General features: G+C 32.5%; 2 long non-coding RNA genes across 3 annotated transcripts; both read right to left on the reverse strand.

Moving 5' to 3' along the window:
• Window positions 1-12,266: 12,266 nt before the first annotated feature.
• LOC143056780 (uncharacterized) lies at window positions 12,267-19,006 on the reverse strand. The gene is made up of 4 exons (XR_012972507.1): window positions 18,769-19,006; window positions 18,280-18,370; window positions 17,607-17,630; window positions 12,267-12,545 (listed from the first exon to the last, which is right to left on the reverse strand). It is a non-coding gene; the product is annotated as an uncharacterized LOC143056780 (long non-coding RNA).
• Window positions 19,007-54,261: 35,255 nt separating this feature from the next.
• LOC143056845 (uncharacterized) lies at window positions 54,262-67,684 on the reverse strand. 2 transcript variants are annotated; one of them, XR_012972538.1, is made up of 5 exons: window positions 67,613-67,684; window positions 66,296-66,991; window positions 65,708-65,798; window positions 64,393-64,416; window positions 54,262-57,957 (listed from the first exon to the last, which is right to left on the reverse strand). It is a non-coding gene; the product is annotated as an uncharacterized LOC143056845 (long non-coding RNA). The 2 variants fall into 2 exon arrangements; XR_012972537.1 differs by having other exon boundaries at window positions 54,262-58,669.
• Window positions 67,685-72,089: the final 4,405 nt, after the last annotated feature.

Below are 72,089 nucleotides of genomic sequence, written 5' to 3' on the forward strand. Positions count from 1 at the left end.
ATAAAACATGGAAAAATACACTTGGAAGGGGTATATGAAAAAAAGTAACACACTGTCCACACTAGGGACTACATTCGTGGACAACGAAAATCAAGGGACGACAATTGTGGTATCGGACCATATAGGAATAGATTAAACTGTTGTTTTTAATCTCTGTTTATGCATTTGATAGAAATCTTTCATTCTGGATTTACTACCTTCGCGGTCTTTTCACTCTTTGAACATCTATTTGAGAACCACTTCAAAGAATTAATATATTAATCTGTTATTTTTCTCCCTTATTGAGGCATATGATAAAAGATCACAGCATGTCATTTTTCATAACGCATGCATTATCAGCCCTCAGTCAATATCAGCCCTCAACCCATCCGGCTGCTCTTTGGCTGATATTGAACAAAAGGCTGATAATACATGCGATATGAAAAATGCCATGTAATAATCTGATAGTATCTGCACCTCTCACTTGCTCTATATTATATCACTGGTGTATATGTTTCTTTAAACCAAGAAGTTATCACACCTGCTTAAACATATCCAAAAACAAATATTCTTAGCTGTACCAAAGGAACATATATTGTTATTCTGTGTGACTTGATGCATTGGACGATATGCAGAACCATCATTTCCCTCTTAAATCAACAATTGTTTCTGCTGTTTGCCTTTGTGTTTATTTAAAAAGTGTACCTACCACGGCACAGGGAATATGAATCACATTTGACATTAAATCGCTTGATCTACGTCTTGGTGCTTGTGATGTTTACCGTGCTGAATTGTGTAATGTGTGATGCTGTTCCGTGGAAACTATAAAACCTGACACATAATGCACTTAACAAAAGAAAAACACCGTTTAGACTATTTGTTCTTTTTAAATGACACAGTTGACGTAATTAAAAAGATTATTTCATAGGAATATAATACACGTTTTTTTCTCAGAGCTGACTTTATAGTATCAATTTCTTTAGTAAAAAAAAAATTAAAGGCAATTAAAAACTCCATATAATTTCAGTAATCTTGCATATATCATACAAACATAAAATGAAACTGTAGAAATGTTCAACCAATGACTTAAAGTTTTAAATGCTATTTGTACTAGCAGAAATAAAATTGAGAACAGAAATTGGGATTATGTTAAGAAGACAACAAACCGACCAAAGAGCAAACACAAACATTTAATTTGTATCAATAGATATATCCATTCTCAATTTTATATACTTTATAGGACGTTGCTTTATAAATATACAAATTTAACAAGTTGATTTTCATTTCAAACTTGTAGTATGAGGCAGATCTTACATTATCTACGATATGTAATACACGCTTATTTCGATAAATGCGATCAATATAGTTGTTCAAATTCGGATAAAATAACCCAAAGCTTAAACCATTTTATGAAATTCAAACCCTAATTTAAACTAAGAAGCGGATAAAAACCCCAAAAAGATCAAACAGATGAGCAAGACAATCAAAACTGTGCATGATTGAATCCCAAGTCAGGAGCCTTTGGCCTTTGTTTGTCTTGTGTGACTTTAACTTTAGTGTCTTTGTCTCTCTGACACATTCCTCATTTCCATTCTTAATTTTATTCTATAATCTAAATACATGAAAACAATAGTTGCAACAGCTAATTTCAATGAACCATTGCAATTAGGAGTTTAGAGTTAAAGCGTAACCCATGCTACTAGATCTTCTTATTCATAATGTTTTGCGTAACCAAAATACTACAATTTGCAACCAAATCTTATAAAGAAACCGAAAATTTTGTTTAAAGCTGTGAATAAAACTCTCAATCTTTTAACTTTATATTTATAATTGCATATCTTGAAAGTAACATCCACTTCTTTTGAATTTTGAAGGATAGTTGTCTCATTGGCAATCATATCACATCTCTTTATTTTTTATATGGAAATAAGATGTCATATTATGAATTAAATAAAATTGCATTAAACATGTTTTTCTCTGCTGTTTTTCATTGTGTCGTATGTTTATACATGTTCTAGTTACTAGGCATGCAGATGCATTTTTGAATATAAATATATTCCACCAATGTTTTAAATATAGTGCTTGTCGACAGGTCTAATACTGATGGTTGAATGAAAGTAAGGCAATTTTCCCTTTTTCTCAAGTTTCTACGTTCAACTTTATCAAACAGATGCAAGCTTTTCATTTTATGCAACATATAAACGAAGTTCCACTAATTATACTTGCAATTATCAATTGCAATCCGCACGCTGTAAATTACTAATTTCTGAAAAATGATTTCTCACATCTTTTGTGACAAATTGTTGATGAATGTTATCATATTTTAAAGATTTATTAATTCATAACTTATTTTAAAAGTTATAAAACGTGACGATGTGTTAATGTTGAAATCGAAATTGTGCTAAAATATTTTTCACGTGTAAAATGTGAATACAAACACCTTAAGTTTATGATATGAAAGTATCTTCGATAATATAACATTTATTTTATTTATCTCTGAGTTTTATAAATTATTTATTAACATTTTCTTCGCTTATTTGATTATATCTGTATCCATCTCATGAGTTAGGCCTTTTCATACGAATTTTCATAGTTTCTTCTTATGATGTCCTATTGCACCTATGTCAAATACATGTGTCCTTTCGGAGCGTTTTATAGCTGACTATTCGGTATGGGCTGCTCATTGTTGTAGGCGGTACAGTTTCATATTGTTGTTAATTTCAGTATTAGTATTATTTGTTCTCTTGAGGAGAACTGTCTAATTGGCAATTATACCACATCTTTTTTTATTTGAATAAAAAGAAGAAAAGAATTTGCTTTGCTAAACATCCAGTAAAACTTATACATGAAAATCCAAGACAGGAAACTTTTCAAAATGTATTGAATTTGTAGCAAAGTTGCTTAGTTGGACAGTAGGGACGAAGGACGATACATTAAATCTCTGTAAGTAAACACATCAAGACCGTTCAAAAGTTATTGCACCGGTTCAACTTTAATTTGTGCATCTAACTCTCTATAAACAAAGCATATGAATGTACAGCCTTATTCGCACTAGATCACACATCCAAACGCCCTATTGAAACAAGGAAATGTGTGCAACAAAGGTTACCTATTTGTCTATCCCAGTCACCGTGGTACGACGTTAAGTTAATGCGGTCTCTTCGCATAACTTTGCTTTTGTGATATATTTATTGCTCTATGCCCAGAATGATATATCCTCGGTGAGATATAGGCAAAAATAGTTCAATGCATATTACGTCTTGGAAAACGTATTTCTACTAAAGCTGAAAGCCATTTTATATGAAAAAGTTGGATTTGTTATAGCATTACTTGAAATATAGGAATAGAAACACCTACTATAAGAAATATTTGCAGTTTTTTTTTTATGGTAGCAGGCGTTCGTTAGACGGATATTGTCTACGTTTTTCGACGATTTGCAGGCAATAATTGATTTTGGGGATTTGGTTCACAATATTGTTCATTTTTTCTGAATCCTGGATTATTGCATAGGAAGTATATGTGGTTTCTTAAATGTATGACTTGTATTATATTCTATAAATTAGTAAAACAGGATTTTGAATATTGAAAAAAGGCACGAATCTTAACAATATGATTGCAGTTAATCTAAATATCAAAAGACAAATGTTAAGAAAATATTCGAAAAGTCTATCCCGCATCCGAATAGGTGTTTTAAAGAAGGAAAGACAAAAGCACAAGGTATATTTTTTAAAAGTAACCTCGCTTCTTCTAATAATACGTGTATATGCAGTCTTGTAGGTATCGTAATACCCTAATCAGTAAACGATCGCCAAAATAAATCATGAACGTTTGGTAGTTAACGAAAGTTTCTACAAATGCACATTGTAAGAACTTCTATCAGATTTCTATTTTACGAATTGAGTGATAAGAATTTGTTTTAATATATATCACCACGGTTTTAAATTTTTTTCGTATTTAGATTATTAGATTTAAAAACTCGTAGTTCTCAAATAACATAACAAAGTCCTAAAAAAGTGTAATTGATTAAGTATGCACTTATACTGGGGTTTCATAACAAAACACCAAACAGCTTCTTGTACTGCTACGAAATAATAAATGGCAAAGGAAGGTCAATTTAATTATCATTGATGTACTTTTTTTCAGACATATCCATCATCGCGGCATTCATCACCATCGACAGTTAAAATTGGCCAATTCAACTAAACGTGTTATTATCCCGAGGTCAGACTGATTAATACAAGGCTAAGTTAATTTATTGTAATCAGTTATTCAGTCAACGAAGTAAATAATGATCAATAAAATTGAGAATGGAAATGAGAAATGTGCCAAAAAGACAACAACCCGACCATAGAAAAAAACAACAGCAGAAGGTCGCCAACAGGTCTTCAATATAGCGAGAAATTCCCGCACCCTAAACAAATATATTCTAGTTCAGTGATAATGAACGCCATACTAATTTTCAAATTGTACACAAGAAACTAAAATTAAAATAATACAAGACTAACAAAGGCCAGAGGCTCCTGACTTGGGACAGGCACAAAAATGCGGCGGGGTTAAACATGTTTGTGAGATCTCAACCCTCCCCCTATACCTCTAGCCAATGTAGAAAAGTAAACGCAAAACAATACGCACATTAAAATTCAGTTCAAGAGAAGTCCGAGTCTGATGTCAGAAGTAAACAATATTTCTTTGGTCGATTTTTTCTTCTTCTCAGTTAAAGAGTCCGGTAGGTAAATAGGCAGATGATAGTTAATTGAAGATAAGACTTTTCGATAAGATTTTTTTTTCTTCAAAACATTTGCATATTCAAAAGGTACCAATAATGAACAATAACATTTCCTTTAACATTTTTAAACACTAATTGTTAGTAGTTGTGTCTTACGAATAGTCCTGAAATGTAACCTACCCGATATCATTAATTCAATGCAAAACACGTCTTAAGATAACAAAAGAAAATGAACTTTACAATAAAAAAACTTATTGCAGCAAGCTATATCTCATCAATTAAAATACTTGAAACATTTTCCTAATACGTAAAGTAGATATCCCTCGTCAGAACTTTAACGATAACCAAACTGAATTAATGGACCCAGTATGAAAACATATGTGTCTCAAAGGTAAATTCCATATTCCGTAGTTACAACTCCAATCAATAATGACATCTTACTTAATGCGACGACCTGTACTGAAGAGGAACTGCCTACTTTTTCGGAGTTATATAAAAAAAAGTAAAAACACAAAAATACTGAACTCCGAGGAAAATTCAAAAAGGAAAATCAAAAATCAAAAGGCAAAATCAAAAGTCCAAGCACATCAAACGAATGGATAACAACTGTCATATTCCTGACTTGGTACAGGCATTTTCTAATGTAGAAAATGGTGGATTGAACCTGGTTTTATAGCTAGCTAAACCTCTCACTTGTATGACAGTCGCATCAAATTCCATTACATTGTCAACGATGCATGAACAAAACAAACATACTCAAAGAGTAAAAATGTCAAAAATAGGGGTACAACAGTCAATATTGTGTTATCATCTTAATATCACTACATAAACAACAAATGTAACAAAGTAGCACAAAAAGGCATACATCAAATTCAACATTCTCATTTTGCTTTTCCTATACGGCTGAATTTATCTATGTAAAGTCTACCCATAAATGAAAGAAGGTTTTCATTACTGGTGTAAAATTGCGCGTTTGAAATTCGCACAGGTAGACATAAAAATAATTTTGTCGTATGACGGCATACATAAATGCAGACTCACGTAAAGTAGATATAACAAAAAAACAGACTTACAGTAAAAATAATAAATAATTTTATAATGGTGTGGTTCAAAGTATGACGGGATACATAAGTACAGTTTCACGTCAAATACGGCTGAATTTATCTATGTAAAGTCTACCCATAAATGATAGAAGGTTTTCATTACTGGTGTAAAATTGCGCGTTTGAAATTCGCACAGGTAGACATAAAAATAATTTTGTCGTATGACGGCATACATAAATGCAGACTCACGTAAAGTAGATATAACAAAACCCAGATTTAACAGTAAAAGTAATAATAATAAATAAAACAATGGTGTGGTTCAAAGTATGACGGGATACATAAGTACAGTTTCACGTCAAATGTATATCATTAAAAACAGACTAAACAGAAAAAGTAGTCCTATTGAATAAAATAGTTTTGTCATTCATAGTATGTCAAGATCCTTAAGTAAAAGTAATATCAATAAATGAAATAATTTTGCCGTTCAAAGTATGTGGTTTTACATAACCACAGAGTCACTTCAAATGAATAATTAAAAAGACATATAAAAGAATACTATAATACGTAATTAAGATGATAACAAACGTCAGTACGCAAAATCTATACTTCAAGACCATCTTGTATTATTTGTGAAGTTGATACGGAATATTTATCAACAAGTTCTGGGTATCTTCCGATGAACTTTTTTAGAAAAAGGACGAGACGTTCTTTGACATATCCCTGGTTCATCAATTTTCTGCTCAGACACTGGTGACGTTTTACAAAGTCTGAATAGGAGCTGCAAGCTCTTGAATACCTAATAAGTTGGGAAATGTATATTCCATATGCAGGTGAAGTTGGTATATTACTACTAAGGTGGGGGAAATTGATAATTTCAAAATTAAAATCGTCTCGTTTGTCATAGATTCTGGTATATATAGGGCCTTAGTAGCTGCGTGGACTAATAAGTCCAATAACTGTACCCTTGGTAAGTCAACACTTAGGGTGTGAGTTCGAATCCCAAATATGGAAAGGGGCACAACTTATTGACTAAAATTTTCAGTTTTCTTACTGACTTTGGGTAGTTGGTTGGGCATTTTATGGTAAACAAAAAACTGACCATCAAAATAGCCAATAGTGCTAAAACTGACAGTAAACACAAATCAATCAATTCATTACAGATTAACAAAGTTTGTGTTGCTTAATCTTTTTAAACCTTTACAATATTATATTTTTAACCGTTTGTTTGGGCTGTAAAGGTTACAGTTTCTTAAGCATGCTGTCTGTTCTTCGTTGTGGGATTTATAATTGCCCTCCATTTATTATCTTGCCTATTGCTTTGCATAAGTTTCAAATATATTTCCGATAAAATGAATGTCTACCAATAGTCGTAAAAAGGTCAAATATATTTGTACACATACGATTCGAAAGATAACGTGCAATTGTATTTCTTTTTTAATGTACTTTTTATGTAAATTTAAACTTTCTCGTCTATTTTAACTATGATTGATAACTCTGAACAGATACAAAATAAGATTCATTTACTCTCTGGACAAGGCTTTAAATTATCTATTTTTTTGTTACATATTCCAAACTTTAAAATTAATTAATTTCGATTTGCAACCCAAGAAAATTATCCTTGGTCAAAGGAATAAGGGTTAACTGCCTCTCTCCTCTCAGATGATGAAGGCAATTGAAAAGGCATATTGCTTTAAGTTATAATAGCAAATCCTATTTTAAATAATGCGTTCTAAAAAATATCTCTAATTTTATCATACATTTATTAGACGGACTGTAAGAGAGATAACCGTCCGCAAAAAAAAAGATAAATTAGCGCTGTAAAATAATAACATTAACGGTACCAATTTTCCTGCACCAGATGCACATTTCGACAATACATGTCTCTTCAGTGATGCTCGTGGCCAAAATGTTTGAAATCCAAAGCTTATATAACAAATGAAGAGCAATAATCAAAAAGGTCCAAAAAGTATAGCCAAATCCGTGGTAAAAGATACATTCATGGCATCTGTATATTTGTTTTCATTTAATCAAGGGATTGACATTTACAATCGATCATTTTACCTTGACCGTCATCACAAAAACATGTGATATTTTTTAACGTCAATTCATCTCCTTAATTCAAGCAATTGTCAACAAATTAATTCTGACTTTTTGTCCTATAACACTTTGTCGATGTACCGTATATATATTTTCATATATAAAAGTTCCTAATATATATTAGTTGGTGAAATTCAATTGATGGATCCAAAACAGGTCTAGGTTGGTTAAGAATTGGTCGAGTATGGATCAGACTAGGTCGAGTATGGTATAGACTAGTTAAGTATAGGACAGACTTCTGTCAAGTTATACTAAATAAATTTCAGATTAATTGACAATTGTCAAGTACAAATGCATATAGTACATGTACAGATATAGGCCATTTTACTGGTTTGAAGTGCTATGTCCCCAGATACCTATACGTCAACTCACCTTATATATACAAATGATTACGTGTGTAATTGGTCGCCCTCTATTCGTAAGTCTTATATACAGATGGGAAATAGTAAAACTAGTACTGCAACAGTACTTACGATTCCAAAAGTTTGATGCATACGGCACGAAAAAAGTTTTGGCGGTTTATCTGGATGGGGTTTAATGGTACCATATAACATTTTGGCATTTAAATGTATAAGTATCGAAGGTGCTCGCAGTTGTGTCGATTCAAAGTTAGTCACATTAGTAGATAAGCAGTTGCTATTACTTTATTACATGTATGTTTATATTGTTTGCATAAAAAAGTAAAATAAAATATTGTATCGCAAAAGGAAATAATATGTTACTGCGAAAAACTAATCATATTTCCGTGTTTGTCTTTTTTATACAATCAATTAAATTTAGAATAGAAATACCTTAAATTCGGACGAGCAAAGGAGGTCTTCCCGGCATTTTCGATTAATTTTCGTTTATTTCTTCTTATTAACTGTAAAGTGATATTTTAAATCCACTGTATAAATCGAAAATGAAAGTGTTCAGAAAAATTATTAAACCGTATTGATATTTTTGCCTAGCAAAACTGTCGGCTAAATTGTACAGTCATTCAAAGATTACCAGGTAAATCATTGTCATTTAATCGGCCCTCAATAGTATTCTTTAATATTTTAAGAATATAAAAGCGTTGTGAAAATGTGCACTTTGGTTTTCCATAGTTTGATATTTTGTTTAGCATGTTGAACTAATAATCGTGTTTTCATCTATAGATTTTTAGGGTTGGTCATATAAATAAAACATTTTTTGGAATAAATTTTATCACTAAATTATTAAAGAGAGTTGAAAGAAACCAAATGGATATTCAAACTAATAACCTACAACATGTCGTTAAACGAAAATTGCAAATAGGCAAACACCAGTGTACATAACACAACGTAGAAACTGAGCAATTCGAACATCATAAAAAACCTTGGGAGTGATATCAAGTTATCCTGCTCCACATTTAGCACCGTCAGGTTTAAAAGTACAAACCCAAAGATAAATTATAAGGTCATATTGGAGGGGGAGAGGGATGGACTGTGGTTAGGACGATTGGAACATATCTGTCGTCATCGTTGAAACAGATATTCCATACCGATCAACCAACTGGTTATTATGTCCGTAAAATGATCGAAGGGATACAAATATATTTGCGTTTTCTGTATTTGAAACCGGCTTCTTTCGGCCTGTTGGATATTGCATATCAAATAACGAATAACAAATCGACCGTTAACCACACATACATAAGCAAAGACACATATCTATAGTTTGCAGTTTTGTAAATATAGATAAACACTGCAATTTCTCATAGGAATTCCTGCTACAACTAAATCTGTACCATGAAGTTTTGTAAAAAAATATTTTCTAAAATGAAATTTTATATACATTACTTTTTTGTTTCAAAGGTCACACTATCGGGCTGTGCGTCATGTTTTCAACATGAATATGTCCCGCACACTTAAAAGTTAAAGCTTATACTAAAATTATGTACTACCCCTCCCTCCAGTTTTGGTCAACAACAGATTTTAATTTGACCTCGATTCCTGGGTATCTTTCCCGTAATATTTACATGTTTTACTTCCACACTATATATATAAGACAATTAAAACTTACTTTTGAGCAATCAAATATAATAAGAATTTAGTTTATAACTGAGTGACTCATATACAGAGTTTATTCACTTGAATCACTCGAATACGATTCATCGGAATCAAATATTCTACGTTCATCTACACGACGTGCGATATTTAACAGATTCTTGAATTTATATTTTAGAATTATCATGCTTTTATATTTATAATCTTCATCACCATGAAGGATCCAATATACATTTAACTTCCATAAAAACTCCAACAGGCGAGGATAAGTTGGACCGCAAAATATACGAAAGTCATGGTATGCCCGTCTAACATAGACTTTCTTAATCTTCTGATAAACAACACAACCGTTTTCATCTACTCCTAGTTCTTCATCTGGGTAATCATCTAAAACTATTTTTGTAGCAATAGATCCATCTTCGTCAATCTCGACTTCATATTGTTCATCATACAAACTATTTTCTATGTCCAACATTCTAAGTGCAATAATATCTTCTATTCTCGCCGTGTCTGTTACTAACGTATCGAACATTGTTCTTACAAATTTGTCATTGTTTACTTTAACACCGTGTTCTGCGATAAACTTTGTAATGTCATTAATATTCTTCATTACTAAGTAATTGTAATCCCAGTGGACAAAATATGCCCCATTTCCTCGGATTTCAGTTTTTTCCATATATGACTCCTCTTCAAATGACGATTCAAGGTAGGCTGAAAGTTTGCCGGTGAGTAAGATATCATCAACTTGTATTATATTTGGATTTGATATATTGCCAGTTAACGGTCTGCACAACTGCAAAATTATTGAAATACTGCCGTATTTAAATAACACTGCTTCAAAAAATTCTTTGAATTGTGATACAACACTTGAACGGTTTCCTTCATCTAAAAGTCCATCTAAAAATTCTTTTATATGAATTGGACTGATGTCTTGTTCTTTTTGTTTTATATTTGTAAACAATGTTTCTGCAATATCAAGAAAATCTTTCGCGATGAGATTTTCAAACACGTAATTTCCAATTGCAAATTGATAATTCACCATTTTCGCAGGAAAGGGACGACATTGTCTTTCGTTATAATCGGATTTTGAGTCATTTTCATTGAATCTGTTTAATGCCATCATAAACATAAGTTTTTCAATCAATACATCAGTCTCTATTTCAAAGAAAGTTGTATCTGCCCATCCTGTTGGTCTGCTGGAGGCTAAAAAAACTACCCATCCACCATTGTTTATTAGGCTCTTGCATAGTTGTGGGTGAAACTTAACTAACTCTTCGTTTTTTCCAATACAGGTTAAACCATTCAAAAGACATACGAATTGTTCGGGTTTAAAATCTTCTACAAGATCAAAGAAACACTGAATGATTTCGTCGTGCCTTTGCATCAAAGCAACCGTATTTAGATAAACTCCTACGGATATACATGTATATTCACCTGTTGAAAGGAGGCTTATAAGTTTTTTTGCGATTAATTTAGAATCAGTGAAAAGGTATACCATATTGTCACTTGGTGACAATTCATAGTCCTTTGGTCGAATGTATTTAAACAAAAACTTAGAATCACAAAGTGACAAAACATCAGCGTCTTCTCCATATGATAACAATATAGCCTCCTGAATGGTGTTATGTTGAAGAACATAAATATCAGAAACTTTCTGACGCTTGGCATTATGGCAAGCTGATTCTGAAGACGTTTTGTTGATGTATGTTCCTTTTAATTTACGAATAGCTTCTTTAAGGAGCGATATTCTGATTGTTTTACTTTCAAAGTATGATAATATATTTTGGAAACAATTTTCATCAATATCGTCTACAATAATTGAACCTTTTATTGCTGTATATACTAAAGTGCAGTATTGATATTGCATCTGCCTATCACCAAATCCTTTTGTTTTAAACTTTACTATTTCGTCTACTAAGGATTGAGATGCATGTGTGAAATATTCTATTCCCTGTTTTGTGAAATTGATGTTGCTACAAAATAAATGACAAGCTTGTGGAAAACCTATGTGCATTGCATATTGTCCAGAACATATCTTATTAAATGTTGAAACACAAATCTGCAATGAACCAGTGTTAGTTTTAACAACATCTGACTGGCATTGTTGCTTCATATCGATATCGGAAAATAATGAACGGAAATTTGTCAAGTGCTTATTTGCACACAACGTTATTCCATGTTTATTCATATGTTTCGTAAAAATTAACTCATTACTATAAACACTCCGGTTTTCGTCCAAATTGATCAAAAAATCTTTTTCAAAAATTCTGTGCCATTCATTTAATTTCAGATTCATTTCTGCGTTACCTCGTATTGTAAATATCAGTTTTGATTTACAAGATTCGCTTTTGAGAGAAGAGTGAAGAACATCAAGTATACCCCTGTGTAGATCTTCGTTGAATTCGATGTTCGATCTACCAAATAAATCTTCTACAATTATAATATTATTTTCATTGAAGTTAATCAGGTCTCGTTTTCTCACTACTTCATCGTTGACAAATAACATTGGTTTGCACATTTTTTCTAGATACATCGTAGCTATCTGTAGACTTGTTGTTGTCTTTCCACCTCCTGCCTTGGCGATGATGACCAATGTCTTATATTTGTCGAGGATATCACAACACAATTCAACATCCTCTGTTATAACATAAGTGTCATCTTTGGAGTGTTCCAATAAGCGAGCCTCAGTTTGTGCTGAAAGTACAAAATGAAATGATAAATAAAACATGTGAAAAGTTAGCACTTACACATGTTGTTCTAGGTGCTCGACATTTATTGAACGAAAATATTTGTATGTCAAGGGTTAAAAATACTAGTATTCTAAGAGGAACAAGTAAAACATGTATTTATTGCTTTTCCACCTGCATTAATATATTACAACTTAAGTTGTACCCTCGATGTATCCATTAAACAATATGACGGAGCAAGTACTGTAATCACGAGAGAGTAAATTAAATTTCCAACAAGACTAGATTAAATGTCCTATTTAAATATATCTGATTTTTTTGTAATATTATTTTGTTTTATTGTCCGACTTAACTGCGTAAAAAACGGAGAAGAATTTTAAATGCATTTAAAACAAAAGTCGTAATTATCCTTTACTTGATTTTGATATTTTCACTGTCACATTAAAAACAAAAACAAAATCAAAAGTGACGACAATCTCTGTTCCAATTGTAAGTTTAATGGTCTTAACATTAGTTTTATTTTAACAAATTTAGATATAGGTGAATAATACTCAACCCGTCTGAACCATTATAGACCAAATAACCTCTCCCTGTTACTTACAATTGTTAAATTATATTTCTTTTTAACTGAAACGACAATAACCATTATTGAATAAAGGGGGTCTCTTTGACAAATTCTTGATTTCCATTCTCAATTTTATTATTAAAGGGTTTTCCCTTTAACACTATAGCGAGCTCGTTGAATATTGAATTTAGTTATGATAAATTTTTTTTAATGAATTTAAACATTAGCACAGAGGATGATACGGCAATTTGTTAAAGATTTTTCGCTTGGTTATAAACTGCTCTATTAACCAATCAGCTATGTGTAATTCAATTTGTTATACTGAATGTTTTGTTATTTGTCTATCAAATTGCGAATTCAAAGTAATAAACTATGACTAGGGCTATGGGCTTTTTTCTCTTCTTTGTTCGGATTGATATATCTTTCCCCTTTCTAGTCTCAATTGTATGACGTCTTGTAAATTAAACATCATAAGTATATTTCAAAGCGCCAAATTAGCAAGCGTCTCTGTGAAGGTTAAAAAAGTAAAGTTTAATTCTCGTATTAGTTTAAAAAAAATTGGCTTTGTGACATGAAGTATAATCAAACTTTAAAATATCATTGCTTTGCGCTTATGAACACTTATAATAAACTATCCGGGTGAAAAAATGTGCTTAATGTGGCGTTCACAAAGTTATGCTTCTAGTGACGTCTTTACGGGACTTAAATTTGTTGAATTTTTAGTAAGGGCAGCCATGTTATATTTATTTGTTGCAATGATTTGCCATTTTTCTGCAATCATTTTTTTTACTATTACGCTTAAAAGGCACGTAACGGCTAGCATATCAGGGGAACAATAAAAAATTGATATGCATCTATTATTATCATAACGACATTGATAATAATAATGATAACGATAACTTTAAAAAAAAAATTAACAATAACAATAATAATAATAATACAAAAAATAATTATAATAATAATAATAATAAAATTTAATAATAATAATAATAATAATAATAATAATAATAATAATAATAATAATAATAATATAATAATAATAATAATAATAATAATAATAATAATAATAATAATAATAATAATAATAATAATAATTAAAAACCAATTGTTCAGAGAACCATTGATGGTCTTTCCACCAGTTAAGACCTTTTTTTATATAAAAATATTAAAATTTGGTTTTAAATGTCAATTTTAGCGCCAAATGACAGCTTATTCAACGCTTATTACAAAAATATATGGTTTCTATAGAAAAATATATAGAAAAGGGAGATAATCTTTTACTTCCGGTTTAAAAAGTTTACTTCCGGTATTGTTTGATAGTTTACTTGACACTGATTCCAAAAATATATGGTTCTATATACTTTTACATTGATTTAGTACAAAAAAATAGTTACTTCCGGTTTACAAAAGGTCACTTCCGGTTGTGTTTTTTAAGTCACATTGCTAACAACTTAATGCAAAAAGTTCCATGGCTTTATCATGTGTACATATGAGGTAAAAGCAAAGGTCAAAATCTAGAACGTTTGATTAGCATATGACCTTGAGCTCAATTTCAAGGTTATAAACCAAGGACCTCAAATCAAAAGACTCTAGTCCTCTACTTTATATTGTTAATGAGTTATATTACCATACGTATGATATTAGATATAAAAATGGGGAAAACTCGAGTCAAATGTCTACGTACCCTTTCGACTAAAATTTATGTGTTACAACATGTCGTAACTTACAATTGTGTGAAAATATTTTGTCGATATCTTGTATGATTACTGAAAATAAGAGATAACAAGCCAAAATCAAAATTTTAATCATGACCTTAACCTTTGACCTTGACCTCATTTTAATTTTTTTGGACCAAGTACCTCAAATCAAAAGACCCTAGGCCTCTACCACTTATGGTTTTCCAGTTAAAAATGCTTATCACTTATATCAAATATAAAAGGGGAAATAACTCTCATATGGAGTCTCCAGATAGCTTCGGTCAAAATGAATCAAGTCATCCTGAGGATATAACGAGCAATTTGGTAAAATAAATTTGTCGGTTTCTTATACGGTTGCGAAGATTAAGCGATAACAAGAAAAACAGTGTTCGGGGAGATAACTCTTACATGGATAAGATTTTGGTTACGAGCTGTCAGTTTCAAAATCGTATTGATTGTTTGATATCATATACCATATATCTAAGCGACATCTTGCGAAACAAAAAAACTGCGAAGGAAAGAAAATTAGGCGGAAGAAAAAAAAATAATAATCAGAAGAAAACCAATAGGTCTTTCCACGGAAAAGTGGAAAGACCTAATAATCAGAACAAACCCTATAGGTTTTTCACCTGAAAGGTTGAAAGACCTAATAATAATAATCAGAACAAAAACAATAGGTCTTTCACCTGAAAGGTTGAAAGACCTAATAATCAGAAGAAAACCAATAGGTCTTTCCACGGAAAAGTGGAAAGACCTAATAATAATACAAATCATAATAATGATATTAGTAAGGCTAATGATGATGAAACATATGAAAAAAAAAATATTATTTTTCTCGTAATTGTTATTTCTTATTGTATACGTACAAAGAATGACGTACAAGTAATTTGTTACGAATAATTCGTATTTAAGTCAACCAAATTATGTATTTATTAATATCTAAGAAAACAGAATTAATCTGTGCTTGTTTTTAGAATATTTTAGATATACTAAAACATCATAAAGGGAAATATTGGGTTTACGCTAATGAGGTAGCAACACAAAATTCCTGAGCCCCTACTGATCAGCAAAATAACTATGATGTCTTACAATGAAAATCCAGACAACAGCAAATATTTACTGAACATGAATTTATACACGATTACAAATTAATGTTTATCAGACAAAAAAAAAATCAAGAAAACTGAAAAATGTATTTAAACGTAGATATATCAATACAGATATGTGAGATAATGAAGAAAAAAAACATAACTATTACTAAAAACATGGTACATTAAATAAATACGATGGCTATATATTATGGTTGGAATGCCAGGCATTGAAGTATGTGTATGTTAATCTTTTTAAGCAGTACAATCAAATAATAAGGAATAAATATATAAGGTGTAACACCACTAATTCGGGCCCGGCCAGAAAGCACATACCAGATAGAAGTACATATCTCACACAAAATAGTTCCTACGCATGAGTGTAACTTTCAAAATATGTAGGATACTTAGGTATATTTGGCATCAAATGAAAGTTGAAGGACTGGTGATCATTGCAGAACACTTTTGGACTTTTAATTTTAAATATTAAAAAAACACTGCACTAAATTTTTAAAAGAGGGTACATTTTGTCTGTTTGTCAGATCTGAAGTACCTGATTTGGTACCTCCGAAGTTCCGAGACATACAATGATTGCCTCTTTATTTGATTTTAAAATGAAAGAGGTGTTCCTGTTTGAAATGGAGGAATTTAACATAGAAAGCAATGGGACCATGAATTAGTTGTGTACTTCCTATTACAGAGAATCATCAGTTTAGCAAGTTATCTAGCTGAGGGATATATAAATTACTCTTAATAATCCATGTTTTACCACAGAAGTATGGTTTAATAAAAAAAAAGACCTTTTTCCAATTTGAAGAAAAAGGGGGGACAGTATTCTCAATTATGTCTTAAGTTTGGACTAATAAATTTTTATTTAATGAAGAACCTCTGATAAAAGTATGAGTATTGGTAAGCACATAGCTTTCCTGAAAGATTATTGATAAATAAAACAATAATATTGAGAATAAAAAAGTATATTGGCAGAAATATAATATCCATATGCAGTTTTCTTCGAATAACCAATATATTACTACCAGTCCAATTTGAGCTTAAAATGAGTAAAATAGTATTTGGACTAAAGCTTTATATGTTTTCTATTGCTTGAAATAGGTCATAGAATGAAATAAAGTAATGCTCAAGTCAATATAGCAAGTTTGGTTCTGTTATAGGTGTAAAACCATTAATTCGGGCCCGGCCAGAAAGCACATACCAGAAAGTAGTACATATTTCACACAAAATAGTTCCTACGCATGAGTGTAACTTCCAAAATGTGAAGGATACTTAGGTATTTTTGTCATCAAATGAAAGCTGAAGGACTGGTGATCGTTGTAGAACACTTTTGGACTTTTAATTTTAAATATTAAAAAAAATGCACTAAATTTTAAAAAGAGGGTGCATTTTGTCTGTTTGTCAGATCTGAAGTACCTTTTTTGGTACCTCCGAAGTTCCGAGAACCAGTTCGTTCTTATATGCCATTAAAGGTATGTTGATTTTTTTCAGTACAAGACACCATAAAGTGTTGCTTTGACATGCAATGATTGCCACTTTATTAGAACTTAAAATGAAAGAGGTGTTCCTGTTTGAAATGGAGGACTTTAAACATAGAAAGCAATGGGACCATGAATTAGTGGTGTACTTCCATAAGGTAAAAAAATCGTGAAGTTATAAATGCATCTTTTTAATTCCTGCCTTTGTCTTTATCTATATTTTAAACTTACCAATGATGTTTTGTCTTCGGTTGGCTGTAAAAATGAAATGATATAAAATAGCATACATAACAAAAAGGAATTAAAGAGATATGGTAAGATTGTCAATGAGAGAACTATCGACAAAAGTTCTAAAGATGTAAAAGTAAGCATTATTGACAACCGTACAGCGTTCAACACTGTAAAAACCTATATATTCGTATAGTTGACAATTAAAGGGCCCAACATAATCAATGTAATACAATTCAATTAACCAAACTACATAATGTGATGAGGTTAAACTAGTTTTTCGGCCCCAACCTCCCCCTTTTTATATTGGACTGTGATATAACAGTGCAATATAAGAACACACTGTAAAAACAGTCTGTTAATGATTAATGGGTTTTAAAAAAACGATAATGATTATTCCATATGTAAATAATCCGATACTATTGTACAGTTGTCTTTTATGACAACATTTAAAGTGATTACTCTATGTATATTTATCAACATAGCAACAACATGGAACTTTATAAATTTTTGAAGATTATTTAAAATCTAAAAGCTTCAACATAATACTTTCTCAGTTTTCAGCTTAAATTGCAAAATTCAAGAATGCATGAAAAAATCTGAGTAACATATTAATGATTAACACCTCCCTATCACTTAAGATTAGACTTAATTAAATGGTTTCTGTTGTACTTACCAAATTCGTTGAATTTGTCGTCTATCATTCTCATACAACAGTCCAGTCTTTCATCTTGGGCAGTAAGATGTTGTTGCAATTCATTTACTCTCTAAAATATACATTTGTTTTATTTCACCTGAATTTTGTCAAATATATTTATATACAAACAAAATATTGAGAAAAAAAATGCAGTTTATTATTTTTAAAGAAGACATATAAAAATTATTTTCTGACATGTATACGATGGTATTTTCATACCGATGTCAGTTTGCAGTTATAATGTGTTTCATCTGTGAAAAGGTTAAAAACAGAAAAAAGTAATGCCGTTTTATGCCAAAAATTATATTACTGTTCTATGTCTAAATACATTGAAGTTTCTTTTACTACTTGATTCAATGTTATTAATTTATTTTCAAATTTAAATTAACTCTTTAAATGAGTTCAGCTACAACTTTATCATAATTTGTGATATAAATAAAATGTGAAAAATGACTTTTAAAATGCTACCTCATCAATGTTCTTTTCAAAAAGGCTTTGCTGAAGTAGTGATATCTGGTACTGCTTAAGGATAGTTTCATCAAGTGGTCTCGTAGAAGCATCAATCAGTTTTTGCCTCATCTCATTCTCAATATTACAGAATCGGGCAATGCGGAGAATGATACCTTCTACATCAGTTTTGTATTTTGTATAGTCAGAATTGGTAAGTTTTGCTTCTTTTGCATGGCCATACAGTGTGTTTCTACATTTAACTAAATCTTCTATATCTTGCCTAAGGGTAGAATTTGCTCGGCAGTTTATGGCAAAGTTCATTAGTAAGCATCGTAGTAAGGTGATATCTAGATTTGAAGTTGACAAAGATTTTTTTGCAGGACGACAACAATGTTTCGACGTCTTAGATGTATTTGGATTGTGTCCAGTCAGAGTCGACCCGCTTGTGTCCACCAATATCTGTAATTGGTCTGGATGCAGAATCCTACTTTGGCTTAATGAAACAAATCGTCCACCCGTACACTGACAACAGGGGATTTTATTGTAACAAAGGTGATAGATATCATGTCGATGCTTGTTGATAAAATCTTCAAATGTCAAATTTGTGTTTGATAGATCATTGTCTAGAACTGCTGACAGTGATTCCGTTCCATAATCGACTATTACAGTTGAATTTCTGTAGAAGTTTTCTCGTTCTTTTTTAGCCATAGTTAAGTCTGAAACTAGTACAAAAAGTATATGTAACGACTAGTTATCTTGATACATAAAATACTACTGACAAACGTTCAGCCCCAAAATATAAAAGTTAGTGTACTCGTGTAATTACTTCGCATGAAAAAACAATGTACAGAAAAATCAGACTGGTGTAAGCTGAACGGGCGGAAACCAAGTTTAAATTTTACAAAAGAAATAGAGCCCTCTGTTAGAATAGGTCAAAAGGCACAATTGATACATTTGAATTGTTTACATTTGTTTCTATGGTTTTTAAAAAAGTTAATAAAGGTTCATGATTAAGCATTTTATGCATTTAAATACATGTACGTGTTTTTACTTTAATTATATTATGGAGTTTCGAAATATTTGTAAACATTTGAATTATGAACAAAATTTAAAAAAAACCAAATCTAAAATGTGGGCAATAATTGCATCAAAAGATAGATTCGAGTGAACATTTTTATGTTCGGGCGTGTTTGAGTTCGTTATTCTGTCTTGAAAACGTATAAAGCAAATATATTTGATACAAAATCACGCTTCAAATTCTATTATCTTTATATATTTAGGCTACATGTTGATTTAATAACATCAAACATTCAAATTATTAAAGAACAAAATATATAGATAAAGTGGAATACCTTTTTAATGAGTCATAACAGCAGAGTAGGTGTATTCGGATTCTACATTTTTACTAAAAGTGTATGACGAAAGACTTTAGAACTGGATCTCAAATATACATAACTACAAACAAATTTTTTGTGTATGTTATCTAGGTTAGTAATTAAGTCTTCATTCTGTGATCATTTCCAGTTTGCAATTTCACGAAATATTTAATTAGAAAAATTCTAACGTCCAAGTACCTCAATATAGATATTCAAAGTCAACGTCAATGACTTATGTTTAAGACGTCATCCAAATTATTTTTTTTTTCTTTTTCTAACAGTTTTCGGTATATCGTTTTTTAAAAGAAACTCTATTGAATATTTCAACTTAGCCAATTAATCAACTTAACAAAAGTGAAAATAAGCAACCGAAAAACCAACAAAAATATGCAAAAAGGACCAAAAATGTTGTTGACTTTTGATTTCAGTTGATACAATAATTTATCAACCCTATAGTTTAGAAATTGACTCTCGACTGTTGGCCGAGTGACTATAAAAAAAAAACAATGTATCAACCCCATCAACATTTAATAATTGTATTTTATCATAGAAAATAATTGTGAACTAATTAAGGAATGACTGTAATATTTTTTCTGTCTATGAAAAAATAACATAAAAAATTTGGTGCACATTGAATAACGCGCGTAGCGGTTTATTTAACAGTGTGCACCACATTTTGTATGTTATTTCGAATAGACAGAAAAAATATTACAGTAATTTCTTATAATTTAATTCTAAAATCCATTTTCAACCGTAGAAAACCATGACAAAACGTTTATGACGTCACGGTCACATGACTAAATTATGTCTATTGGCTGATAACAAAATGATGTCAGCCAATCAGAAGACGCGTTACATCCAAAATTAAATTATTCATTGATAGTAATTGTAAATTAATCTTAGATAATAAATGTAATTTTATAGAGGATGGTCATATGACATAAGTCAGGTAAAACGTAAAGCTTACTGGAGCCTGACTTGCTACATAACATGTAAAGACTTTTAATTTCGTTTTTAACTCGATCTTGAAAGAATGGTTTTTCAATTTTTAATTTTTAATTCAATTGAGGTCGACTGAATCATTCTAAAACATATTGTTTACTGTTGATGTATGACAAATACTTCCTTAATCACTTATAATAAAATATTTATCGTAAATAGCCTCCTTCCTTTTTTATTTTCTATTGATAATTTAAAAATGCATACAGATCTTTATTCTTATATCGTTTCAAGTATGTTGTACAAATATTTCGGATCGGAAAGTTCTGATCTAACTGTTATTCTTTAATGAAATAATCCCACAGATACATTTATAGAGTTTTTAACAGTATAGCCTTATATATTACCTTTTTAACTGTTTTCCATGTTGTGTAATCCATATTAATATGGCTGCTTTCAATACACAATGACACCACATTATATATCAATGACGTAGTTTCATAGTTGGCTGCATATTTACAAGACTGTTTTGTGTGTAAAGAAATTCGACCTGATTTTAAAATATAAATGATTATTTTATGGATATTTTTTAAACTCAATGTTTTTACATTGTCTGGAGATATATCGCATTAAAACAGGTTTACATATGATAGATTGCACTTTGAACTGCTTTATTTAGTATCAACAGAAAAGGAAGAAATTGTTATTTATAATTAGTAGATTTTAAAATATAGATTTGTAGTCTGAACGGTTTTGTATACGGACTTGAAATCAGTGCATGTGATGCACGAATGTCTTCTATCGGTAATGATTTGATGGAAAAATTATAATTGAGTTATGTGGAGAGACATATGCATAGAGCACAATTTAAAATAAAAAAAATACTCATTAACATATTAACTAATAACATAAAACAGCTCGTTAGAAAATCTCAAATTATGTATTTGTAATACAAATTGTGTCGATAATATAAAAGCTGGTGCAACAAGGCCGTTAAACAAGGTAAAGTGTCTTTTTACCAATTTCCATCTGTATATATATATATACTAACCACTAATTTAATTAAAACTTTAAAATCCATTCAATAAATCATACAAGTAGAACTATGACCCAATGCTTAATAGATACAAGAATATGTGGTATGAGTGTCAATAAGTCAACTCCGATATTATTCACATTGCTGATGACATAGGAATAACTTATCATTTAATCGTTGCCGTCAGCTCGTTTTTTTTTTAATTTCAAAGCCTTGTCAAGAACCATTAAAGAATGACCTAGATCTTTGATCTTGATAAATAGTATATCGGGCAAAGTATACTTTCATTTAACAATAATGAGTGTTAAAGAGTATCCTTTATACATTTTTGATAAAGTACTACACTTAAAAATTAAATTTCGCGTCCGTTTTGCATGATTTGACATGAAACACCTTGTTTGGTATACAGCCAGACGATCACGTTCCTCTTAAAAAAATCATTTAAAAAAAATGTGAAAAGAAAACGTGCATCAATGCTCTATAGAAAAGGGTTCTGTTAACCCCACTGTCACCAAGCATTTGCTCTAAGATAAACAAGCAATCTTCAAGACCGGCCTCTGATCATAGTTGTCCATCTGCAGCAATACAACAAGACAGAAGTCTTAAAAAAATGAAAATAGTAGTGATTGCGATTGACAGTTTAGGAACCACATTTGATTTCTGGTTCACATTTAAAAGCCCAAGTATAAAGTAGGGAAATTCAAACGCACAAGCCGAAGTTAAACTGACAACGACGTGGCTATGAAAATAAAGACAAGCAGGCACACAATTGTACACAAAACAGACAACATAGAAAACTCAAGACTGAGCAACCCGAACCACCACCAAAAATGGTGGTGATCTCAGGTGCTCTGGAAGGGTGACATTTACTGTTGAGTTTATGTTTGGTAAATTTATTTTTAGCGTGGCTCAGTACTTATACATCCCGTAATTTTGTTATTCTGCTTTATTGAATTTTTCGTATTCTTGTATTCCATTTTAGCTTTTATGTTTGAGCTTTTAATGTTGTCATTTGATAAAGGCTTTTCTTTTTGTATGGAATGGTATTTTCGTTTGTTTTACTTTTGATAGTAAATCAGTCTGTATCAAACACATCGCACTATTAGATAGTACTGACTTGTGTACAACTCTGAGGAAAATTCAAAACGGTAAGTCTTTAATCAAATGGCAGTGTATCACCATTGAAAACTATCTTTTGGGGGTCATCTCAGTTGCCTTGACAGGTAAGCAACTCATGCTCCAATTTGTGACACCCATCGTGTTCTTGATGTAAGAAAAAAACCGGTTATGTTTAATTCAGTACATGAAGGTAACAATCGGGAAAAAGAGGATACCCATCGTGTTACTGATACATATAGTAGTACAGAACCGGTAATGAAATTGTAAAGTCAAACAGAAACGAATATCATTCATAACCTTGATATATTTACCCAATCTTTTACTTTCACTTTCGATTCGTTTACATTTGTACCAGGTGATTAGTAACATAATCCGTATACAGACGCTGCTGGAATATTCATGATATTGCAATACGATGGGTGTCCTCGAAAAGACATTTCAATTGTTAATATAATTGTTACGCTTGGATGACGTAATTGTCAACCAACAGCCGGCATTCCCAGTGAATAAACTTGACAAAAAAGATACACCATAAACATTCAAGTCTGCCTCATGTCGACATGCATCTAGAAATTGATCATGAGCGTCGATTGAAAAAAAACTTTAGGACAAAAGAGATGCCATCAGCGTCCAAATTTTAAATTTGCCATTTCTATGTAGCAAAATTCCTGTCATGGTGTTGTCAGTTTACTTTTGACTGATGAGTTTGATTGTCCCTTTGATATATTTTGCCTCTCTTTCGTGTCACAGGTTGGATAGCAAACTGTGAGGAATTTGTTAACTTACCTGTTTCTTGCTTATTTTATAATCAAGGTGTAAAGTCCAACAGAAAGAAACATTATTTATACTCTTGATTTATTCATCTATTCTTTACTTTTCACTTTCGATTTCTTTGTTTACATTTTTACTAAGTTATTGGTAATTGTTTAAGTTGTCAGGATCTGAACTATAAATCCGGAATTCCTGCGATCAGTTGTAGCGAAGTATATAACCGCAAAATGATGCTTTGTAAGAGTATATTTGCTTAGGTGTGCTGAACCGTTTTATGGATAAAGTCGTGTTTGGGCTGTTGTATGGACGAGTCTACAATTGGGCATACCAAAGTTTTTACAGTTTAGTAATACATGGTTCTGAGTTCAGAATTAAACACGAAGAGTTAAAGACTACAGATACAGAAAACAGGTGAGATCAAGTATAATATTGAATAAGAATTACAAGTAGTTTTTAAGTAATAGGTCATTTCTGTAATCATGTCTTTCACCGGAAAAGATGGTCAATTTCGCACGCCTTTATGACGTCATTTAAAAGTTTCCAGCACTTTAATAATCGGGGGGGGGGGGGGGGGTCTGTAGGGTAGTATGGAAATTATTAATGTTCCGTAAGTACACAATCGTGAGGGAGGGTCACCATCTTTTCAGATTTTTATTCCCAAATATTTTGTGCAGTATAAAATAAACAGTTTTCAACCGTTGGCTCAACATGTGTTGGAAATTTCTATGCATACATTTTTGTCACGTGGTGATGGAAGTCACATGATAGATTCGTAAGATTCGTCTGAAACCAGTATCCCGGAACTGGCCTATTATAGCTGATAAAGAAGTAGTGGCTTTAGAGAGAAGCAGCGACTGTATACCAGGTGAAACATTTCTAGAAGGTGAGGCATTGGATACAAGCAAAGTAGTGACTCAGACCAAAAAGTTTACCAAACACTGGCCCAGACCAAGTATATATGAAGCAGTTATCACACGTAAAATACTGGCCCAGACCAAGTATATATATAAACCAGTGGCCACATGTAAAGCACTGGATTAAAGCACCGACTTAGCAAAAGTAGATAAAATATAAAAAAAAAAGATGTGGTATGATTGCCAATGAGACAACTATCCACAAAAGACCAAAATTGCACAGACATTAACAACTATAGGACACCGTACGGCCTTCAACAATGAGCAAAGCCCATACCGCATAGTCAGCTATAAAAGGCCCCGATAGCCTCGATATAAACTTCAGCCTTATACCAAACAGGGAAGTCACTATAATTATCAGTCTTAGCAATTTTAGTCGAATATCCAAAGCCAACTCAATCTTAACCCCCATCATTTAGGTATAGAGTACCTGAATAACCAGTTAATAAATAACCGCTACCATGTGTTAAGCCTTGGCTGTTTTCAGATGAAGGACTGTGGTACGAGACCTAGAGTAGAACAGTTGCGTACCCTCTATACGTGACATAGTTTTTGGTTGAAGCGGTGGGTTACAGCAAGGCATTGGTTATATTTTAAATAAAAATAATTAATAATAACAAAAAGTGACTCAGGGCAACAAATAAGTTTGTTAGAAGAAAATTAAGCGGTAAAATGAAGACTTTATTAGCCTTGGAGAAGTGCAAATTTACATTCTTCCCCAAAAATACCAGTAAGATTTAACTAAGGGTGGTATCATACAGGCGAGGCACTGCTATTTTATGCAAAATACGCAGCGTGCCATTGTCAGTACAGATCGGAATATTCAAATACCAGAAATGCCGCGTTTATATTGGTAATTATGCCACTATAAAGACTGACGACACTAGTGGCAGGCTAACTTTAGTTTCGCGCGCTTTGTTTTACAGAATGCACGAATAGAAACGCATAAGCCTTGAACTAATAACCCAAGCCATTATTTCGGCAAATGGAACAGAGCTGAGCATAGTTGGTAAGGGAAAGTTCTGTATAGAGCTTTACGAAACAAAATATTGAAAAGAAAAGTTTATCGTGGAAGCCTTGTTTACCGATCTATTTATTGGCGGGATAATTGGGTTAGATGTTATGAAGAAGAATAATTGCAAAATGTCGTTGCAACAGGAAACACTTCAATGCAAAAGTAACACATATGTTATGGCGTTTTTTGGCATCATGAGATGTTTCGACCACAAGGGATATCAGTATATCACCAGAAACTGACAAAGACCCTGGTTGAAGCACATATGCCAATAAGATTGTTCAGTGTTTAAATCAATGTTACGAAAATACCAGCCGGAACTATTGTTGGAGAAATAAGTCCAGTGGCAGATGCCATCACCATAACTGAAAACACCAGCAAAGAGCACACAAATCAAAAACTGGACAATGAACTGCATGCAGAAGCTGGCCAATGATCATCGTACGCTATCTCATAAATACCAGAACGAACTATCCTGTCAAATAACCACCTCAGCGGACACCGAAAGCTATGTGCGAAGAAATTAACAAACATATTGACAATATGTTGGAACGAGGCGTGATCGAACAGTTTCAAGGGCCATTATCATCATGAATCGTACTTGATAAACAGTCGCGGACTGGTCGACTAGTTTCTTTGTAGATTATCGTCGAATCAATGACCTGACGGTAAAAAAGGCGTATCCGTTACCACGAATAGACAATTAATTGGAGCAGCTATCCGGAAACAATTGGTTTTAATCTGTAGACGTTTGCTCAGGTTATTGGCAGGTAGGGTAGAAGAGATTGACCGCCCTAAAACTGCGTTCGCGACACAACATGGATTCTTCCAATTTCTTAAGATGCCATTAGGCTTGCCTCTGCTCCTGCAATGTTTGAGTGGTTGATAGAAAGAGTTATGGCTAGAATGCAAACATTTTCTAAAAGAGGTTAACCAATTTGCGATCGATTTAATAACGCTGTTTTAAGTTAAAGCCCAATCAATGTTCGCTGCTCGCAAAACAGTGTCCTTCCTTTAACATGTAGTTATTGACGGATCAACAAAAGATGAGTGATTAATCAAAGGTTAGAACCAAACGTTGCAAGTGAATTGCGCTCTTTTCCGGCCAGTGTGGATATTATAGAAGATACATGACAATTTAAAGGCATTGCAAAATGTCTGCAAAAGAAACAGTACTATCTTAAGAAATAGAAGGGTAAAGAAAATGTTATCGCTTACCTGAGCCGTACACTTTCGCAGAAAGAGCGCAAATATTGCGTCACTCGGCAAGAGTTACTCGCCTTTCTTCATTTTGTTAAGAAATTTAGGCGTTTTCTGTATACCAGAACGGTTGTAACTGGCCATAGCTCTCTGTTGTAGTTAATGAATTGTAAGAATGCCGAATAACAGCTAGCGAGTAGGCTTGAAGTCCTTAATTCGTATATCATGTAACCACAGACCTTGAAATCAGCACTAACATGCTACGGCACTGAGCAGAATGCCATGTAAGCAATGTGACTGTAAACATGACTGGGAGAAAAAAAACTACGAGTGAATGTATATACCACAAGCACCACTTATAGAGGCGAATGAATCAGATATCATGAATAGCCTCTTAACTTTAATATCTTTTCCTGTATGTCGTCGTACTCTTTTTGATCGAAAAGTTCTTCACTAACTGTTATTCTTTAATGAAACAAACCCAAATATACATTTAAAAAGTTTTGAATTGTATAGTGTTATATATTACTTTCTTTTCTGTTTCCCATGTTGTGTTATCAATAACAACATGGCTGCTTTCAATACACAGTGACACCACATTATATATCAATGACGTAGTTTCTTAGTTGGCTGCATATTTACAGGATTGTTTTGCGGGGAAAGAAAAATATTTAATGATTATTTTGTAAAATATATGTTTAGCTCGTTGCTTTTACATTGTCTGGAGATATACCGCATTTAAACAAGTTTACATATGATAGGCTACATTTTGAACTGCTTTAGTATAAACAGAAAAGGAATAAATTGGTATTCATAATTATAGTGCCTAACAAGTTCGATGTCAATTCGATGTTTGCTATACCTCTGTTCATTTCAACGCAGATTATGACAATAACACTGTACCAATCAAAATTAATTTTTTTTTGCAGTGTTTTGGGAAATGGTTTTACTTTGAAGTCACGTATTGTTTGTGAAACATTTTATGTTTGAAAAGTACAAATTTTCTGTATAAAGTCAATAATTATGTTAACTTTTGAAGCCCAGACTTTGTATTACATTAAAATACATAAATGAAATTAAAAAACTGGATGAGTCCATGTTATGTTTTATCAATGAAAATATAGGTATGAAAGGTAAGAATTGTCAATTCTCCTATTTGCGCAAAACTTTTCGAATACACAGTTGATAGATTATTTTTAAATAGCCTATTGCGGAGAAAAATACAAATAAGACGTTTTATTTCAATCAACAAGTCGTTTTTTCGAAGAGAAATGCCGAAATACATTTGATACAGGGCTACGCCAGGTTAACATATTAATTATCTTACAAAAAAAAAGCATTTTTCAGTCTCATTGGAACATACTAATTTCAATTGATACCAAACTAAAGAAATCATTAAATTAAGTCAAAATATGTCCGATCTACCTATGGCAGGACGCAACTAAACTTGAAATCTGATTGTGTTTATTCAATTTTATAATCAATTTGTACCAATTTAGTAGCAACAAACCAACTTCACGTGTACTGAGGACATCCATTCTCTTTTGGTATTAAATAGCTTGCTGTCGCAACGGTTTTAAAAACGTCACCAGTGTATGAGCAGAGAGTTAATGGAACAGGGTTATTTGAAAAACGTCTAGTCCTTTTATTTCTTAAAATATTCATCTGATGAAAACAAGACATTGTTGAATAATATTCCGTATTAACTTTTTTTTGTGTAAAATGATTAAAAAAAGGGGAAAAACAAAGAGGGAGATTCAAACGCACACTACGAAAATAAACTGACAACGCCGAAGCTAAAAGAGAAAAAGACAAACAGACAAACAATTGTACATAAAACACAACATAGAAAACTAAAGACTGATCAACACGAACCCCACTAAAAAAGGTGTTGAAGTAACGTGCTTCGGAAGGTCACTTCAAATGTTAAGTTTATGTTTGGTAATATTGTTTTTGTCGTGGCTCGATACTTATACGTTCCGTAATTGTGTTATTGTGCTAATGTACTTTTTTGTATTCTTATCTTTCATTTTTCTTTTTATACTGAAGCTTTTAATTTTGTAATTTGATAAAGGACTTTTTGAATTTTCTTATGATCGGTATTTTTGTTTGTTTTACTTTTAATAGTACATGTATCGATTATTCTGTATCTAGCGAATCGCACCATTACAAAGTACTGGCTTGTGTAAAACTCAGAGGAAATTTCAAAACGGAAAATGGATAATTGAAAAGCAAGATCAAAAGCTCAAAAACATCAAATGAATGGATAACAACTGTCATATTCCGGACTTTGTACAAGCAATTTCTTATGTAGAAGCGATGATTTACACTGGTAAAAAATGGGTTTACATGTAGACTACATTGTGAGCAATATGACAGATCCATAAGACAGAAAATAGCGAGGATTAACCAATGCAGAAAAAGAATTAAAAATCTGTCAGCAACTATTGATATTTGAATCATAAAAGATAGTTCAAAACAAGGATATCAAAAATGATAAGGACAACTTTTGACTTTAAGAAAGATAAAATGATAATGCTGAATGAAACTGGCAATAGAAAGCCGAAAAACATGAGAAACATTGTTGTAATATATGTATTGGCAGTGTTTCAAAATCAATTTAAAAGTGATTTATTTTCTCAAGAAACCGTTTTGATGAGTGACAAAATTATTGTATTGGAAGGTGGCTTTAATAAAAGATTTTTGTAATTGTCATTTCTTCCTTGGTTGTATTTTTGGAAACAATTGGGATAACTAATAATTTTTTTATTTCAGTGATTGAACTATCATTTACCTGTCAGAATGAGTTATGCTACCTTTAGCTGTCCAATATTTGTAATAAAGAGGAGGGCTATTCTTAAAAATATTGGACAGCTAAAGGTAACACAATGTTTTTTTTTAACAGGTAAATAACAGTCCAATCAATGAAATAAGGAACGGGTAAAACAATAGAATGACAATCGCAACAATGTTTTAAATATACATAATGGGCAATCGTATTGTATAAGTTAATAATCGCGAGTTTAACATGGTTAACATCAATCAAGATTCAAGTTAAAGGTAGATACTTGTTAGTTTAGGTTCGAATCCCTGTATTTTTCTCCTTTTTCATATTTTATATTTTGAATATTTTTGTAATACTAGGTAGTTTTCCCGTTCATCAGTATATATGGTTGTACGAATATCCTCTTTCTGTTATGACAAGATGCAAAGTGCATGAAAAATTAGTTATATTCGAGGCTAGTTAACAGTTTAAGAAATTTAAATTCTATAAATACCGTCATGACATTATTGTAGATTATTGGAAAGCTTTAATCGAGTCATTTGATTTTTTACATTTGCGTCATTAATATAAAATCGTATGCCACCAATTCTTAAACTAAGATCAGATGTCACCAATAAAAGATATACATTTTTTATATTTAAAACAAACCATTGATTTTTTTCCTAATTTGGCTTTTAAAAAAAAGCCGGGCTACAAAGTAGCTGTTAAACTACATTAAATAATGGTGGCGTGAATCAGATGAAAATAGATGGATCTTTAAGAGTAAATACAAGCCAAGACACCCTCATCTTGCAATAGTATTAACACATTTGACTTTTTTACATTTTAAACTAGTCGTTTCCATTCAAGACTATAAGACATCTTAATTGACAATAACTTTGCTACACTAAGAGGACGTGTTTTTCATTAAACAATCGGCATTCCCAAATGACACAACATAAACATTTAAGTCAGTCTTGTATCGACTTACATTTAGAAATTGACAATGAGGGTCTGTTAAAAACAAGACTTTAGGATCAAAGAGATGATTTCGTCATCCAAATTGTGAACTCTCGATTTCTAGGAAGCAATATTCCAGCAGCACCGGTCAACAGATTATGTTTTTCCTTTTGGTACGATATTTCAGGGTTTGTTTTTCCAATCATAATTTCCTTGAAAAGGGGTTGCTGCTAAGAAGGACGCTATACAACCAAGAGTTGCAGGTGGTGAATTTGAAGTTATCTCTTTCTAAGTTTACGGACGTAATCATGATGTTTGACCGTTATAGAATATCTGTTTTACAGATGATAGTAAATATATTCTTTATGTCGTCACTACACTATACCGGGCTGGACTAGCATCAACAACACGTTGAGTGTCAAAAATTGAAGCATGGTTTTTTTTAGCTTCCGGAGCAACTGAGATAATCCCGTGTTTTAGGAGGAATTAAGAGGTCCCCGTATTTATTATTATTTTCAATTGGTCTGTTGATAGTTTTCTTTGTAATCATTGTGTTGTCCGTTTACTTTCAAAGTATGAGTTTGAATGTTCCTTTTAATATATTGTGCCTCTCTTTTTTTGCACAGATGAGATAGTAAACTATATTCGAAGCAATGTATACACTTTTTCGTAAAAAACGAATCAAGAAATCAATCTTAATTTTTACTCCATTCGAGTATATATATTCATCATTATTGATAGTGCATGTGTGTCCTCTATACAAAAATATAATATAATTTAGAGAGTCAATTGTACGGAATTTTGTGAACTTTTATGATTCGCTTATTACAAAGTGTTTTGACTTGAGGAAACAAATAAATACTTTATTGGTATTTCTTGTGAAACGTACAAGCCAGAAAATAACGTTAAATATGTATGTTTATCCTTTAATAAAATTGAGAAAGGAAATTAGGAATTTGTCAAAGCGACGAACAACCCGACCATAGAGCATACAACAGCCGAAGTCCTCCAATGGGTCTTCAATATAGCGAGAAACTCCCGCACCCGTCGGCGTCCTTCAGCTGGCCCCTTAAAATATGTATACTAGTACAGTGATAATGGACGTCATACTAAACTTCGAATTATACACAGTTCTAAATCCTGTGATCCTGTTTTGAATCGGAGGCATTGTTTCCATCTGAGTCAGTTTGGAGATAACATGATTAAACTTGTGGTCGTGAATAACAAGATCTAATCTTGTCAAAATACTTTTGCTATTTTACCCCGAGTGTTCAGTCAGTTTTAACTTTGTCTAATGTATGCTTATAATAAACGAAATGATTATAAGCAACAAAAATACTTTGAAGGTATAATATTTTTTAAACTTTTCGTATGGTCATGTAAAACACTGAAATATCGAAAACAGGAAGACAACATCAGACGATCAAAAAATAAACATTGTACATGAATATGGCAAAAACAAGCAGATTTGCATCTTTAGAACCTGATGATCTTACTAAAATACTGAATGACAGAGATTCGAAAAATAATAAAAACGTAATAGGAGTATCAAAAAGGATAATAGGAGATTATTTGCTAGAAAAAGACGGTTTATATAAAACTATCCAATACTTAGACCAGGCCACCACAGAAGACGTCGTCAAAACACTCCGACAATGTAATGTTTAGGTCAGAAAAACAGATGGTACTTTATTTGCTAAAAAAACTTTGATTACATAAAGATTTGACTTACAAAAACATTTCGTTGAAACAAGAAAAGAAGACATTATCAACAATGAAAAGTATAAAGCTGCAAATGATATGTTCAAAGCTATGATGTTGGCGATTAAAAAAGAAGGGAAGGCCAATGTCAATCACAAAGAGCCTATTTGTCCTGAAGTATTACAGAAATTATATAAACATCAACAATTTTCCCTTAACACACCTGAGGCATTACAGAAGAGAGTGTTTTTTGAGTATGTGTATTACTTCTGTAATAGAGGCAGAGAGAATATAAGGGATGTACAAAGAGATGATTTCGAGTTGAAAAGAAAGACAAAAGCACTGCGGTATGTCAGAGTTAAAGTTGTACGGCAGACCAAAAATCATAGAGAGGATCACTTTACAGATGTTGATGATAAAGACGGCAGGATGTATGAAATTCCAGGTAAATTATTCATTGATGATAGATAAATAGATAAAGTACATGCTGCTTAAACCATGATAAAGAAGTTTACGTTGAATCCATTCTATAATGAGTCTTTCACATATGAAGTTCACATACGCGTCGCCAGTAAAACTGCATTTGCGACTGTTAAATTGGCAATTGACGGTGACACAACTACAGTCCTGTAATCCCTAATTTTACCATTGTTTACTTGACTCACTGATGATCGAGACACTTTATTTACAAGCACATGTACATGTATCTTTTTCAATGAGTTACACCAGTTGACCATAGGTCAATCAACTTAACTGACATCATCAAGGTCCGTGTATATCTGCGTCCATTCGTTTTTCGTTTTGAAATATCATAAACAAAAATCAAAAAACGAAAGTGTTTTCATTTTTCGTTTTTGATTTCTTAAAAACCAAAATGAAAAACAAAAGTGTTTTCGTTTTTCATTTTTGATTTCACAAAACAAAAAACGAAAAACAAAAGTATTTTCATTTTTCAATTTTGATTTCTCAAAAACTAAAATCGAAAAATGAAAGTGTTTTCATTTTTCATTTTTAATTTCACAAAAACAAAAAACGAAAAAGTATTCAATTTATTTTTCCCACACTGTTTAATTGTCATTCAATAGATGACAATGTTGTCATTTGTCATTCATTAAAAGATGCTTCAAAAATGAAATTATTACAATGGTGTCGATTTTTGTTACGTACTTAAACAAAAAGGATGAACATAGAGTTTTGTATATAATTTTAATTATTTCTCGATTTATAATGTAAAATGTTTTCTTGTCTCGATGTACAGTCATTGATAGTAAATGTTGCTAATGTAAACACCCGGTGTTCATTCAACATAATGTTCACAAAACAGACCGCATGACATTTGAATTGAACTACGGTGATAAAGTAATCAAAGACTTTCAAAATACCTTGTTTATATCTTTGATAAAGAATAAATTATTATATTTAAATATTAAACGAATCACAAATTTAAATTGTACAATATAATATTATATAAAGATGTAACAATTAAGTAGATTTGATGACAACATCACACTAACAAGAGAGGTAACTACTTTTAAAACTGACACGAAAACTAGCCTGGTTGTCGGATCAATACTTCTTTAATCGAAGATAATGTCGACGGATGCAAATGTCTTAAACAATCTGAACAATGTCATGAATATGGGTGGTTGAATTTTACTTTTAAGTTTAGAAAGGTTGATACAAGATTATTAGAATTTATGACCATGGTCCATCTGGCAGTATTTTACGAACATCGAGGACGATAATGTATTTTGCTTGATCAATTGATTAAAAAACAAATTTCTGCAATTTCACAATTCAAACCGGGATATTAAAGCATCCAATTATTTTGCCATTCGGAGCCTGTTCGGTATTAGTTTTGCTTATTTGTGAAGACTATAAGGTGCATATTGGACATTAACTAGAGGCCGTTGATGAGGGATTATGGAATTGAGAAAAGTGGACAAAGATATATATGTAAATAATAGAGACAATGGACCAAGAAATAAATAAAATAGCTAGAATAATGGTGCTAAAATGTAATGTAGTTTGTCTCTAGGAGATTGTTATTGTTCTGCATAATACCACATTGGAGTCCCTGTACTTTTTTTCAAGTGGACCTCAGCTACCCACCCTACCCCATCATTACAGAAAAGATGATAAACAAATATCGACGGCAATACTTTTGTCCGCACAATGTGTAAAGGGGAGCTGGGTAGCTGATGTCTGCTGGAGAAAAAAATCAAGGTTGCTGTTTGGCTTTTTTTTTTTAAAGATAGGTCCAAAGTTGGGGTCGAACACCCATCACCACCCTTACCGAAAATGTAATAAATATTGTCCCCACTAGGTGCAAAGGGAAGCTGGGTAGCTGAGGTCTACAAGAAAAATCCAGGGTGTTGTTCTGCTTAAGTTTTTTTCTTTCTAAAGTAGGTCTAAAGTTGAGGTCGGATACCTTACCCAACCCTTACCGGACAGTTATTAAAAAACAATCTGCGGCAATACTTTTAATTGCACTAGGTGAGAACGTAAGCTAGAGATCCAGGGCCTACTTGATCAAAATTACAAGTTAATTTATAGCACGGATTAATCTTTTTTAAGCTAATAAATAATTTTCTTGACCACCATACTTTGAATACAAAAAATAAACCTTTTTCCAATCATATTTAAGCGAAATCCACTAGTAGAACGCTGTGTAATATATCGAAAGCGATTGATTTTGCCTTTATATAACTAATGAACCAGAATTGAAATATTAAAATTCATTGAATAGTGTCTTGACTGCCTAATTATATATTAAAAGCTGATGATATAGTGGTTAAATATTAATAAAAACATTTGAAGTACGTTTGAGTCTTATGCAACATTTAGGTTTATATAAATATTTGAAAATTGGCTGCTACCGACTGGCTGCTTGAGACTGGTCTCACAAACTCCGCCTTTTCATTACAGCCGATTACATTGAGTGTGTAGACAAGGGTTATATTTTTGGTTTGCTTGCTTGTTAGCTGAACCGTGATGCCATTATTAAGTAAGGTATACTACCCTTCTGTAGAAGTAGCCTAATCCTACAGACAGATTGATTGGTTATCTGTCGAACTAGTCTTCTCTTAAAGGAGGGTAGTTTACCTAACCTTAAAATACAAGCAAGATAACCGAGGAAGCTATCTTTGCTTACACACTCAATGCAATCGGCTGTAACTTCTTTACATTATAGGTTGCAACACCTTGCTAAATTATTGGGTTCCAATAATCGTTTGGAAAATTAAGTCAATGCGCTTTCCCATAGGGTTTTATGCAGAACAATTACCGGAAATCTATAATGGAAGCTTGCAAAAACAATATCAAAATCGAAATCTAACTGAACAATGAAGTTAATCACATTAAAAAAGGTTGAGGCGTTGAAGGCCAAATAAGTTTTCATATTTCATATTCTTGCGTGTCTTATTATAATTAGACGATCATTACAAAGAAATTTAATATCAAGACAAAAATTAATGTAGAGTTTCATTGGTGAAATTAACACTACAATACAAATAAAGGATTCTCAAATGATCATGACTTTTGCTTCAAGTAAAATGATCAATTAATCAATTAATCAATCAATAAAATTGAGAATGGAAATACAAAACGTGTAAAAGAAACAACAGCATAACCAAAGACCACAGCCGAAGGCCACCAATGGGTCTTCAACACAACGAGAAAATCCCTCAACCAGAGGCGTGCTTCAGCTGGTCTCTAAAAAAATATATACTAGTTAGGTGAAAATGAACGTCACACTTAACTTAAATAAAAAATCCCCAAAAAAAACATAAAAAACTCACAAAACTATCCTGACTTGGGACAGGCGCAAAAATGCGGCGGGGTTAAACATGCTTTGTGAGATCTGACCTCTCCCACTATACAACTATAGCTAGCTAGTGTAGAATGAACAAACAAACAACAATATGCACAACAAAACTAAGTTTAAAAGAAATCCGAGTTCGATGTCAGAATAGTAAACAAAAGAAACTACGCAAAATAAATATAATTCATAAATTGACAAAGAACTCCTAGCAGTAACTGACATGCCAGTTCCAGACCCCAATTAAATATATCGAAATAATATATGGATATAAGAAGATGTGGAATAAGTGCTAATGAGACAACTCTCCATAAAGTCACAGTTTGTAAAAGTAAACTATTATAGGTCAAAGTACCCTCTTCAACACGAATCCTTGGCTCACATTGAATAGCACGTCAAAAAGGTACCCCAAAATGACTAGTGTACAAACCATTCGAACGGGAAAACCAACTGTCTTAACTATGTAAAAAACGAGAAGCGAGAACCACATCAACAAACAACAACTACTGGGTTTCTTTTTGTGATTATTTGATTACTGGACCTAATATTTCATGATTTTTTATTATCTAGGACTGTATTTTTGATTGATAACCAAGTTTGATAAATAAAAAAAAAAAAAAAAAAAAAAAAACCAACATAATGTGTGTATAGTATACATGATACATGTATTAACTTTGGTTTGAAAGACGTCTATTTGTTTTTGCCTCCCCCTGCTCGGTAAAATTGATAAGAATTAAATCCTAAGATTGAGCGCGTTCTTTCAACAATCTTATTAAAATTCATATTCATATTAATGTTCTTATACACATAAGTATAACGAAATCAGAAATATACCTTTTTATTAGATTAGTTCGTCTAATTTACAAATGTAGTTTTTTTTATCTGAAGTAAATTTACTTTTTTAATAAAGGATTTGAATAAGAATGTGTCCATAGTACATAAATGCCCAACTCGCACTATCATTTTCCATGTCTAGTTGATCGTGAAATTGAGGGTCAGAACTCTATATTTGGCATTAAAATTAAAAAGATCATGATATAGAATATGTGTACTGAGTTTTGCGAGAAATATGAATACCTACTCAAATCCAATCTATAAGAAAAATCTAGTTTTTACAGAACAGTATCTCCCATGCACTTGCACTGTACTATCTTTAAAATAGTAAAATAGAATGATATACAAATGGATGAAAATCATATATACAAGATGTAACTGTAATATACAAATATTGATATAATATATACCAACAAACCAGAGTGTACTAATGTGTATCACTACAATATAATAGTTATTACGTTGAAGTTGAATTCCCTGTCATTTATTCATCCTACTTGCACGAACTTGTCTCAGAAAGATAATTAGATCTGTACATTAACCTCACTTTCAGGTACAGAGATGTGATTTTTTTTCTGAGACAAGTGCTTGTGACAATTCAAAAGAACTTGCAGTCATTCGATGTTCAGTACTTCAGTACTTTGATTGTTTGAAAACGATGCATAAATACCCTGCCACATTCGGTATGTGTTTTTGTTACATGTTTTTTTTTCCTTCTGTTTTGTATCGATCTCATGCGTTAAGCCCCTTTCCACTGATTTGTCTATAGTTGTTCTTATGCTGTGCTGTAACAAAACTGTCCCAGGTTCAGGGGAGGATTGAGCGCTGACAAACATGTTAAGACCCCGCCATATATTGCATGTGCCTGCTCCAACCCAGCAGCATGTAGTTCAGTTGTTGTCTTTTGTTGATGTCTTTCATATTTGTTTTTCGTAATTTATGTTGTTTTAAAATAGGCCGTTATTTTTCTCAATTGAACTGTTTCATATTTTTCATTTCATGGACTATTGCAGCCGACAATACCGTATGTTTTTTTCTCATTGTTGAAGGTTATATGGTTGCCTATATATAATTGCTCACATCCACAAAATTTGAACTTTGGGGACCCAGGGATAGTTGACTCATTTGCAATAATACAATGTCTCCTTATTAAAAAGTTGAGGGGTGGGATGTGTTTCTTTGGAAAGTTTCAATGTTTTTCTCCCAAGTCACCCAGTTTGAATAGAATATTTTGACATTTTGCTGTGCTCTTGTATTTGAGTTAAGAGCCAACCAGAGCTCACGGCATGTTGGTGGGTAGTTGATGACTATGGTAAGCTCTGGATGTCTTTTTGAGTATGACATTCATGCCATGCATTGTCCCATTACTTTATATCTATTTATAGACAGCCTATCAGACAACGTGGTCTATCAACGTAGCTCTCCTAGCCTTTTGTATAGTCAGACGAGAAACAAGATATAAACTGACTTAGCTTGGTATATACATGTATATTTAATATACTAATATAAATATAAAAAAGAAGATGTGGTACTATTGTCAATGAGACAACTCTCCACAAGAGACCAAAATAACACAGAAATTAACAACTATAGGTCACCGTACGGCCTTCAACAATGAACAAAGCCCATACCGCATAGTCAGATATTAAAGTCCCCGAAATGACAATGCAAAACAATTCAAACAAGAAAACTAACGGCCTAATTTATGTACAAAAATTAAATGAAAAACAAAAATGTAACATATAAACAAACGGCAACCACTGAATTACAGGCTCTTGATTTGGGACAGGCACATACATTTAGACTGTGGCGAGGTTAAACATGTTAGCGGGATCCGAAATTCAAGTCAAATTGATATTTTAAAACAACATAAAAATAAAAAAGTGTAAACAAAAATTATTTTAATAATTGTTGGAAATACTATTGTGTTTGTGAGTCGAAAACTGCTTGAAATTGTAGAAATATTCGAAAGTAGCTCTCGCGGTTTTTTTTTCTGCAGCTACGTTAACGGAACACCAATCAAGTAATCGATCTTTATGACTATGGATTCAATATTCCATGGTATGAAATATCATGTTCTGCTTGTCGTACACTCAATAAGACTTAAGTTGGAATAGATCTACGAAGACTAAAGAACGGGCATGTGTTGTTTGGCAATTGTACATGCCCATGACACAGATATCCAGATATTGTTCGGCAGATGTTTTGAGAAGTTACGAGGCTACCGGACATGGAACATCAAACTGTTACAGTATATTACAGAACACAAAACTGGCTATCATTGCTGTAAATACAAGTTAAAAAGCTAACATGGGTTACATTAACACTAAAAATCCCAATCCCACGGCATCAATTAATTTAAAAAACATACTAGTATGACCTTTAAAATTGGAGGGTTGAACTAGCATTGAGCCGTATCCAGGCCCTAAATAGAAAATAATTAAAGAGATGTGGAGTAAATGTCCACGGGACAAAATCGCACAAAATATATAGAAAAAATACAAATAATTAATGAACACTGTTTTTATTCCTGTTCTTCATCTTGAAAGTAACTGGAGGGTCTTCAACGAGGAACCGGACCATTGATACTCATTATACAAAAGTAACATAGGTTAGTGCATCAGACTACACAAGCAAAAGTTCCTTGTTCAGTCCCTGTTCCGAGGAAAACATTTCCTTTCCACTATTAATAAATATGTTTAAACTAACAATAGCCACACACTTGACTATGTGGATTACATTGTTTTTTCTTCATCTTACATGTGTCTTTTGATACATGTGAATACTAAACATCTTACACTGTATCTATATATTTTGCTTCGATCATTTTGTATAATTGTTTCCAGTTCTTCTGGGGTCCTTGAGTCCTTCCTTCGCCAACAATATAGCTTGCTTTTGTTTGTAATAGAGGCTAGTTACGCCTCTGTATTATTATCTTAGATCAACCAGTGGCGGATTCAGAGGAGGCGTAGAGGGCGTACGCCCCCCCCCCTTTTTGCTCGGACTTTATTTTTTGTAAAATGATTAATCAGACTAGACTTCGTGAACTTTGCCATTTCCTGTGTACTCTTTATTTTATTTTTATGCGAAAATTCTTCAATTATAAAGATATTTTTAGCTGGAATCTACTGATTGTCAAAGTCATGTGTCTGTCGCTATGGTGGAGTTGATCAGTGTATCGACGTCGCTCAGTCATTTTAATATTCAAATGACAGTAACACATTGCTTTTGCTGAGGATGACAATCATGACACTTTCAAAGCGACACAGGATTGAGCAAGAACGTATTGACTTCTATTTCATTATTCCACCAAACAGAAAGTAATACTCTCAGAGTCTCTATATATAGACTATTACACTCTCATGACAAAAAAGTTCCGCATCAATATTAAACACGTACAAAAACATGTTTGACCCCAAACGCCCCAGCCTATTTTAAAATAGCATAGCTGAATAATGATCCCTAGTCAGTATGAGCTCTATATACATTTAAAGTCTAATGCAGTGGCGGATTTTAAAAGGGGGGATCCCAACCCAGGACAAAGGGGTGGGGTTCCAACTTTATGTCCCCATTCAAATGCATTGATCGGCCATAAAAAGGGGGGTTCCACCACAGGACCCCCCCCCACCCCCCACCCCTGGATCCGCCACTGTAATGTACGAACAATTTCATTTGAGGAGACAGTCTTAGATATTGGAGAGAAAAAAATTGACTATGATTTTTGCATTAAATAAAAATTCTGGTCGTATCTGGATTGAAAATAATAATCTTGTCCACATTTTTGCTATTAGAAACGAAATTTTCCAACAGAATTATTTAGCATTCAATGAACATGATGAATAAAAACGGACATATTTTATTTTGTGGCAAGAGTTTGCATGTCTGGCCGGCATATCTGTTTCGCCGAACTGATATATTGAATTCTTTTTCCAAGATCAGACTGCAACCTGCCTGCTGGGTGTGGCCTTTATGTCTCAATTTATCGGCCGTCAATCATAACTTCGTTGTCATTTCAGACTCATTATAAGCGATTGGTTGATTTGTAAACCCTCATATCCTTTAATTTTGTTGGGTGAAATATATCAACCAAACATTTGGATAAAAATTGCTTGTTTGGTTTTTTTTTTACTGTCGTTTTTTAAATTTAATCAAATAGCCCGGCGTATATCATGTTTACAACACGAAATTTGTGAGGTTATAATGAACCTATTTCTTGCAATAAACCAGCGATAATTTTCCATGTCTATTTTTTACTGATAAGTCCCATGCACATCAAATTTATTAGAACATAGCTTTGGATCCATACTACTAGTATCATTTAATGATTGGACAATAATAGGGAGAATACAGCATCGAAAATATCCAACCCTTACACTTTACAGCAACTACAAAATATACATGCCCTGTGCCAGGAACCGTTTAAAAAGTGCATATTACACTTTATATTTATGTTTTTAGCCCAAAAAAATGTCCCAAAAATTTCGCATCGCTCCGCTCGGCGAAATTTAAAAACCTTCGCCTCCCCCCCCCCCATCCCCCCCCACCCCCCCCCCCCCCTTTCCAAAATCCTGGATCCGCCCCTGTCAACCTCCAGCTCTCCAAACTTAAAAGTAAAGATCACGCACTCTTATTGTTAAGATTGATAAAGACTTTTGCATCCGTCGACATTTTCTTCAATTAAAATAGTATTGATCTGACAACCGCTGTTCATGTATACTTTAAGGTCGACCGGACTAGTTTTCGTGTCAGTTTTAAAAGTAGTTACCTCCCTTGTTAGTGTGGTGTTGTCATCAGTATATTTATGTGTACCCCCTTTATATAATATTATATTGTACAATTTAAATTTGTGATTCGTTTAATATTTAAATATAATAATTTATTCTTTATCAAAGATATAAACAAGGTAATTTGAAAGTCTTTGATTACTTTATCACCGTAGTTCAATTCAGATGTCATGCGGTCTATTTGTCTACATTATGTTGAAGAACACCGGGGTGTTTACATTAGCAACATTTACTATCAATGACTGTACATGAAGAAAAGATAAAAAATTACAGTATAAATGGAGAAATAATTTAAATTATATACAAAACTCTATGTTCATCCTTTTTGTTTAAGTACGTAACAAAAATCGACAACATTGTAATAATTTCATTCTCTGAAGCATCCTAAATGAATGACAAATGACAACATTGTCATCATTTGAATGACAATTAAACAGTATGGAAAAAATAAATCGAAAACACTTTCGTTTTTCGTTTTTTGTTTTTGTGAAATCAAAAATGAAAAATGAAAACACTTTCATTTTTCGATTTTAGTTTTTGAGAAATCAAAAATGAAAAATGAAAAATTAAAATACTTTTGTATTTCGTTTTTTGTTTTGTGAAATCACAAACGAAAAACGAAAACACTTTTGTTTTTCATTTTGGTTTTTAAGAAATCAAAAACGAAAAATGAAAACACTTTAGATTTTCATTTTGGTTTTTAAGAAATCAAAAACGAAAAATGAAAACACCTTCGTTTTTCGTTTTTTGTTTTTGATATTTCAAAATGAAAAACGAATGGACGCAAATATACACGGACCCATCAAACATTGGTTTTTACTGTGATTAATACTGTAACATCAGCATTGTGAGATAGGAAATTACGGGAAAGTGTAAATTGTTTATTTCTTAAACTTGTAATAAAAAAAAATCAAAACTCTCTCAAAAATTGCAAGAACAATGTATAAAAAATCGTATGAACACACCAAGAATTTTCTGTAAAACTTTAATTATGTATTAAAAGTGTCTATCCTTTTTTTCAGGAAGTGCTAATTGCCCTGTTATATCTTTCACCAAATATTTTAGTAAGCTGCATCCAGACAGAACAGAGTTTTGACAGCGTCCAAAGCGTGCATCCAAAACTACAGAATCCGCAGATGTATGGTATGACAATAGTCCAGTTGGAAAAACACTCTTGGAAATCTAATAGCTTAAATAAGTGAAGAGTGTGATTTGTCTCGTCGGTACACAAATCATTGCATTCGCAGTACATGCATATCTGTCTTGGACGAGGGGGTATTGAAACTAGACACATTATGGGACTTAGCAGCCACAAATCTGAATTAGCAGTAAAGTCCTACTGCAAGCGTCTCAGTAGTACTAAAAAACATGAGATGTCAAACATTCTTAGTGAAACTATTCAGAGTGCAACAAGTTTAAATGGTGAATTATCAGAAAAAGAGAGTTAAAACTTAGGATACAGCCTCATCAATATGTGATAATAGCGTTGACTTACTTTCTAATGATATTGAATTTGATCAAATACTACAGGACATTTCAAGCTATGAGTCGAATCAGACAAACATTCAAAATATTGTTCCTCCCTCATGTAGTTCAACAGTTGGTGTCAATAATAACTTTCGTTTGCCATTGTCTGGATTTTCAATACAAAACATTAACAATTCCAATATACATTTTCATTTTGAGAAGTGAGTAAATTCAGTTAGTCAGTAACTTTAGTGAGTCAATTAACGTTATTATTCAATATGTTTCTTGTTATATTTTGTTGAAAATACAATCATTATTAAACCATACAATGTTGTTTACTATTTTATTTAAGATACCATATGAATCAGGAAACTAAATTGGTAAAAATTGTCATGAATGGTCCTGGAATACTACTGTGGTTGTACTTGTACAATGTACAAAAGTATGGTATAGGTCTTCTAATTTACATGTGACAGAAGGTGTTTGAATTTTTCTTTGAAAGTTGTGTTGTTCAGTATAATAAAACACCAAATGACTGGGTGTGCGGGTAATAGCAAGTTTGTTGTCCCTGAGATACCAACTATTGGTGTATACTATTTGCCTCAAGCAAAATGTTTAAGTGTTGATTTCAAACTAAGAAATGGAATATCGACATATTGTACACGTACGACTTCAAACTATAAATGTACAACCATCTGAGTATCTTATCGTTTCTGAGAAGATGAAATAAACCTACTACCCTTGCTGATTTAAGATCATCTTATGTAATAATGCTGCTTTTAGATTGAATAAGGGAAAATGTATTCTTATCAACTTTTCTATGTATTGAGATTTCATCTTCTGTGCTGTTGTATTTGTCATTAGGAACTTCAATATGCGGGGGTACTTGCTCGCAAATACCATGTATAACAATAATCATATGAATTATTTCTGTTCAAATGGGATATATTAATGGTTATTTGTTATCTACTGCAATTTTTAACAAACGTTCCAAATGACATATTTATGATGAAAACCATCATTTTTAATTTGGAGCGAACGACGTAAAAATTCCGAGAACCTGTACTTTCAATGACGTCAATACAATATGACTGCACAGCTGTAATAAAACAAAAACTATTCGGTCAAGAGGAAAACGACATGGATACCTGAGTACAATAAACGTTTGAGGTAAAGATGAATACTAATAACATTCGGTGGCAGGGTTTCCCCTGGGTCAATTATTTTTTTGCCACCTCTTTCGCCAAAACAATATATTTTTCGCCACTTTATTATTTTTTTCGCCAAGTAACAAAACTATATTTTTTGTTTAAAATTTACCTTTTGTTCTACATCTCTCCCTTAAATAAGATGATTTTGCCCCATTCTGTCTATGATTATGCTCTCAAACTTATTTTTGAGTCTACATTTTAATGAATAAACACTAAACATTTACTTTAAAACAACAGATTTTTTTATCTTAAAAAATACTCATTGTATTTTAAATATTTTTCTAAATGAGGGGCCTCTACACTTTTAATAATAAAGAAGACAGAAGTCCTGGAATATAACAAAATTAATGGATATGTTTTGATCATATAATACCAGTATAGTTCGTAGGGAAAGTTTCTTTTAAAAAAATTACTGATGTGCCCTTTTGTACTAAGAAGTGGTTTGTACAACAAGACAAAAGCTTTTATCACATGCAATTGATCCCTCATTTCATGTGTAGTCATTACATTGAACGGTTACTCTCATTTGAGGGGTTGTTTTCAATCTTTTGGATAGATTTCTTCATAACGACAGTTTTCTTTTCTTGACCATGGTAAATGAAAAGGTTGAGACGTAAAACTATGCTTGAAACACGTGTGTCACGCAAACGACTTTACAGTAGTCTCCCTACTCAATTACCTATATTAAAGTCGAAGGATAAATAAAGTTTTAAATCGGAGATTGTTTTTTTGCGTTTGGACATTTTTCGTCACAACAACAGCTTTCTTTTCTAAACTTTCTTTAAAAGGAGAGGAGACGTCAAAAGTGCAAAGGGGATAAAAACATTCTGTATCTGACATTTAGTGGAAGTCATTTAACCATATCATTTTGTCAAACAATTCAATCAACACCTTCATTTATAAGTCCTTTGTTGTCGATAGCTATAAAATGCAATCAGCTGATTATTGATTTTCTGTCCAAATCTTAATGAGGTCAAGGTGAATTCCGAGTATTGTGTGATCGGTAAAAGTCCGAGAAACTAGAAAAAAAAAGTAAATAAAGAAGATGGAGGAAAATAAATCGTTGTATATATTTCTTTCGCCAAATTCTTACGCAAATGATAAATTTTTATCGCCACAATTATTATTTTTTCGGAAAATGCAAAAATGGCGACCGCCAGGGAAAATCCTGTTCGGTGAAATTAAACAAATATGTCATGCTTACAAGGTTTTTTTTTCAAAAATACCGGTTTCGTGATAATAACAAAATGCCCTAGCCTAACGGCTCTAAAAATTGAATTTCGCTATATTTAACAAATAACTCTTGTAAAAAAGGCAACAGTAGTTTACCGCTGTTTAAAACTCATAAATCAGTTGAGAAAAAAAAAATCCGGGTTACAAACTTAAACTGAGGGAAGCGCATCAAATATACACAAAAAGAAAAAAGTTAAGCACCCCTACATTTTTTCGAATTCACAAATATTACGATAAGGGACATGGGTTCTTGGGACAATTGGTGCCAAAATTAGTAATGCAGACAGTACGGACATACTATTAGCTTTAAAAAATACACAACAAATTGAAACACAAATGATAATTTAATGAATAGATTGTCACAAAACCACAAGTCCAGTTTAAACACTAAAAAGTGTCCATATTAACTATGGACCTTCTGAGTTCGTTATGCATGATACTAATGTCATTTAACTTAGAAAACGTCCATTATAAGTCCATAAACGTTATCTATAGTTCAGTATTCAATATCGGGTGAAACCACCGCGTGATTGGATGCGGGCCTCATCCCTGCGTATAATCCCTCCAGTAACATGAGTAAGTCGTCGGATTTTCTGCTGTAGTAATTGCCGCCATTCCCGGTGCAACGCTGCTTCTAACTGACGTAAATTTTGTACAAGTGGTTCGGCATGTACCGACGGCCTAACGTGTCCCAAATATACTCTATCGGATTTAAATCCGGGCTCATGACAGGCCATGGAAAAGCAGTCACTGCTTCACCTTGCAAAAATTCGGTAACCGGTCTTGAACGATGCGACCTAGCGTTATCATCCATCAACACAGGTCTTACAGCTAATGGGTGGTTATCAAAATGAGGTACAACTACTGGCCGAAGAACGTCTCTGATGTATTGATCACAATATATGAGTATGTCATTTGATTTCTGATGATGATATTTACTGCTGTTCTCTTGCATGGATTACAACAATACAAGTGTGTTGCTTTTAACATGTTTAAAAGAGGAAAGAACGATATCAGAGGAATAGTCAAACTCATTGATTGAAAATATACTGACAACGCCATGGCTAATAATAAAAAAGACAAACAGGCGAATAAAAGTACAGATGACAAAACATAGAAAACTGAATTCCAAGAAACACAAACCCCACCAAAAACTGAGGGTGATCATGTGCTCCGGAAGGGTAAGCAGATCAAGTTAAGATCAACTTCTTATTATGCACATAAACAGTCTGTGGAAAGAGTATGCATTGACCTTCTTTTTCTAGTAGTCAATTATATAAACTGTAGTTTAATACACACGTTTGTAATAACAACTATAAATTTTAAACAGCGGTATACTACTGTTGCCTTTATTTAGCCAATCTGCTGCGTTTCCGTGTAAGATATAAGACAAACAAGTAATGTCAGCATACACTCATGATAACATGTCTGCTTGAGTGAAATTTTTGGGAAATTTTTTCGTCTAAAAACACGTCTAACACAGTTACTCTGTATGTGTATGTCCAAAGTCAGTAGTCTGTAATTCTGTGGTTTGTATTTGATTTCTCTTTGTTATATAAGCTTCTTTGTTAAAGATTCGATCATAAATCTACCTGTTGGTTTTTTTTCTCGTTTAGCATGTCGGGGTCTATCAAAGCTGAACATTTAACACATCGTATTCTATAATTGGTGTATCATTTCTTAGGAAATAATTAATAAGGCAATCTGAAAGATAGACTTTATTTTCAATAAATGTTTTGTTATCAATTATTTGAAGCAGCCTTTGATAATATTTTCAAAAGCTTGATCAAATAAATATAGATTCCTACACTGCAACAAGTGTATTACGATATTTCTCCACTCGAGACAGTTAAATTTTATTATTTAAAGCGCGAGGCTTGCCGAGCATTTTAAATAATTAAATTTAACTGTCGAGAGTGGAGAAATATCGTAATACACGAGTTATAGTGTCGGAATCTGTTTCTCTGATGACTTTAATCATTCTTTTTCAGGCAAGGTCGCCTTTTTCCATGGCGTCACAATAGGAAAATTGAGAAGAGACAAAACATTTTGACGTCTCAATTAAATTTCGACTAATCATTTGCCGAGAACAGATTTTTCATTAGTGAGGAGAAATATTTTTCTCACACCGGTCAGGAAATGTGAAAATAGCACAAACAATAGAGAAATTATGCTTTTAGTTATGTGAATCTATTTTTATAAGCTTCTGATCATCTTTTCAAAGTATTTTGATGATGATACAAACCCAAACATTCTAATTTAAAAATGTGCATATAAATTAACATGCATGAAAATCTGGTAGTAACGTTTTACAAAATTAGCTTTGAAACATCTGCAGATGTGTATTTGTATACTGTGAATTCATTATTATTCGTTGGTTTTCGTGGGAACAGGTGATTCACGAAATCAAATATTCAATGAAATTCGAATTTTGTTTAAGCTTGTATGTACAGTGAAGATCACTTCTAACCTCTCATTAAATCTGTCAGAATCTGTCAGGAGAACTGTTCTAGGACAGTACGTAGAACTGTCAGCCTGACACCTTTTAGTCAGTTCTAGGTTAGAACTGTTCTAGCTAGAACTGATTTGGTCAGTTCTACCTAGAACTGGTTTGGACAGTTCTACCTAGAACTGATCCTGACAGTTCTACCCTAGAACAGTTTTAGACAGTTCTACCTAGAACTGACCAAATCTTTTGTCAGTTCTACTTCTAGAACAGTTCTGCGGTTAGAATTGATTACAAATTCTACGGCCAGAATTGATTTATAAATTCTACGGCTAGAATTGATTTATAAATTCTACGGCTAGAATTGATTTATAAATCCTACAGCTAAAATTGATTTATAAATTCTACGGCTAGAATTGATTTGGTTTAAATTTAAGAACTCTTTGTCTAAATATAAAGGCTTCGGCAAAATAGCGATTAATATTATAAAGAGTTTTGCTATTTTGCCGGTTTTAACCCCGCCATATTCTGCATGTATGTGACTGTTCCAAGTCAGGAGCCTGTTATTCAGTGATTTTCTTTTGTTGATGTGTTACATACATTATTTGTTTTTCTTTCATTTTTTGAACATAAATTAAGCGGTTAATATTGGGGAGGGGGATTATTATTTCATTTATTTTACATTTGTCATTTGGGGAGTCAGAATGACTCGTTTTGCATAACAAAATTATCTGACCTTAATGTAATACGTTATTCCGGCCCAAACCACCAGGGACGGATCCAGCAGTTTAAAAAAAGAGGGGGGTGGTCCAACTAAAATTTATTGTCCTCATTCAAATGCATTGATCGTCCATAAAAAGGGTGCTGTACAGTAATTCAGTTATAATTTTAGGTCAAGAGGGACTGTAATACATACAACTTATAGCAATATTGGAAAACAATGACCTCAAAATTTTGTACGCATGAATTTATAGTGCCAGCATGTCCTCTTTTTATTCAAAGTATTGAATCGTAAACAAATATCAGTAGTTTTCATACTTCAGACTGAGTCGTGTAATAAAATCTTTTGACCGCCTCAATCTAAACTGACCTTATTTGCTCTTTCGTTCTGCAAATCTATATAGCTGTACAGTAATTCAGTTATAATTTTAGGTCAAGAGGGACTGTAATATATACAAGTTATAGCAATATTGGAAAACAATGACCTCAAAATTTTGTTTGCATGAATTTATAGTGCCAGCATATCCTCTTTTTATTCAAAGTATTGAATCGTAAACAAATATCAGTAGTTTTCATACTTCAGACTGAGTCGTGTAATAAAATCTTTTGACCGCATCAATCTAAACTGACCTTATTTCCTCTTTCTTTCTGCAAATCTATATAGCTGTACAGTAATTCAGTTATAATTTTAGGCCAAGAGGGACTGTAATATATACAAGTTAGAGCAATATTGGATAACAATGACCTCAAAATTTTGTTCGCATGAATGTATAGTGCCAGCATGTCCTCTTTTTATTCAAAGTATTGAATCGTAAACAAATATCAGTAGTTTTCATACTTCCGACCGAGTCGTGAAATAAAATCTTTTGACCGCATCAATCTAAACTGACCTTATTTGCTCTTTCGTTCTGCAAATCTATATAGCTGTACAGTAATTCAGTTATAATTTTAGATCAAGAGGGACTGTAATATACAAGTTACAGCAACATTGGAAAACAATGACCTAAAAAAATTGTTCGCATGAATTTATAGTGCCAGCATGTCCTCTTTTTATTCAAAGTATTGAATCGTAAACAAATATCAGTAGTTTGCATACTTCAGACTGAGTCGTGTAATAAAATCTTTTGACAGCATCTATCTAAACTGACCTTATTTGCTCTTTCTTTCTGCAAATCTATAAAGCTGCACAGTAATTCAGTTATAATTTTAGGTCAAGAGGGACTGTAATATACAAGTTACAGCAATATTGGAAAACAATGACCTCAAAATTTTGTTCGCATGAATTTATAGTGCCAGTATATCCTATTTTTATTCAAAGTATTGAATCGTAAACAAATATCAGTAGTTTTTTTTATTCAGAGTGAGTTGTATAATAAAATCTTTTGACCGCATCAACTAAAACTGACCATATTTGCTTTTTTTTATGTGAGTCTATATAGTTGCAGAGTACTTCAGTTATATATTTTTTTTTAATACTGTAGTATATATAAATAACTGCAATATTGGAAATTGAACAAACATCAGTAGTTTTCATACCTCAGACTGACTCATGTAACAGAAATATGTGTCTGCATCAATCAAAACTGACCATATTTGACAGCATCAACCAAATCTGACCATATATGACTGCATCAGCCAAAACTGATCATTTTGCTTTTTTTAATGTAAAAATGCGCGAAGCGGGTTTTTTAATAGTGTGCACCACATTTTTTATGTTATTTCGAATAGACAGAAAAAAATGATTAGTCATTTCTTATAATTTAATTCTAAATTCCATTTTAAACCTTGCCAAACCATGAAAAAACGTTGATGACATTACGGTCACATGACTAACTTATGTCTATGGGCGCTGATAACACAATAATGACAGAAGACCCGTTACATCCAAACTTAAATTATTAAATAATGAACCGTCACAAAAAGTGACTTTTTAAGTCAGTAGTTCATGATGGTTTTTTTTTAAACAAAACTATTTAATGGCATCATCCAACACTCACACCACTGATTCATATACTTTATTTTAAAATGAAAAGTACATGTATGAGAAGTTCTCTTCTTGGAAAGGTATACTGACTATACTGTTGATATAATTTGAAGAAGGAAAATGATTGGTTTTGTTTGTAGCCTTACGTCCAGTGGCAAATATTTCATTCATGTTCAGATCGAGTATATTTTTCTGACGTTCCAGACTCCCAGATATTATTCATTGTCGTTATGGATAAGTTTGGCAACGAGATAATGCAAATCTGAGACCTCAGTGCAAATGTACACGCAGTTTTCTTGCGTTTAACAACACTGTGTTCATTACTATGATATCCCATAATTCATCCACTGTACAATTTTCGTTTGAACATTTGTCAAAACAGAATCTTAAATCACGAATGTAAATCCATGGCAAACAAGGTAAATTAAGATTAAATTTACTTGAATTAAATGCAGAGTTATATTTACGAAGAGACTGCTAAAAACGGGGAACGAAGAAACGTTAAAAATGATGTTTCATTTGCAATCTCATAAAAATATTTCTCCGATGAGTTGGATAACCTCCTATCCACTTCGATATTTGTACATGTAACTTTTGATCAGTAAAAAATATAGAAACATCTGCTTTTATATAATAGTAAAGTATTTGGAACTGATTTTTTCTTCTAAATTCTAAATTGCCCTTTCTGCAGTGACGTCATTTAGAACTGTTCTACAGTCCTGACTGATTTAGTCAGTTCTGCTGACAGTTCTACGGTTAGAACTGATTTGGTCAGTTCTACCTAGAACAGTTTTAGACAGTTCTACCCTAGAACTGATCCTGACAGTTCTACCTAGAACTGGTTTAGTCAGTTCTAGATAGAACTGATCTTGACAGTTCTACCTAGAACAGTTCTAGGGTAGAACTGTTCTAGCTAGAACTGTTCTAGGACAGGTTAGAACAGTTCTATGACAGAATATTCTGACAGTTCTAATGAGAGGTTAGAAGTGATCTCCACTGTAGTATTCGGCAAAATTACGAAGTAAAAGAGGGACGAAAGATACCAAAGGGACAGTCAAACTCATAAATCTAAAACAAACTGACAACGCCATGGCTAAAAATGAAAAAGACAAACAGAAAAACAATAGTACACACAACACAACATAGAAAACTAAAGAATAAACAACACGAACCCCACCAAAAACTTGGGGTGATCTCAGGTGCTCCGGAAGGGTAAGCAGATCCTGTTCCACATGTGACACCCGCCGTGTTGCTTATGTGATTACAAATCCGGTAAATAGTCTAATTCGGTAGGTCACATTCATGAAAGGGAAGGGGATTGTAGTTACGACGTAAGGAACATATCCGATATCATTTGTGAAACGGTTATTCCATAACGGTCAACCAACTCGTGATGGCGTCCGAAAAATTTACGAAGGGATGATTTCAACTTCACCATTTGGAACTCTTGGTTTAATAGCTTCCTTGTGAGCAGTAACCCTCTATCAAGAAAATCATGATAGGAAATGCAAGCACGGGAAAATCGTATCAATTGGGAGATATATACCCCGTATGCAGGTGCTGCTGGAATGTTGCTACTTAGAAATGCAAAGTTCACAATTAGAAAGCTGAAATCATCTCTTTTGTCGTAAAGTTTTGTTTTCAACCGACCCTCATTGTCAATTTCTAGATGTAAGTCAAGTAAAATATCCACAAATATGTAAGGTTTCCTTAATCCACGAAAATTGTTACCAACGAAAATTAATGAATCCACAGTATATAATTTGAAGAACGAACGGTATTACGTTATTTTTAAACCATTACCCTGTAAAAGACTGAAATAAAACGCATCAGCCTTCGGTCCTTTTGGGTTTCATTGTTGTCGGTTTTTCTATGGGAATTAACAGTGCACGTTTATACTATATAGTTGCGTTCACTCAGACATTTGCAAATAAACCAAATAAAATCAAAGAAACTCGAAACTTACAGATACAATGATAATACTATTCGCATTTATAAAAGCTTTTGTATATATTTATCATGCAAAAGTGGTCATCCGAGTCCCAGAAGCTATCACAAAAGAGACAATTTGAAATTTGAAATTAAAATTTTCGTAATCTTAGCAGACATAACAACTTCAACTGCATATGACGTATACATTTTATAACTCGAATAAATTAAAAAGCATACAGCTATTACTTAGGCTGCAAAGAAAAAGTCATTTGTGTTTCATTGTCAAAGTAAAAATTGCATTTCAGATCTTATTTGTTTTTTTTGGTTGATTATGTTGTGCATAAATCATGCCGATAGTTCCTCGTCATTTCTTGTGCTTTTATAGTTGATAGTGCGGTATGGATTTAATTCATTATTAAAGACCGTATAGTAACCTGTAGTCGTAAATTTCAATATCATTTGTTCATTTGTAAAGATTTGTCTCATTGACAATCATTCTAAATATTCTTATTGTTCATATGTAATATGAACTACAGACGCATTTCATTTATTGTGATAGAAAGAATTTATTCGTCAAGTTATTCAACAATTATAACAAAATCGTACCTGAATACACGAGCAGCTGTTTACCGACTGGGACCATTGTAATAGCAAAATCCATATAAGGTCAAATTTGCATAAACGGGAGAATTAAATCGTTTAATCCCGCTGCAAGTGTTTGCACCTATCCTAAGTAAGAAATCTGATGTACAGTGGTTGTCGTCTGTTCATGTAGTTCATATATGTTTCTCTTTTTTCTCTTTTTTTATAGGTTTTTATAAATTGTTACTTTGATGGACAGTTGTCTCATTGGCACTCATTCCACATCTTCGTATCTCTCTCAGTTGATACAATATTCTTGGGTTTGTGTTTCATGATTTTCTTGATAGATTGATGCTTTCATAGACGATTTTAACCACTGGTTTCAAATTAAAAAAATATAAGTTATTTCGTGGATTTTTTTATATATATAACATCCATCATATTTTTGGTTGACACATAAGTTGTTTATATAATTCTAAATTCATTCGTTTCTTCGATAGCTACAATACAGACTGAAACTAATTACCGATATCAACGGTCCAACTTGTGCCATGATATCAACTGAACAAAATATCGTTGTTGTTTTGTTTTTTAATTTGGCATATATTAAATCTTTGTCATGTTTACGTACGCTATATTGTATACGATATAAACAGTTAATATTAACAAACGGAAAAATTAAGTTTTTAATATTTATTTTCAGAAAATACAATTAAAACAAAAGTCATAAACACAAACATGATTGATGAATAAGGAGTAAAAATTTCCACATTTAAGAAGACCATTATCATAAAATAAACATTGAACACCCATTTCAGTTTATGATCCGTTATCTATACATGTATGCATGTTATATTGACTTGTTAAAAACTATATTATTGAGAGGTTATTTCATACTAAAATGATAATACTAAGACTTGCGGTTGACTATAAATAACTTATCAGAATTCACATCTTGTTGTTAACTAAAATGTAACAAAAAGATTTGGTACACACACTGGAGATTTTTTACATGTAACATAAAATTTACATTGCAGCATATCGAATATGGTACTAAAAAGTAATTTCTTTTAAACTGATACGTATTAACAATTTTTTATAAATTTCAGAACAATCCATGTTTAAATGAAATCTTTCATCTACACATTAACAAGCATTACATGTTTCTTAATATCATTAAAAGGCAGATAAGCCATATAAATCTCATACTCATCAAGTTACAACCAATGAGCTATTGTCAACCTTTAACGATTAGAAAAAAAATAAACATTACATACATCGATGACAAAAGATTCTTACTCAGTTCAGAAGAAATTAATATAAAGCAGTATTGAACAGTTTACAAGAAACGTCATTCTTTTTCCTCTTGTTGTCTTAAAGACAGTGGTACCAGTTATGATTGATATCATTTACTTAAATAACGTATATACAAATGTTCAAGTTTCACGTCATTGAAGCAGTTTCAAATATTTTAAAAGTTTTAAAAGTTACCGCGGCGTGCACATATTTCGTTAGTTGACTTTAAAATTCGCGTTTACTAGTAAACGCCCGTTTACTTCATTTACGTTAACGCGGTCAAAATGGAAATTTATAATGTCTACTCGAGTAAACGCGCGTTTACTCTGTGTCCGTTTAATTAGTCAGTAGTAAACGGCCGTTTACTTCAGATTTCACTAGTTTAATTTTACGTGCACGTAAAAGTAAACGGACGTTTACTACAGATTTCTTAATTGTATTTTTACATGCACTTGAGAGTAAACGCGCGTTTACTTTTCGCGTTAACTAATTGTGTATATTATAAAATAATTGTCGGATGCATTTGTACATTTATTTACGTTGTTGAAATGACTTAATATTTTACGTATATGTGTTGTGAACCTTAACAATCAAAAATACTTTTTATTAGAAATATAAACATTTATTAATTGCAAAAAAAGTCAGTTCCAAAAACTTTCAACAGCGGATTTTCTATTTTTCTGTTCAAAAATTACATGTATAAATATCGACTCACAATTAAACTGGCATATTTAAAAAAAAAAATTCAATAAATTGATTAAAGAAGTGTCATTTCATTAAATGCAATCGTCAATATGTTGATCGAAAATGGACGGATGGATATTTTGATGTACCTTATCATGTGATATATTAGGTCAGTGTATCAAGGATACGAGTACAATCTACGTTAACGCGCGTTTACTACAAACAGTAAACGGGCGTTTACTTTTTTTTTACAAAAATAGAAGATACGCCTTTTTCGCGTTAACGCGACGAAACGAGAAAGTAAACGCCCGTTTACTCTTCACAAAATTAGAAGACACGCGGTTTTCGCGTTAACGCGGAGGTAAACGCGAAAGTAAACGCCCGTTTACTATTTATGTCTACTAAAATTTCGTAGTTAACGCAGAGTTAACGCTGCGTTTACATGAAGTGCACGCGAGTAAACACCGCGTCAACTTTTTAGGCCCGTTTACATGTAATGCTTGGTCTGCACCCAACTGTAAGTCCAAGTTATTGAGCCTTTACCTATTTTTAGCCCATGCATAATGCATAATTCCACAAAGATTCAAATTTTTTTTTGAGTAAGGCAATGCGTTTAGAATCTGATTCCTTACATATGACCAAATGCTGCAATAAATCATGCAAAACAAGAAATAGACGAATATTATACGTTCCTAAATAATACGAAAGCTTCTTAATTCTGTACTTTTTTTTCACGAACCCATGTCGCACTCTTATGTGAACAATCACCCCGTTGTCATCCTCCCATATTTCGTAGTCTGGATAATCATCGAAAACTACTTTTGTATATTTAGCAGCCCAATCGTTTTCAATTTCATCTTCGTTCTGACCGTTATCTAAACATCCTTGAGAATCTTCATTTACACTTTCATCATCCTCACTTTTTTCTATTTGTTCTGATGCTAACTGCTCATACATCATTCGGACGAATTCGTGATTGTTTGACTTAAAACCATGTTCTAAAATATATTCGGCTATGAGATTCATTGTCTTCTCTGTAAAGTAATCATCCCTGTAAATAAAGTATGCCCCATCTTCTCTACTGTCTTCTGGAAACACCGAGTTCGAAACATACAGCTGTTCATACGAATATTCAAGGTATGCAGATAGCTTACCTGTTAGTAACCTATCGTCAACTTTTATTTTATTCGAACTTGATAATGTGGAAGTAAAAGGTAAACACAATTGCATAATTGTTGGAATACTCCCATACTTAAAGAGTACTGCTTCAAAAAAGTCAGTAAATTGTGATACAAGGCTTGATCGCTTTCCTCCGTCTAAAAGGTCATCTAAAAATTCCTTTACATTTCTGGAACTAATGTTCTGTGCATTTTCTTTTAAATTCTTTAATAGGAATTCGACGTTATTTGTAAAACCTTTTGCTACGAGATTTTCAAACACGTAATTACCAATATTATATCTTCTTCTATCTTTCATAGAAGAAGTTAAAATGTAGTTTAGCCATTTTTTGTTTTCATCCCATTTTTGACAGTTTTCGTATACTTTTCTAGTAGTAATGATAAAATAAATTTTGTTCATCAATATATCTGTCTCTATTTCTACGAAGGTGTTATTATTGTCTGTCCATCCTATTGGTCTACAGAAGGTATGGAAGACTGTCATTCCGGCATGTATCATGATTTCTTTACATAAATCTGGATGAAACTTAACCAGAGCTGAGTTTGTTCCAACACTTGTTAAACCATTTAAAAGAGATGCGTATTCGTACGATTTAACATCTTTTACATTTTGAAAGAAAAAACTTAACATATCATCGTGTCTATGAATCAAAGTCACATGTTCCAGATAAAACCCAACGAATGTAGATGTTTCATCATCAATTGAAAGCATGCTGATAAGTTTATTAACAATGTGCTTATAATCATAGAAAAGGAAAGTCATCTGGTCCTCAAGAGGATCCCTATGCCCCTTTGGTCTCATGTATTCCCACATAAATGTTAAATCACAAAATGGCAAAACATCGGCATCATCCCCATATGATACTAATATAGCTTCCTGAATGGTGTTATGTTGAAGAACATAAATATCAGACACTTTCTGACGCTTGGAATTATCGCAAGACGATTCTGAAGAAGACTGTAGGTTGAAGTAAGTCCCATCTAATTTACACACAGCTGCTTTTAGTAGCGACCTTCTGAATTTTTTACTTTCAAAGTATGACAATATATGTTGAAAACAACGTTCATCAATATCCTCCATATCAAGTGAACTTTTAATTGCTGTATATACTAATGTGCAGTATTGATATTGAATCTGCTTATTATCGAAACCTTGGTTTTTCAAGTTATTCATTTCATTTACTAATGATTGAGATGCATGTGTGAAATATTCTAATCCCTGCTTTGTGAAATTGCTGTTGCTACAAAATAAATGGCAAGCCTGTGGAAAACCGATGTGCATTTCATATTGTCCAGAACATATCTCATTGAATAATTTTACACAGACCTGGAATGAATTCGGGTTTGTCTCAAACAGTTCTGACTCGCATAGCTGATTCGTACGAAAAACATTAAACGGGTTTATATTTAATCTACATTGGCATAAAGATATACCATGTTTGTTCATATGTTTTGACAGAATCAATTTATTTATATGCAAACTATTAATTTTGTCCAAATTGATAAACATTTCTTTTTCAAATAACTTGTGTCTTTCAATTAATTGCCGGATTATAACGTCGTTGCCTCGTATTGATATTATGAACTTTGATTTACAAGATTCGGCTTTTAGACAAGAATAAAGAACGTCAAGTATACCCGTGTGTACATCTTCATTGAATTTAATGTTCGATCTACCAAATAAATCTTCAATCATTACAATATTCTGATCATCAAAATTAATAAGATCCCTATTTCTCAATATTTCATCGTTTACAAATACCATTGGTGTGTACAATTTTTCTTGGTACATTTTAACTATCTGAAGACTGGTTTTGGATTTTCCACCTCCTGCTTTTGCTATGATTATTAATGCCTTGTATTTCTCCAAGATGTCGCAACATGTTTTTACATCTTCCGTTACAATGTATGTGTCATCTTTTGTGTGTTCTAATAAGAGTGCTTCAGTGTGTGCTGAAAGTAAGACATACGAATGAGATAAGAGCTTATGTCGCGTACCTAGTAAATAAACTCATCATAGATACTAGGACTTAATTTTGTATATACACCAGACGCGCGTTTTGTCTACAAAAGACTCACCAGTAAAGCTCGAATCCAAAAAAGTTTAGAAGGCCAAAATAAAGTACGAATTTGAAGAGCATTGAGGACCCTAATTCCTAAAAGTTTTGCCAAATACAGCTGAGGTAATCTATGCCTGAGGTAGAAAAGCCGTAATATTTCAAAAATTCTAAATTTTGTAAACAGTTACTTTATAAATATAACCATATCAATGATGATTCATGTCAGCACAAAAGTGCTGATTACTAGGCTGGGGATACCCACGGGGAAATAAATCTCAACCAGCAGTGACATCGACCAAGTGGTAGTAAATAAACTCATCATAGATACCAGGACTAAATTTTGTATATACGCCAGACGCGCGCTTTGTCTACAAAAGACTCATCAGTGACGCTCGAATCCAAAAAAGTTAATGTGCATCTTTTACTCTCGAACAATGTAGTCAAGAATGTATTAGATTTTGTATATTTTGTTATCTTGGTTATTTTTCTCTGCATTCATTTTTTCTTTATCTTATATGGTTTTTTTTACCCAAAATAAAAAGGGTCAACTTTACTTATATGTGTCTGTTGGTGGTCAATACCACATAGTAGTTTTATACGGCTAGGGCATTTATGCTGCTGATTAATAATGTATATAAAATAATAGCCGGGTGTGTCAGTCTCTCCTGTCGGTACCTAGCCTCTACTGTACCAAGACTCGATTTTTACCTTGTCTTGGCAATGCACGGATACTGGTCTCATTCGAGGCCAGGCAAACCTGTTGGAGACAGGGGAGAAACAAGAGCGCCATAGATGCAGTGTGCATGCCCTTGCGCGTAGATCGAAACTGTGTTCAAAGACACACAAAGAAGCACTCAAGGACTTAAAAAAACGTACTAGAAAGAAATGGAAATGTGATCACACCTGGATAAGCAATCAGCAGAGTAAAGACACAACGACAAAACTAATTAATAGTATAAAATCAAAAGAAATCGAATCTTCTCTAAAAAAAAAAAGTATATTCTGTCAAAGACAAAGAAGTAAAACGTAAAAAAACATAAATAAGGCAATATACCTAACCTCATTTGCCGTGTTCGCACTCGTAGTTGTGGGAGTGTTATTCACACTTAAACTAAACACAACAACGTTCCCATTAAAAAAAACTCATTGTTTACATTTAGTTTACATCATGTTTTGTCTACACGCAGTCGATAGTCAATGTAGGCCTTGTGTGGGTTAAGTGTAAACAAAACAAGGTAAACAGAACATTAATTTTGCACTGTATATTTAAAAAAAAAGAGTTTTGAATAAAATTGATTTTAATAACAATTATTGATTAATATAAAATGGAAGATGTGGTATGATTGCCAATGAGATAACTATCAACAAAAAACCAAAATGACACAGACATTAACAACTATAGGTCACCGTACAGCCTTCAACAATGAGCAAAGCCCATACCGCATAGTCAGCTATAAAAGGCACCGATAAGACAATGTAAAACAATTCAAACGAAAAATCTAACGGCCTTTATTTATGTAAAAAAATTAGTAGTTCCTTGCCTTGCCGAATTATTTGTCTGAACTCGATACATTGCTTTGTTATAACAAACAAAGCATTAAGGTAGCTTTATTAACCTCGTATCAAGAAACAAATCATCATCATTTGCAAACCTAATTCATGTTAAAATATCTTCCCGATTCGACTTGACGTCATAGAAATGTTTGCCAGTGGTTTTTAATCAACAATTCACTCATCGATGTGGTGATTATATAAGATTGTGTGGTACATTGAATTGTTTAGCTATTATTTCAGATGCGGGTAAACGCGGTAAGAAATAAAAAAAGCATCTATTTGTAAGGCGCGTACTATTATTTTTAAGCTTATTTCGTTGTTGTTAAGAGATTATAGAACACAAGTATTTGTTCATTGTGTATTTAATAGCGACTTTAGGGGTGGTGGCATCCGAGAGTCCTTTTTGGGACGACACACGCAATTGAATTGGATATATAGTTAGACCCTCCACCCCTTTATTCTGGGTTTGGAACCCTTTTTAACAAATGCCTGGAACTGCCCTTGTAATCGAGACATCTTTAGTGTATGTAAAGTACTGCAAATCATCAAAATGGCTTTCATGATTGCTAGATAAGTTGTCCGAGAAATTTAAATTCGATTCTTTGTAATGAGCCTTTAAATAACATATAGATTACAAATTTGAAGAAATCTTATGTACATGCAATTAAACCAGGTGTATATATGTGAAAAATTATTAATGTGAAAGCAGTGTACATTGCATTAAACTAATTGTAAACATGTTTACTGTACATGGCGTTTGGTGTGAACACGGCCTAAATGGTAAACACAATCTCCAGTGTACCATGTATATCCAAAGATTGGAAAGTATTAACCTCGGAAACTCAACAACTCGAAAAGTGGAATGAACACGATAAAGAAGCATTGAACACAGCACATCAAAGATGTTTAAATTATAGAACAGTTCGGAGTCGAACTAGACATAAATTTAGAGGAAGTATCAAGGAATGGGATCAGGAAGACAATACTCAGACGGAAGAATGGTAAAGTACATGGCTTTACTGCAATAACAGATAGAATGCTTGAAACATACATCGAAACTAGCACCATTATTTTTCATGAACTGCTAAAACAAATCAGAAGGCATGACCCTATTCCAAATAATTGGGAAAGAGTTCCAGAACACTTCTTACAAGGAGTTCACTAATGATGAAGTAGATCTTGTCTTTTACCTGTAAAATTTGTCTCTTTTCATTATATATAATTCAAGTAAATAAGCAAAAACGCAATAAAATCGTCGATACTGCTATTTTAGGGCGATAACTCCTGTAAAAAGTTGCCAGACAGTTATGATATGATAAACAGTATGTAAACTTCAACATTTAAAGTGTTGTCACTTTCAGATGTATTTTTTGTATAGCGATTTACATCATTATATGTTTAGCTCTTATCATATTTTTTATTATGTCGGACATTTTGTTTGCCACTGAATTCATTGGATTCAATTATAAAACTAAAGACTCCAATGATGATTGTGGCCAAACTTTGTTGTTTAAGCCTAGAAGGTTTAGAACATAGAACAGATGACTTCTGTATATGTTAATATTTGACAATAGACCACGAACGTCAAATGATGAGAAAAGTTGATTCTGGTCTCTTGTTCTAGTTGAGCTAAAAATCAACCCATTATGTAATATATCAAAATTGACAAATGAAAATTACCACTGTATATTTTTAATTAGCATGAACAATACGAAGGGTACCAAATTTTGAACAGTATACGTACTTGCCTGCCCTTTCGAATCACATCGGATTACATAAAGTTTAAATAGAGTCAATGTTGCTCAGTCTCATGTTTTGTATGTTGTGTTTTATATACTGTATATTATTTCGGTTTTAGTTAATTTCTATGTTTGATGATGTATTTTTCTGACGTTTCAGTCTCGTTGAAATCACAATGACAAGTATTTTTTTGGTAAAAACCTTTTTTTAGTACAAAAGGGCACATAATTATGTTATTTGAAGAACATTTTTTTCCTAAAGCCTCGGTCACACCTTACCGGAGAGCTCGAACGGACGCCTAACGGATAACTTTTTTCAATCCGTTCATGTCCGTTAGACGTCCGTTCTTATCCGTTAGACGTCCGTTCATATCTGTTGCATGTCCGTTAAGCGTACGTTTTATCCGTCGACGTCCGTTCTGTCCATGGAAACTTTTGAGCATGTTCAAAACTTTGAACGGACATCTAACGGTTAAATGTCCGTTAGGCGTCCGTTTTGTACGGTACTCGTCCGTTTCGTTTTCGTTTTGTATCCGTTACGTGTCCGTTATACATCCGTTGGAGGTCTGGAAGATAAATTTACCAACGGACTTCTACCGGACGTTGAACGGATTAAACGGATGTTGAACGGATGAGAAACGGACTTCTACCGGACGTATAATGAATAAAACGGATGATGAACGGATCTGAAACGGATAAATACCAATTGAAAATTTCGCGTCAGAAATGCCAATTATTGGTATGTCAGATTTCTTAAGGTTCATGAATTCGTATTATTCATAATCGATCTTAGAGTATAGGCACGTCTTCACAATCAAGCAGTTCTTATTCAGGCCATACACTGTCCTTTTGGCGGCAATTTGAAGAACAAACCAAAACCAGTTACACAGAAACATTTTGAATATTTATGCGATTTACATGTATTATTATTGTCGCCTTTGATTTTCCGTATATCTTGTTCATCCGTTTTATCCGGTACGCTTCCGTTAGGTGTCCGTTTTATGCGGTACTCGTCCGTTGGATGTACGTTCGACATCCGTTCTGTCCGGTACGTGTCCGTTTTTCGTACGTTGCATATCCGTTGTGTGTCCGTTATGCATCCGTTACACGTCCGTTTTATTCAGTCAGTACATCAACGGACTCTCAACGGATAAGAATTTTGTCAACGGACAACTTTTATTTTCATCCGTTAGGCGTCCGTTCGTGCTATCCGGTAAGGTGTGACCGAGGCTTAAAGAAATATACATTTGTCTTTGTATAATATGGTCAACACATTATTCAGATTTATTTTAATATGCCTTGACTTTAATAGATCCCTCTTTTATTTCCTCTCCTTTTACAGTTAAAAAAAACCTAAGTTTTTTTTCTTTTATACAACAGTAAAATTACCTCTTGTCTAGGAAAAGTCCTTCATTTAAAAAAATATTCATTTTGAGGGTTGTTCTAATGTTCATACAGGTAATAAATAGTACGACTTTCAACACGGGGCTTTTGCCCAGACCAAACAGCAAGCTATAAAGGACCCCAAATTGACTAGTTAATCAATTCAAACAAGAAAACCATCAATCTTCTCGATAAACAAACGGAGAAATACATATGAACCACACCAACAAACGACAACAACTGAACAACAGGCTGCTGACTCAGGACAGGTGCATATACATGCAGCGGGTATGGGTAGGTTTCCTCCGCCGGCAACTAATATCAAAGTTGAAGGCAATACTTCTCCTTCTGCGTACTTTATTCTAACAACGAAAATCAGTATTTTATTGCAGGGAAATGTAAATAAGGGGGATGGGAACCAATGATTTTATGCTGAAATCACTATTTAAATGTTTACAAAACAAAATGCGAGGGAAATAGTCAGTGGTACGTTTCTAGATGCGGGAAGCGGGAATATTAAAACAAAAAATGTTTTTAAAAATAAATCGTCTGCGGGAGGGTCCGTCGAACAAGGAATTAAATTGGTGTGGTCTCAATATACAAATACCATGAGGTTTCATACATTGTTTTATTTCAGAGTAGATGGGACAAAATGTGGACATGCCTTAATGTATTTTCTCATTGAAATTTCTTACGATTTAGTAAACACAACAATCATTTCAAAACAGTCATGTTGATTTTATAGACAAAGAAAGATACATGTTTTTGGTGATTTGATTCGCATTTGATTTCTCTTTGAATTTAATGTTATTGATGTAGATCGAAATTGTAAATCGACAGAGAAATGATGCAATGTTTTTTTACAGAGATATATATTCAAAAGATAAGACCTTGTATAAACCCGATTAATGGCTCATTTGAAGCGTGTTTTTATACTAACCAATTATATTTCTCTTTCTGTGTCCTGTAACAAAGAAAGACATTGCAGACAGTTAGATTATTATGTATTCTTTCCTTATGATTTTTGAGTTTCCTACATAATAAAATTCATGGTAAATGTAGCAAAATAGCCTGATTCTTTGGTACATTGGTTTATTATTATAACGTTTCTATGTGTTATAAAAATAAACCTTAGAAGAAGGAGTATAAAAAATATTAAAAACCACAATCCATCATAACCTTAGTTATACTGTGAAGCAATAAAATATGTTGATCTTATTCAGTGACACGTGACTTTAGAATGTTTCAAAAAAATAAAATCAAAAACGAAATGCTGGCAATATCTAAATGTAGCAGTACTATAAAATTGTATCAATACTGAATAAATAAGTCCTAAACTATATACAGCTGGTAAAGACAAACAGGTATTACTTAACCAAAACAATTTGGCATATGCATAAAGAGATACATAACTTAAATTGAAACGGATGTCCTAATTTATAGTAGCTAATGTCTATAAAACAATATTAGTTACTAGTATTTCAAACAATTGAGAAGGGAAACTCTCGGGATTTAATCTTCGCCAATATAGTTATCGAACAAATTATGTAATTAAATCAATAATTTAACCAATTATACTTGACCAGCTGCTGATTTCGACAATTAAATAGTACAAGTTATGCTAGTTTTTATTTTCTATATGCATGCAAAAGTTTTATTAATGACCTAGTTCATTTGCATGATTTTTAGTTGGTTTGTACTGCATTCCAGTCACGTTGTCATTGTAGAGGTCAAGAATATGGCAGTTGTTTAAAAAAGTTTATTTCTATTTATCTTGACGTTTGCTTTTGTAGTAATGTTCTGTTGTTTCTATTTTTGTCTCCTATCATAGTTGATGTGTTTCCAGTTTAAGTTTGTGACCCGGATTTGTTTCAACTAAATCGGTTTATGACTATTAAACAGCGGTGTACTTATATCGGCTTTATTGATGAAAGCGAATTATCAAAAGCCAAAAGAATCATGCTTCAGAGACATATAAATTCGATCATAATACACCCCAGGGATTTAGTGTTTTAACGTCATGGACAGTCAAAGAATCTCATATTTTGAATCTGTAAAACTTTTAGGAGCATCAGATGTTATCCTTTTTTTTTGCTGATGTTCGTTATGCTTAGTGTTCAGTTTCCTATGTAGAATTTAAGATTGTTGATTGCATTTTCATAGTTTTTTTCCATGGTTTTGTGAGTTTTTCCTCGAGTTGTAAATTATTATTTTCATGTTTGCGTCTTCGGCCTTTTTCCACAATATAAACTTACCAATTTCACCGACTTTTCTTTCCATTGTGTCCATACGGCAATGCAATCTTTCATCATGAATAATTAATTGTTGTTTAACTTCATCAAATTTCTAAAATGTAATTTTTCCCTATTATGCCTGTATGTGCCAATTCAAAAGGTGTAATGTAAATTCTAACTTCATTTTAAAGGTAAGTCATTGCTAGTATATAAATCATAAATAAAAAGAAGTCATTCGATAATCAAAAATGGGAAGAAACCCAACAATTATATCCATAGACTTCATGATACATGAACAAACGTTTTTCTCCAATAAACAATTATAATATAATCGCTTGAGCTATTAACCGGCCAGAATTAGAATAAAAAAATACGAATAGAGCTTTAGTTGCCAAAGAGGAAACTGTCCCCATGTGAGCAAATAATAAGAATCTAAATAATTGTTAGTGTGTTGTTTTATATTGGGCCGGTGTTTATTGTACTTATAAAGATTCACCATGTTCAGAATATATAAATATAAAAAATTCTACGAATAGGTAAGACGTGTGGTATATTTGTTTACACCCTTTGCAGTATAATGTTATACATAATAACTTTTTTTAATAATACCTCTTCAATGTTGTTTACGTATTCACTTTGCTCAATCAACTTATTTTGGTATTGCAGGAGAATAGATTCATCCAATGGTCTCTGTGAAGCATCATTCAGTTTTTGCCTCATCTCATTCTCGATGTTACAAAATCGAGCAATTCGGAGAATAATATCTTCTACCTCTGTTTTATATTTTGAATATTGAGAATCGGCCAGTCTTGCTTTTTTAGCATGTCCATACAGTGTATTTCGACATTTCACTAAATCTTCTACATCTTGCTTAAGGTTTAAATTTGTTCGGCAGTTCTGAGCAAAGTTCAATAGTAAGCATCGTAGTAATGTGATATCTAGATTTGAAGTTGATAATGTTTTTTTTTGCAGGACAACAACAATGTTGTGTCCTAGATGTATTTGGATTGTGTCCATTCAGGGTCGAGCCGCTTGTGTCAAGCAATAAATCCAGTTGGTCGGGATATAAAATCCTACTTTTATTTGCTGGTACAAAACGTCCAGTCGGACATTGGCAGCATGAGGATTTGTTGTAACAAAGATGATATATATCGTGTTGATGTCTGTTGATGAAGTCTTCAAATGTCAATTTTGTGTTTGCCAAATCATTTTCTAGAACAGCTGACAGCGATTCCTTTCCGTGGTCGACTATTACAGTTGAATTTCTGTAGAAATTTTCCCGCTCCTTTTGAGCCATACTGTAGTCTTAAATAAAAAGAGAAATTATACTTTAGGATTAGTTGCTATCAATTATCTTGCACCATGACAAAATATTATGCATATCAATTGACCTGTTAAATGTAAACTGTCAAGGTAAACAGCAAATTATATTTACCGTTTTATTTAATCTTTTATTTTAGAAGATCAGAATTTATTTGTTAACGTTTAACAATGTGAAGTAAATCTGATTAAAACAACAGCTTACTGACACCCATTCGTAATTTTCGTGATGAAAACAAATGTAATCCATTCGACATTAACTTTCGTTTTAAGTTGAATTTGAATGAAGATATGCTTTTGTCTTTTGGTTTTTTTTCAAATTGGTTCTGATCTGCTGAAAAATTTTAACTGAATCATTTGGCTGTCAATGTATTAGAAATGTTTACTAAATTATTCATCGGTTATACTTAAATGATTATACCGAGAAAAAGACTCAGAACTTGTTGAGAAAATCAATACTTTAATTCATGTTACCCTGAACCTCTGTAAAAATAGATTTTCATGTCTACTGACGACTTTATCCGATTGAAAAAGTCTTGTTAAAATGTGATTTGTTCATGTAAACAACTCAGAGACAAAGGTTTCCATAGTATATTTGCAATTTACCTGTTTAAATGAGTTCCATGTTGTTCTTTTAATCATAAAATGGCTGCTTTACCGATACAAAAAATCAACAATATATTTAAGTGACGTGTTGTCATAACAAGCTGCACAATTAAAGGTATTTTTGTGTAAAAAGAAAATCGTTCATTCGTGAAAATATGAAATAATTCGATTTAAAGGGCTCGACCATTAAAACGCGTTATCAGAGGAAGACCAGCAATAGTTCAGTAACGATCAAAGCAGACGAAATATTGTTGAATTTGAACCAAAAAGACTGCAAAAGATTCAGAGCAAATTTTATTTCAATCTGATAAAATTTGACATCAATGAAACAAATTCTATGAGATAATGTATTTCTTTAAAGTGTAATTAGCTAGATATGGGTTATCATTGGATTGCAGTTTAAATTTACTGTTGAATTTATCAATTTTAATCTTCTCTGTCCATTAGTACAAAACTAACAAGAACGATTATATTTGTGTTACATTATGCTGATGTGAAGAAATCAGGTAATGCACGATTTCAGCTGCCGCGCGGACACCGGGGACTCTACTATACATATAAATTAACTCTCTTGCACTCCTTATCACAAATTTTGCAAATGCTATCTTCAAAAATTTATATTAATTTAAAGACAGATTGAGTGAATTATTTTTACACATCATTACTTGATTTTAAATTTTAATACTTCCGATCGATTCTATTTGATTATGTTTAGTATATGCTCATATAACGAATTATGCTGTTTAATTTATTTCAATTTTTAGTTTTGTTCACCGGTATTTTGCTTTATCTTTTATAGAGGCATCTAATGTATTTTGCTATGCAGACTATTCTTTTAGTTTATACTAAATATTCGATGCACGCTGAGAGCCATCACAATAAAATTATTCATGGTACACCTAATTCACTGTGTCTAAACCACACCGGTAAAATTTGCTCGGACTCGATGGTATCTAACATCCGGCACAATGACGGAACACCAATAGACAAAAGAAAGGTAGGTTTCTCCTTATTTTTTTTATTTTTTTATGATATCGAAAAATATATATACATATACAACTATTTTCTATTGTGAGATGCAATATTTTCTACAACCGTTCTATATTAATGGAGAAATAAGTCAAAATGCATGTCAAAATGACGAATTGAGTGAACCTTGCCTCGAAATTGTTTAATTTCTCGTTAAATTGTTCACATTGTACGGAAAGAAATGTACGGGAAGATAGATATTGACACGGAGATTGCAAATTTAGTTATTATGAGCATCTCAATAATTGTATTTCTGTGTATGGAACGAAAGAAAAGGGTCGTGTCAAATTAAAATAAACCGGTTTCGTCAATGTTGTTACTACACAATCACCCGGTTTCGTCTATATATATCACCCGGTTTTTTTTGGGTTTTTTTTAACAAACAATTTATGAAAAGAAACTTTGGCACGGATCTGAACATTGTCTTTCGAGAATTTAAATATATTTTTATTGTAAAGTAAACTTTGCGTGTTAAAATCTATTTTAAACGGGCACTTTTGGACATAGTTAATTATGATAATACACATTTTCCTAATGAAAGGCGTATCCCTTACCCAAACTAATTTTAAATGGAATATAAATACTGAATAGCAAACACTGGTATCTAATTATTTTGTAACATTATTATATTTTCTTTGTTTATAATTGTAGTATGTAAAGATGAAAAATAAAAGGATGTGTTTTGATTGTGCCATAATTTCAATTTACTATCATACTATATTATATACACTTAGTTTACAATATTTACTATCAATTATTAATACATTTATGCATTCAATCATTGACGAACAGTCCCAAACCGACTATAGTCTATACTGTTCTGCACAAATTAATCATGCATGCAGTCCTGCCAGATTTTCTGGTACTATATATACTGTGTTACTTGCGCACTAAAGCGAGTTTTCACACTTAAGCATCCATAACATAGCAGTGAGATTTGTAACTTTCTCCCCGTTTCTGGTAGGCACATTTATTTTCATAGGCATGTTTTTCACATTATTTTTAAAGTTCAAATTCATTTTTTGTACAGTTCAAATTCAATTGAAACTTCAAGATAACTTTCGAAAACAATATCTGACAGTTTTGTATTTTCAATGTGAATAAAAGTTGGTTTGCAAAACATGACTGTCATTTATATCTAGGTTTTATTAAGAAGAAGTGACGGTAACCACTTATCCCATAAACATTGACAATGAGACAACTTTCTTTTAGACACAAACATTATGTTGAATTAATCAAGTTTAGGTCAGCGTATGCCTGAAACAATGAGAAAAACACACAAACTGCATGAAAGCAAGCTATAACAGGGCCCTAAATTATAAATGTAAAACAATTCAAACAAGAAAACTACCTGCCTATTTTATGTTCAAAACGCATATGGTATAAAGCAACCGAAGACAGCCATGGAATAACAAGCGTGTGATTCGGGAATGGACTGAGTCAAAGTGTTGTCGCTCACACAAACCGGACAACAAAAGTACAAATAATAAAAAATGAATATTGATGAAAAAACCTTAACTCGTTCGATGACAGAGCCTGTATAGTAAATGCGCGATGTGTGCCAAAACTTGTATCATAGTTAAAATTATCCCTTAAATATAATAAATATACACGTATTCGCAGTTTACTATGAAGTCCACTATCACTGAACTAGTATACATATTTATTAAGGGGCCAGCTAAAGGACGTCACCGGATGCGGGAGTTTCTCGCTTCATTGAAGACCCATTGTGGCCTTCGACTGTTTTCTGCTCTATGGTCGGGTTGTTGTCGCTTGGAATTTGTATGAACTTTTCATGTTGATAGACATTTTTAAATAATACGTCCACTTTGATATAAACTGAATCCGTCTGTCCGTATATATTGTCAAAATATATTGACCAACGTCAGTGTACGATCATCATAACACAACGGCAACAGTACAGACTCGTTTTTTTTAGTAATGCTAACAAAATAATTATTATGGAATTTTGTCGATGACCTGAGACTATTATACTATTATACTAATTTGTACATAGCAGTATAGTTACAATAAGGGATAAAAAAAAATTATTTTAATGCATGGTAGTTGTAATCCTACATTCATTTTCTATGTCGATTATGCATGCATATACAGTTGTCTTATTATCAACGTTTATCCTTAAGAAGATTTATTGTTAACGATTGTAGAAAAAATTACATACATAGAATGATTAGATTACTTATAAAGGTGTCCATCCTTTTGTGCGAGAAAATCACATATCAATTGTGTGTTTCGATTTTTAAGACCGTAAACTTTAATTTCAAGTTTAAACATGTTCAACATATTTCCCATAACTCATATAGAAAACGCATATTTAGAGAGCATTAATCTGAATATATTGTTAAAATATTTCGGAATGCAAAGTAAATTAAAATATTTGTGTTCTATAAGAGTAGGAATTCAAGTTTTTGCTTATTATTTATTTGAATCTGAGACTCATATAAATAATAAGCCGTTGTCCGGTGAACGAATTTGTTTTCCAACGACCCACAAACCTCATTTTGAACGCTGAAGTTAAATAATCAATTATAATGTAATGCGATTATGATTTTTTTTATTTGACCAAACCGGGTTATGCATTTTGAAATCTATGACGAAACCGGGTTGTATACATTGACGAAACCGGCCAGTTCCATTTTGACATGACCCATTTCTTTCGTTCCATACACAGAGATACAATTATGGAGATGCTCATAATAACTAAATTTGCAATCTCCGTGTCAATATCTATCTTCCCGTACATTTCTTTCCGTACAATGTGAACAATTTAACGAGAAATTTAACAATTTCGAGGCAAGGTTCACTCAATTCGTCATTTTGACATGCATTTTGACTTATTTCTCCGTTAATATAGAACGGTTGTAGAAAATATTGCATCTTACAATAGAAAATAGTTGTATATGTATATATATTTTTCGATATCATAAAAAAAATAAAAAATAAGGAGAAACCTACCTTTCTTTTGTCTATTGGTGTTCCGTCATTGTGCCGGATGTTAGATACCATCGAGTCCGAGCAAATTTTGCCGGTGTGGTCTAGACACAGTGTAATTGTTATGTGATGTTGTGAATTATTTCAGTGAATTATATTTAACTAAGCTTCAGTTGGAGAAATATTTGGTAAATGTTTTAAATTGACATTTGATTAATTGATGTATTATCAAGTCTTGTCCAGCATAGATGTTGCGCTGTTCATTTCATGTTTACTTTCATATTTAGTTATGCATATATTTTAAGAATGACAACTATTATTATTTGTATTTATACTGTGTTAACGATCATTTATTGCAAGTTTAGTGATGCCTAGGGGAAACGAGGGGAAAAGGATTTAAAAGAAAGAAAACAGCACGTAATACTGAGATTTACAGAACAGCTGCACTGTCTAAAACAGAACTTGATGTAGTTCCGCCCCGGATGCAAATTTTAAG

This window comes from Mytilus galloprovincialis, chromosome 13 (assembly GCF_965363235.1).
Source record: "Mytilus galloprovincialis chromosome 13, xbMytGall1.hap1.1, whole genome shotgun sequence".
Lineage (NCBI taxonomy): Eukaryota > Metazoa > Mollusca > Bivalvia > Mytilida > Mytilidae > Mytilus > Mytilus galloprovincialis.